We start from the raw sequence: 70126 nt of genomic DNA, 5'->3' as shown, positions 1-70126 counted from the left end.
GCGTAACCTATGATAACATTCCTGGATGACATCCTTGGAGTGGAACTCAAACCGCACGGCAATCGATCACTGTCAGCCAAGAGCTTCGCACTGCTTGGTCTTTTGGCAAGTTATGGTAGGTAACACTTGAATGCTCCGATGAATTGATCCAACAGCGTAGCACCGTCGCATTCTCGACAACTTCGCCGTGACATATCACGTACCATATCGCTTCAGATCATAAAGGCAAGGTCAGCACAAGGAAGTGCGCTTTCCAAACGACGTCGTGCCAAAGAAATGTTTACATGCTTTGTTTCCGGCTTAGCAATCACATAACTGTTTCCTAATGTATGATGCACAGAGAACGAAACCAAAGAAGCCAAGCGGCTCGTCTACCCAACGTTACCCCACACCCCTTCTCCACAAGCGGCGAAGCCAAGAGTCCATGCCACGCCAAAGACGTCGGTGTGCCCGTACGCAGGGTTTGCCGCGGATCTGACGAGCGGGCGGGGAAACTAAATAAAATGTTTTTTAGATTTTTTAGATTTTTGGATTTTTTAGATTTTTAGATATTTTAATTCGGTTGGGACATCAAATTAATTAGGGGTTTTCTAAAAAACTACAAACAGTTGGACCAAGATATTTCGCACACATATTCACTGTTCGCAAATGAACACACAGCTCGAGTATCGCTTAGTTCTGCGGCACTTCAAAATCGGCGTATCTGACCTTTAACATCAAATCGCAGCATGATAAGGCTTTACAATTCTCGTGTGCATGGGAGTTTTCAAAGGCTACAGTCAAATGAGCCTAAAGCGTCATTGATATTATGGTACGACGCTTCTCGTCTTATGGAGACGACAGTTGAGTCACGGTATCCTGCTCTACAATGTGGCCCATATACATAGAGCGATAGGCTATGGTACTCTACAGGTTCCGATGTGGGAGCTCGACCGGAGCCAGAGAAAGAGACAACCGGAACGGCCAGTGCGGCAGAAGAAGAGAAGTGTTTATTCGGAGCACGGGCACCAGAAGCGTGAGCGTGCTGTAGTCGTGCTGGAGTCATTGTCTCTTCGATCACTACACCTTTTTGTTGTTACAGAATTTTATTTAAAAACTACCAATGCAAAAGTGATGCATTTTCTGCGGGTGAGGTAAATGGCAGGCGAACATTCTCCCGAAGGAAGTATGTAACTACAAGATCACTAAGTACCTCTAGTTAATTAATTAGCTCTTTAGTTAGGGGATTTCGAGCAAAAGCGAGATAACAGAACGGGAGATATTCCTTGTTGAAAACCATTCCATGTTTAAAAAACTCTTAAACGCGCACGTGTTGAAATATCCATCCCTGAATTTCGTTATGCAAATGAGGCGAAACAAGAACTACGCACTTTTCGAGCGCAGCAAGAGCGACAGGCAATCCACGTGAGTGGGCCACGTGCTTTTGAGCAATGAAGATGATTAGTGTAGGAGCTAATCTGTTCGCCAGATAGACCGCTCTCCGACCCCGATAAGGCGAAGGTCGCTCCATTTCTGCGCTCGAAAACTGTGTAGTTCTTGTTTCGGCCCATTTGCATAGCGAAATTCAGCTATGGATGTTTCAACACACGTTTTTTGAACACGAGATGGCTTTCAACGAGGAATATCTCCCGTTCTCCTACATCACTTTTGCGCGAAATTCCCTAATTAAAGAACTAATCAGTGAATTTGAGGTAATTGGTGATCTTGTAGTTACATATTTTCTTCGAGAGAATGTTCGCCTGGCCATATAACTCCAGCAAAAACGGTATCCCTTTAGCTCTGCTAGTTTTTTAATAAAAATTCTGTAACGAATTAAAAAAGAACCCTCTATACCCAGTGAAGAACATTGAGAGATTTTGTGGAACAATTTGGTTGGCGTGCTTACTACAGGGATGTGACTACGACTTCCGATAGTGCGAGGCGATCGCATAAATTCGCATTTCGGAGTACCCAGTGGGCATGATCAACTACATATATCGGTTAAGCTTTCAACGTTAAAAGTATACAAATTGTTTTCTGCGACATTGTGGTTATGTTACTCCACACAACAATAAATATTAATAAAACAAAATATATATCTGGTTCCTAGGGATATTAAAGGGAATCCAGAAGACGAAGAAGATGATATCCTCAGAGAAAAAAAAAAGAGGAACGAGTTTGTAGAATCTTACTCGAAGTACTCGAAAGTTGCCATCGATTTCATTTGCTTTCAGAAAATGGCGCAACCAAGCAACCGTGACCGCACACTATCAAGTTTGGAAGAGGCTAAGATGATGAATTTCTCGTTCGAGGATACGGAGCTGAGTAGCAGTATGCAACCATTAACCATTGCCGATATGACAACCACGGGCCAGCAGGCGTCCGCAGGCAGGGCAGTATTCAATCTGACCTTACCCCGTACGCTGGCTCAAGATCGTCCGCTGTCAACTCTTCAGGGAACTCTTTCACTTGGAGGGCACGGAGTTCAACAGAACCGAGGTACCCGCAGACGCTTTGCTCTCCTAGCAGTAGTTATGGCTATAGGAACTGTGATTTTACTGGGTGTCGTGCTGCCTTCAGAGTGGTATCTGGGCAAATCGGAGGGTTCTGGAACGGAAGCCGAAAAATTGGTTCAATGGACTGACAATACAAACCACTACAGTCTCCCGAATACTATAAGTTTCACCAGTATTACAGATTACAATACTACGACAGACTTCAGCACAACGACAGATTTCAAGTCGACATATTTCAACCCAGCGAAAGACTTCCAAGCGACATACTTCAACCAGCGAAATATTTCGAAGCTACATACTTCCATGCGACGACGGACTTCGAAGCAACAACAGTTGTAACGTTGCAATGATGACGGCAAGTGCCTGATGCAAGAACATGCGATGTGTGACTCTCAACGTTTGATAAGTGTACCGCAATGAATTGTGTTGATTCGCTGGGTGAAACAACAGTCATTTTTCGAAACATAGTTTTGATTATCGACGACTTCATGTCAATCATGTCGTCTTGAGTGCACTGTCCTATTAATTTCAATACAGCAAAATAACAAAATGTTCGTTTTGTCATGCCCCGCAGTGCACTTCTCTCAAGTCCACAGAGAACCATCTCCTGGCCATTATTGGAGCCTACGAGGCTTCATTAGCGCGCTTAGCACTGCCATTTGTGAGACTGAATTCAAATCTAGACTCTTCCCGAAATCGTTCTAACGTGGCTTAACAGCTGCTTCTAAGATGCTGAGTGTTTTCGTGGCTCTGAGCGTAGACGTCTTGTATTCATGTCAGTTGCTGAAAATCACTCACATTTCCTCCTCATAGAAGGAGTCCTACTGGAGTGAATAGATACTTCTACTCATGAACATAGCAGAGGGCGATTGAATAAGGAAATAGTTCTTGTTTGTCATCTACAAGGTAGTTAGGCAGCTTTCTTTAAAGGGACTACCGGATCGGTCCCGGTGGATTCCGAAGCTATAGTGCCGTTTTACTTCGCGTTCATCACTGACCATAACGCCGAATTGGAGGCGTTGTTGTAAGACCAATAAGGGAGCGGCAGGAGGGACCTTGGTAGCCTTGGCAATCGCTGACCGATAGGCAGGTGAGCGGGAATACGAGGGGAGGGCGACTACTCGTGGATAGTCGGTGATTGCCATGCGGAATGTTGTTGCTTCTGGTTAGCGTCGGATGTATTCGAACAGTCAGAAGCGTAACACCGTGTCACCTCAAACACGTTTCATCGCCAGGGGAGGTACTCTACCCCATTGCTGGTGGTGATGTGGGGAATGAAATAATGGTCACCTCAGAACTCACACTGGTAAGGGAAAGTTGGTGAATTCACCAAGGACGTTTCTCTTATATATGTGTTCGAACATCCTGCGGTTACTGAAGTAGGAGCTGGAGCGAGCGAGCGTGTGGCGTGCAAGATTCAGGAGAATCAGTTTTTGTTGGGAACCTAATAAAGGCCGGTTGGTTGTTGGTTGGACTACCGCTGGACCCCTGGTCGCTTCAATAGGTGACGACGGATACGGTGTTATTACCACAATCGACAATGGCCACTGATGCCGCCGGGCATTCCACGTCGCAAGGAGTTCGAGCAACGGCACTGTACTAGGGACACATCAAGTCGTTCGATCCGAACACGCCCGACGCCTGGGACTGCTACTTGGAACGCATGCATCTCTACTTCGAAGCAAATGGAATCACGGAGGGAAGTCGTAGGAGGTCAATCTTTTTAGCCCTGTGTGGACCTGATACTTACGCTTTGGCTCGATCTCTGCCGCTGCCATGGAAATGGTCGCAATGCTCATACAGCGAGGTAGGCACAAGCCACTTACAGAACGTTTCGCCCGGCAACTCTCGGAGATTCTTCGACGATTTCATTTTCACAAGAGAAAGCTGCGCGATAACGAAATACATGGCCGAAATCCGAGGACTCAGTGAGTTCTGTAGTTTCACCGATTTGGATAATATGCTTCGAGATCGTCTGGTCTGCGGCATCAGGGATCAAGCGATCCAGAAACGTTTATTCGCGGATCTGCTTTGGAGTTAGCTCTGGCTGCAGAGGCGGCTAACAAGAACGTTTCCGAGATCAAGGAATCTACGAGAGACATCAACTACACTTCGAATCATCTGAAAAACTAAAGCAAGTAAGCAACAGAAGTCCAGATTGCAATTTACGAACAGGACAGGGCACACGTGCATTGGCTGTGGACATTGCCACGGAGGCCAGGGCTGTCGTTTCAAAGGCGCAACCTGCAACTTCTGCAAGAAGAATGGCCACTTGGAGCAAGTATGTTTCAAGAAACACAAAGCTGCTATGACAGCTTCACCATAAGGACCGGTGCATCATTTGCAGGACGAGATGCATGAGATGGACAGTATGTATCACTTAGATCCGCTACAGTCTACCAGAAATTGGGAACAGATTAAGGTGGACGTTGAGCTTCACGGGGCTTCAGTAACGATGGAGGGAGATTCGGGAGGTTGGCCTTCGATTCTCTCACGTACAGAAGACTATGGAGTCAACATCCTAAGCTGCAGCAATCATCAACGATTCTGCGGACGTGGGCTCATCAGCAGGTACCTATCTTGGGGTCACTCGACGTCGACGTGCAATTCAAGAACGTGAAGGCTCGACAGTCGATTCTAATAGCACTTGGTGGACCTTGTTTGCTGGGGCGTTCATGGTTCACGCATTTAGGCATTCAGGTCCAGGTAGCTCACGCCGTCATCGACAAGAGAGGGGAATGGTTGAGCAACCCAGTGTTTCGTAAAGGACAGGGGAAGCTTACAGGAACACCAGTTTCTGTTGACATCGAAAAGGAGGCAACGATAGTGTTCAAGAAATATCGTCCAATTCCGTTCGCAATGAGGGACAAAGTGGTCACTGCCATACAGAAGATGGTCTCTGAAGGAGTACTGGAGCCTATAGCATTTTCGAGGTGGACGACACGGATATTTCCCGTGCACAAGCGTGGCAGTACTTTGCGGATATGTGTAGACTGCAGGTGTATTGTGAACACCGTCAGTCAACCAAACAAGTACACGTTACGGACGGCGACGGAGATGTTTGCCATCTTGGCAAATGGCCCGGTTTTCGGCAAGCTCGACCTCCCACAGGTGTATTTGCAGATGCCAGTTGATGAAGAGTCGTCGAAGCTCTTGACGCTGAACACAGCGTCTTCCATGACACACATACCTTCCATGAACTGGTTCAACATCAGCGCCGCAGGGATACGTCCATGCACCGACAACGTGAAGGCCATTCACGACGCAGGAGAACCGAGGGACAAGAAAGAGCTTCAAGCTTTCCTTGGCCTAGTTAACTTTTACGAGCGTTTAAAGGCGAACAAAGCAACACTTCCGGAGTCCTTACACCAACTGCTGGACAAGAATGCCAACTAGAAGTGGACAAAGGCGCACGCAGCAAGTTTCGAAAAGATCAATAACGCTTTGAGTTCGGAACTTCTGCTCTGCCACTATGACTTAACGAAGGACTTAGTTCTTGTCTGTGACGCATCCCTGTACGATGTAGGCGCCATCGTATGACATGTCAACGACGCTAAATTGGAGATACCGGTCGCTTCCGCATCTGCGTGCGGTGTGCAAGATTGAGGATAATCACTTTTTGTTCAGAACCTGAGTAAGGTTGGTTGGTTGTTGGCTGGACTCCCACTGGACCACTGGTCACTTCAATTCACCTAGGCGTTGGTTTAGAGTCCGACGGAGCGGGGCGTAATGACGCGCAGTGCAGCGCCGCGCGTCGCGAGCTGGTGCCGGTAAGTGAATAGTTCGACAACACTCGCCGAAGCGCGGCGTGGCAGCAACGCACAACTACGTCAGCCGACGTCGAGGGACTAGAGCAATGCTCTACATCTGGCGGTGGCCAGTGAACTGTGCACGGCGTGGGCTCCTGTGGTCTCGCATTTCCCAACATGGCATCAGTAGGATATGGAGCTATCCAAACTCGAACATTGCCGCCAGGGGCGTCAGCGTCGCGAATTTTTGACGGGCGCAACAGCTGCGCGGTCTCTCCACTGTGTGGCGCGTGGGTACTCTACATGCAAGATGCAAAGAAGAGCCATATACAAAAAATGCAAGTGGAAATATGTTTATTAAAGCCAACAGCGCTGGGAATTGTGCCAACTGTAATGCCACTGAAGTGAAGGAGAAAACCTGAGCCGAAAAGCTTTCACGACCTGAAAAAGAAACAACACAAGACACATTTTCTAGAATGGAAAATATGTATTTATTATATATTTAATAATTCTTATACGGCTTCTATTAAGCATTCTTGAATTCCACCCATAAGGGTGTTGGGGTCTGAAGGAAACGTAAAATCATCATTCGTCACAATAGCTTACACTTGATAACTCAGTTTGCCCATAGCAATGACCTGAAAGGGGACCCGTTATTATATGAAACCACAATCTCATTCACTAATAAATAAAGTGCATTGCTCACGGATGGTCTAAAATAAGATAGTCTCAATTAATATCAACATCCAGACACATTACAATGATACAGACCGGAGACGGCACTGAACCATAATAATCTGAAAGATGGTCACAATTAATATCAACATCCACACACAATACAATAATATATACAGTGAGACGATGCTGAATCCCAATAATCTGAAAGATTTTCACACACACACAATACAATAATACATACACTGAGGCGCCGCAGGACTGCAATAACCTGAAAGAGATACTTGCAATTAAAAATATCGAACCCCATAACTTTACTGAGAATCTGGGGTTGGTGGGGGCACCTGTCAAATGTCTGAAAGAGATACCTGCAATTAATAATGACTAATCAAAAGCATACAATGGTATGTACTGGTATGTGTCGCTTCTTCTACACGCACCGCGTCGTCTGAAATGGAACTCATATATTAACCTCAAATCAATGAAATTTCGATAATACATACAGCTCGGTGGTGGCGACTCAGGGGCGGAAACATGAAATAAACTTTAAACACTTCACATTTGCATACGCTATATTTCCTTACCATCCTCGAAGTAAAATACCGGACTGGGGGTAAAAACTGACAGACAGCATTAATGAGAAAAAGGACTGCAATGAAAAGGAAAACCCCTGTCGTCGTCCGACATTTTTTAACTGATGCGGTAGGAACAAACTTTTTGTTTTTAAAGTGACACATCCCCGTTATCATAGTGCCTCCTCTACACTGCTTTCCCTTTATTAGCTATTGAACAAGGTCCGGTTCTTGGCCCGACAGCGGGGCACACCCGTTTTTGCAGCTACAGAAGATCTCTGCGTCGAAGACTGGCTGGCGCAAGTGGACCGCGTCGCCACGCATAACAACTGGGACGACAGCATGCGGTTGGGGAACATCGTTTTCTACCTAACATCTACCGCGCTGCAATGGTTCGAAAACAACGAATCGTCCCTTCCCACCTGGGACAGCTTGTCGCGAAACCTACCCCCCACTACGAAAGATCAACCATCTATTGTTGCGGCTCTGGAGTTCTCTGATATCGCACGTCAGCAACGCCAAGACAGTACACTTGCTGAAATCTTTCGTAAGCTAGTACCTGCCAACGCCGGGACGTGCCGTGAATCCAACCTCTTCGCAATTAAAGATGGCATTCTGTACCGCCAAAATTTCGAACCACAGGGCTCGCAATGGTTGCTAGTAGTACCCCGTTCACTCCAACGTGACGTCATCGCGGCCTGTCATGGCGATCCCACTGCCGGTCACCTTGGTATCTTCAAGACGTACAGCCGTATCCGCAATAGGTTCTTCTGGACAGGAATGTATCGCTCGGTATCGAACTACATGAAGTCCTGCGCCCCTTGTCAGCGAAGGAAGCCACCCACGATCTCTCCCGCTGGATATCTACATCCTGTAGCACCCGCTGATGCTCCGTTTCAGCGAATTGGAATAGACCTGCTCGGACCTTTTCCGCTATCGGCTGCTGGCAAAAAGTGGATAGTTGTGTCTGTTGACTACATGACACGGTATGCGGAAAGCAGAGCGACTCCTACCGGCACAGCTTCCCACGTGGCCTCCTTTCTCCTTGAACAAATTATTATCCGTCACGGTGCGCCACGGACGCTGGTCAGCGATCGCGGGACGTCTTTTCTCTCTGAGACTGTACGCAATGTCCTGGAACTCAGCTACACCATCCACCGCACCACCACGCACTACCATCCCCAAACTAATGGGCTTCCGGAGCGTCTCAACCGGATTATTGCCGAAATGATCTCGATGTATGTCACGGCGGATCATCGAAACTGGGACGCCGTCCTTCCCTATGTTACTTACGCATACAACACCGCTCGTCAAGCAACCACTAGCTTCTCCCCTTACTATTTGCTCTACGGCCGTGAGTCGTCATCTCTCTTGGACTGCCTCCTCCCACGCTGTGTCGATGACAACCCGCTTGACCCACTCTCAGCGACGGCTGTTTGCAATGCCGAAGACGCACGACAACTGGCGCGCTTACGGACGTTGGCCTCTCAGCAACAGCAGGCCATCCGTTACAACGCACTACGTCGTCCTGTGTCTTATGCTGCTGGCGACCTCGTGTGGCTCTGGACGCCCACTCGTCGTGTTGGACGCTCGGAGAAGCTCCTCCCAAGCTACACTGGCCCTCACCGAGTAGTCCGCCGCATTTCTGATGTTAATTATCAGATCGAGCCTTGTACCCCGCCGTCTACCCGACGGACTCCAGCTTTACAGACGGCTCACGTCATTCGCCTCAAGCCCTACACCGCCTGCCATGAGGACATGGCGGATGCCCCAGCGAAGGGGATATCGTGAGGAAGAAGATGGTTGGTTCAACCAGGCGCTGTAAGCGCGCGACATATTAAAACCCCTCTTTTGCCGTTTGCACCCAAGCTCACCGGCTGTACTCGTCCTTCTTCCACAACCTAACAATATGTTGAATGCGAACGTTAAAGGGACTCTGACCAGAAGTTCGACAAATCTTTCGTTTGCATCTATTACGAAGGTATTATTATGCCTCCAAGCCACACGCGAAATATTTTGGCTGTGCGCTGCGGCAAAGTTCGCCATACGGGGAGCTGAAAACCAGCTTCGGTTTTCCTCCTGAACTCGCTCAATCGGCGCCGAAATCTAGCCTCTTTGTAGTGGACATCCTCCAATTTCCGTGTGCGTGACGAAAGCACGAGGTCCATGTTTCATTGGGCGCCCGGACCGGAAGTTCTGTTGATAGTGAGTTTGTGAGAGCGGCGGCATCCGTCCGGAAAGCGATCTTCAACATGGACGTCGAAGCAAGAAATGCGGAGACTTCGAGCCCAGAACTTTTTTCTGACCTTTCTGCGATCGAGAAGGAAATTCTGCGTGCTGAACAGCTCGGTAGCCTGGCTTTCGAAACGTCGCCGATGCCGCGAATGCGAGACGAAGTTAGAGCTGTACGAACATCGGTCACAAATGAAGCAAAGGGCATCAGTCGCCTGTCTTCGACAGACAGGTAAGCGATCAGCTTTTTAACGCACACTGTTGTAAGCCAAAAGTTGTGTTCGACTGTAAACAGATGGCGCCCCGGGTCCACGCGGAGGCTGATAGCAGGAGCCGAGAATCAGAGAAAGAGCGAGGGGCGACGGTTGGAAAAGGGAGGGAGAGAGTGCTACGAGAAGAGGAACAAAGAGTGGACGCTGGAGATGGTGTGACTGAAACAAAGGAGCAGAACATTGCTGTGTGCAAGATGGACGTGAGTAACGTCGACTGTTACAACGGCGTGGTGTGTGGTTAAAAGTGTATCGGGTAGGTGCAGAAGAGAAAAGGACGAGGCCAGCAATAGCCTCAGACGTGTATCATCCACCTTACGGAATAAACGCCAGTTTTGTACGCTTACAACATGTCGCACGCCGACAGGATCGTCCCGAACGACGACGACGACGACGTCTATGGTACCGGTGGGTGCCCTGCTGGATCATATACCGAAGTTCAGTGGTTCCAATATGCTTCTGGAGGAATGGAAGGAGAGGCTGGAAGGGGCAGAAAGATTGTGCGACGTGGCTCCGCACCTGAAAGTGGAATTGGCCCTCAGCACATTGGAGGGTGAGGCAAGGAAGATGGTGATGCTACAGCCGGCTGTACAACGTCAGACCTTCGAAAAAGTACTAAAGCTGTTAGAAGACGTGTACGGGGACGTGTCGTCCGAGGCGGTTCTGAGGAAGAAATTTTTCACAAGATTCCAGAAGGAAGACGAGACTCTTTCCCAGTATGCGAGCGGCCTGCAGGAAGTCACTGCCGTTCTACAAAGGAAAGAAGGACAGGAAGGTACGTCGCCTTTGAACACGGAGACGGTCGTCCGGGACCAGTTCATTCTTGGTCTACGGAGTCAGCCGCTGAGGCGGACGCCCAGAGAGCGACTTATGCAGGACTCGCAGTTAACGTTGCATCAGACACTCAAGGAGGCCTTCATTCTCGAGAAGGAAGAGCAAGTCGAATCTTCGCCCATAGTCTTGCAGACTGAGGTCGCCTCAATTCGGGAAAACGGCATGGAAGCGAGAATGTCGGCACTTGAAGACATGGCCAGACAGCTAAAAGACGCACTGACCATGAGAGAAGAGGATTACTCGCTCCGGTCGCTGGCGCACGGTGGTGGGCGAGCCCGACGCTCCAGGGGAACGTACGGCAGAGGGGCACCAGATGTGGGAGCTCGACCGGAGCCAGAGAAAGAGACAACCGGAACGGCCAGTGCGGCAGCAGAAAAGAAGTGTTTATTCGGAGCACGGGCTCCAGAAGCGTGAGCGTGCTGTAGTCAGCACTTCATTGTCTCTTGGATCACTACAGACTCTCTGGTATCCTTGGGCCGGGCGGAGTACTTTTCCACGCTCGACTTAGCCAGTGGATACTGGCAGGTGCCGGTGGTAGAAAAGGACAGAGAGAAAACGGCTTTCGTCACCCCTATGGGGCTGTACGAGTTTCTGAGAACGCCGTTTGGTTTGAGCAATGCCCCGGCTACCTTTCAAAGACTCATGGAAATATGCCTAGGAGACTTGAACCACGAGTGCCTACTGATATACTTGGATGACATAATTATCTTCTCGGAGACCTTCTCTGAGCACCTGGAGCGGCTGGATCAGGTGCTGGGGCGACTGGAGCAACATGGACTGAAATTGAAGCCCCGCAAGTGTCATCTGCTCCGAAAGATTGATTGATTGATTGATTGATGTGTTTAATGGCACAAAGGCAACAAAGGCCATAGAGCGCCAAAACCATGGTGAGCGTGTCGGAGATGATTATGGGAAAGATGATGTGAGAGAGAGTGTGTGGTAGTTAAAATCTATCTACAGGTATGAGCGATGAGATTGACGAGGATAAGAGAGAGAAGAGGATGACGACAACAAGCAAGCTAGTGTGACAATGTGTGACAAAAGTGTGACAATGAGATATTTACATGAGTTCAGTGATATTGGATAAAAGCGGAGCAATGCTTATCATCTACATCTGACTAAGAAACCCACATGTGGTCAGAAATTTAATGACGTTATCAAACGGCACAAGAGGAGTGTCACCCAGTAGAGGGGCTGGGTGGAGTGGGACATGGTATCTGTAGAATGCGGTGAAATACTGTTGGCGTTGGTGTTCGAAGTGAGGGCAGGATGCCAGTACGTGCAAGACAGTCAAGCTGTCACCGCAGTGCGCACAAGCTGGCGGATCCTGACCTCTGAGTAGGTGGTGATGCGTAAGCCATGTGTGTCCAATCCTCAATCTCGCGTAAAGAACTTCGGATGATCTGTTGATGTGTTCAGTCCGATGCGGGGGGGAAACGTGTGGCTGTGTGAGGTGTAGCTTGTTATTTTCTTCCATGTCTCACTCCTGCTGCCACTGTGTGCAGACAGCTCTCTTTAACACTGGCAGGATGTCTTGGTAGGGTAGTCCTAGAGCTGACTCCTCTTGTGCCAACGCTCGCCGAGCCTCACGGTCGGCTCGTTCATTCCCCGGGATCCCAGTGTGGCTGGGGACCCAGCAGAGACAGATTGAAAAGCCTCGGGAACAAAGTTGGGTCGCAAGCGCTCGTACTCGCTTGACGAGGTGATTCTTGCTGTCATAGAATGAAAGCAGCGCACGCACAGAGCTTAGCGAATCGGAATAAAGAACATCGAATATCTCGGCCATGTGGTGTCTAGTGAGGGAATCTAGCCCATGAACACAAAGGTTCAGGCTGCGCAGCAGTGGCCTGTGCCCCGCCCACTTGGTGAACTCCGTGCCTTCCTCGGACTTGTCGGGTATTACAGGCAATTTATAAGAGGGTTTGCTGAAATCGCGGCGACCCTGTATGCCCTCCTGAATGGGGACCCTCCTGGAGAAACGAGGAAGCAACTGGCATTGTGGCCACCGGAGGCGGACCAGGCCTTCCAAGAGCTGAAGCGGCGACTGACCACTGCCCCTGTTTTGGCCTATGCTGACTTTACTAAGCCCTTTGTGCTGCAGACTGACGGAAGCTTAAAGGGACTAGGGGCCGTGCTCACCCAGATCCAGGACGGCCGAGAGCGCGTCATCGCTTATGCTAGCCGTAGCCTGAGAGAAAGTGAGAGAAATCCTGACAACTACAGCTCCTTCATGCTCGAACTGCTTGCAGTGGTCTGGGCGGTGACGGAAAACTTCGCGGACATCTTGACAGGCACGGAGTTCCTACTGATGACAGACAACAACCCGTTGGTTCACTTGGAAACTGCGAAGCTCGGAGCCTTGGAACAACGCTGGATGGCTCGTCTGGGTAAATTCAGTTTCAAAACGCAGTATCGGCCAGGGCGCAGCAATGGTAATGCAGATGCTCTCTCTCGCAACCCCAATGAAAGTCCCATGGGTCCCACAGACGACGAGCGTGAAGAAGACGAAACCACCAACTTCATGGAAGGAAAACACCAAGAACAGAGTGCTATAATGCAGGAAAGTGAAGACTGCTCGACAGTTGGTGCCGTTGAGGACTGGGTAAACCACCAAGAGCAGGACCTGGTCATTAGCAAAGTGACGGGATGGCTTCTCCGTGGTCACAGACCTAACCGCTCAGAGCGAGAGGCCTTGACGGCCAGCGGAAGAAAACTCTGGCAACAGAGAGACCGGCTGGGGAAATGGGGTGCTGTGTCGGAAGGTACAGCTCCCAACAGAACTCGGTGCTACATGGAAAGTGGTTGCACCCACCGCAGCGTTGCATGAACTCGTGGAATGGATGCACGAGAAGAAGGGACACTTTGGTCCTTCCAAGACGTTCTCCTGGCTGCAGCGGTTCTTTTACCACCCCAACCTTCGGAAAGTCACCCAGGATATCTGTGCCGGCTGTCGAAACTGTAACTTGGCTAGAGCTGAGGGGCAGCAAGCTCCAATTTGCTGTATCCAGACAAAGTACCCACTGCAGTTGGTGATGATGGACTACTTGACCGTTGAGGAATCCCCACGGGGATTCAAGTATCTGCTAGTTATCATCGACCACTTTACCAAGTTCTGCGTCGCAGTCCCGACACGCGATCAGACTGCGGAGTCCGCAGCACAGGCATTGTGGAAGCACTTCATTTTACCATATGGGTGTCCTGCACGGTTGCACTCGGATCAAGGTGCATGCTTCGAGGGCAAAGTGATAGAGGAGCTGTGCAGACTGTACGAGATCAAAAATACTCGGACGGCCTCCTACCATCCACATGGGAACGGTGTTACTTAAGAGTAATCAGACGTGGCCTATCGTCACCGTGGTTGCAGAACAACTGCACGTTTATTGTGTCATATACACGAGCGGGGTGCCCCGCCCCTCGTCCTCTTTCTTAACATCCTCCGCGGGCTGCCGGTCGCTCCACGTCCCCTTCTAGGCGGTGTAGCAACTGGACTGGACTGTGGAGGACAGTTCTGTTGGCGAGCGCGACCGCGCAGGCACGAACGACGCCGTCGCGCCCGGGAAAGGCTTGTGTGACGCGGCCGAGTTTCCACATCAGGGGGGGCCCTTTATCGTGAATGACCACCACATCACCGACTTGTAGCTGTGACTCTGGCTTATGCCGTGTCATGTGCGCCGATCTTAGCTGAAGGAGATACTCCTTTCGCCATCTACTCCAAAACTGCGAGCGGTGCCGCCTTTGGACCTTCAGATACTGCCGGAGGCCCTTGGCACTCGGTGGCGGGGTGACTTCGCCCGGCGTTGGGAGGAGCGTCAGGTGTTTTCCTACGAGGAAGTCCGCCGGTGTCAAAGGGTTCAGGTCTTCGGTCTCGGACGTGACGTAAGTGAGTGGCCGGCAGTTCACTATGCACTCAGCTTCGCAGAGGGCGGTGGTGAGTTCTTCGAAGGTAAGGCGCTGCCTTCCCAGACACCGTTTCAGGGCGTCCTTGACGGAGCGGACCATCCTTTCCCGCCACCCGCCCCACCAAGGTGCTCTCTCCACAATGAATTTCCACTGGATGCGGTAGGTAGCGGCGAAATTCAGTACATCTTCGCAGGAGAGCAGACGAGACACCTGATGAAAGGTGCGGGCATTGTCGGACATCATGAGGGATGGCACGCCGCGTCTGGAAGTGAAACGCCGGAAGGCACTGAGGAAGTGTTGCGTGGACATTCCGGTCGCTAACTCGAGGTGCACCGCACGTGTGACGCCGCAGGTGAAAAGGACTATGTACGCCTTTCGCTGCTTGCCGTCTTCGTGCACGTACAAAGGGCCCGCGAAGTCTACGCCCACCACATCAAATGGGCTCGTGGGAGTAACTCTTTCACGCGGGAGAGGAGCAACCGGTGCAGTCTGTGACGACAGCCGTCGACGCCTACACTGTAGGCACGTTTGGAGCACGCGGCGAACAGTCTGCCGGCCCTTGACAATCCAGTATTTCAGCCGCAGTTCGCAGAGGGTGTCTTGCACTCCGGTGTGGTGGAGACGCCGGTGGACGTCAAGGACAAGCAACTCTGTGAGACGGTGCTTGGCCGGGAGAAGTACGGGATGCCGGGTGCTGTCCTCTTCGTCGGCAAACTCCAATCTTCCTCCCACCCGAAGAAGCGAGTTTGCGTCCAAGTATGGGTTCAGAGTCAAAAGAGCAGACGAACGGGAGATGGGTCGCGCCGCCTGAAGGTCAACGACATCTGCGCCAAAGCATTCTAGTTGAGTGCGGCGGACCCATAGAAGCTCTGCCGAATGCAGTTCTTGTGCAGATATGGGCCCGGTTAGCCTTGATCCAGGTCTCCGCGAGTTGTTGACATATCTGAGCACGTATGCTGTCACTCTAAGCACGCGGCTGAGTAGACTGTAGTCCTCTAACCGGATGATGGGGTCTCCATGGTGGATCGCTATTGGACAGCACGTCTCTTCCGTCCGAGAGGATGATGGGGTGCGGTTCGATATTGGTTCGAGAGGCGGGTCGACACTACCAGACAACCATGGGGGTCCAACCCACCACAGCTCGCTGCTGACGAGCTCGTCCGCGGAGATTCCTCTCGTGAGCAGGTCGGCTGGGTTATTTTTCCCGTCACAATGACGCCAGTGACCAGGATCGGTGAGGTGCCGTATCTCCCGCACGCGGCCTTCTACAAACTGCGGGCACCGTGAAGTCGTGTTCTTGATCCACTGCAGCGCAATCTGAGAGTCCGTCCAGAAGGTTGCCTTCCATGCCACGTTGGGCCTGACGCCGCGGATGCGGTTGTAGAGACGAGCAGCGAGAAGGCAGCCGAGTAGCTCTAAGCGTGGTAGTGTTACCGGTTTCAGCGGCGCGATTCGACCCTTGGCGAGAAGCAGATTGCAGCTGATGCCTTTCGTGCCCCTGTCTACTCTCATGTAGATGGCCGCGCCGTAGGCTCGCGGGCTAGCGTCGGCAAAGATCTGGAGATCTTGGACGCTGCCGTTCGTACCGGCAGTGCATCTGGGCACGTTCAACAGCGAAAGAGTGGGCAGGCCGTTCACCCACTTGTTCCAAACTTGATGTGCTGTGTTAGTCATTGGTCGGTCCCAAGGCACGGCGTCCTTCCATATTGCTTGAAACAACAGTTTCGCGGTGACGGTGAACGGGGCTAGAAGCCCAAATGGATCGTACAATCTGGAAAGCGTCCTGAGCACCGTGCGTTTCGTGGGCTCGTTAAGCTTGGCGAACGCGTGAACCGCGGTGACTGGCGCCAAGAGTGCGTCCGCGTGACGATCCCATGGCACCCCCAGAACACGAAGCACGGTGTCCATGCAACCAACGTTGTCATATGCCGTTCCGTCCTCGAGGAACTTCCGCTGAAGCGTCATTGAGTTCGCCGCCCACTTCCGGATGTCCATTCCGGCCTCTTGCAAGATGGCCCTCGTTTCCGTGTATAAGGTCTCGGCCTCTTGCGTGTTGTCGCATCCAACCACCAGATCGTCTACGTAGAAGCTGGTACACAGACGAGCCGCCGTGAGTGGATAGCGAGTGCAGGCACGGAAATGGTGGTGTAACGTTGCTGCGAGTAGAAATGGACTGGATGAGGCTCCGAACGGCACTCTTGTCATCCTCCACTGCTTGACTGCTGGGTAAGGGTTGGATGCCGACGGCAACTCCTGGATCCACAGGAAACGTAGGGCGTCCCTGTCTTGCGGCCGGATGTGGATCTGCAGATACGCCTTGCGGATATCTGCGGTGAGGATGATGGGAGAGGACCGAAACGTGATGAGGAAACGCAGGAGGTCGCTGTTTAGGTTCGGACCCTTCGCCAAGACGTCGTTGAGTGAGGGTTGGCCGGGGACGTGAGACGACGCGTCAAGCACTATTCGGACTTTGGTAGTGACGGCTTCGTTGCGGATGACCGCATGATGAGGTAAGTAGTACAGATTGTTGGTCGGGTGTGGCTCAGTCACCGGTTCGGCGTGCCCTTCGGTAAAGTACTCGCGCATGGTGGACTCCTACTGCTCCAGAACTTCGGGCGCCGTGCTGAAACGTCGCAACTGGGCCTTCAATCTCTTCTCAGCGGTGGCAAAGTTGCTAGCCTCGAGCGGGAGACCGGGCTTTTTGATCATGAGAGGCACCTCATATCGGTCTGTTCGCCACTTGATATTGTCTTCAAATACTTGGAGATCTGCGGCTCCATCGGGAGTAGACAGCTCTGACTCCGTGATGCCCAAAGCCTCTAGTCGCCAGAGGTCAGCTGGCTCTGGTAGTCCCTCGTCGAGCGTGGAGCATAAGAGCGACGTTAGGGCATGGTGGTCCTGCGCCGAGCCGGGTGGAGCTACGCCTTGGACGACACATCCAAATACTGTCTCGATGGCCGTCATGTCATTGGGGAGGCGCTCTTATCTTCCCTGACACGAAACGCCAGTAGTGGTCCGCACCGACGAGGAGATCAACGTTTTGTGAGGCGCATGAAGTCGTCGCGGGACGGAGACCGCGGTGCTTTAGTACTTCTGTGATTCGGGCATCTACTGGAGGGCTGAGCGATCTACAGATGTGCGGGATGGCGAGGGCATCCACCTCCAATGACTGGCATAAACCAGCAACGCACAACGAGACCCTGTCGTACGTTCGGAATGTGGAGGCCTGCGTTGAGCCAAACGCAAAGATGGACAGGCCTTCCGAAGACTGAATGGGGCAGCGAAGCTGTCGGGCAAAGTCTTCGGTGACGAATGTCCTTTGGCTTCCGGTGTCGAGCAAGACTCTCACCTCTGCAGACCCACCGGGACCGGATATCGTCGCTGTGGCTGTTTGCAAGAACGTAATGGTTGAGGACGTTGAGGCTGCTGTGGCCTGGACTGCTGGCACCGACACTGGCGCGGCTGCTGCGCTCCGACCGTTCGCCTGAGGCTGTATATCACAGAGCACCGTCAGGTGTTTCCCCTGACATTTACCGCACTTCAGGCTTCCAGCCGAACGACAACGCCGGGCGATGTGATTGCGCCTCGCGCACCGGAAACAGCGATGCTCTGAAGCGAGGCGCCGGCGCTTCTCCTCCGGTGTGAGAGATGCTGAGCAAGCTGCAATGCGGTGATCAGCGGTCCGACAAAGGGCGCACGCTGGCGGTTCAGGAGCTTGCGACGACGGCTCTGCGGCGACGACGGTGGCGGGGGCAGAGCTCACTACGGTTGGGAGTGCAGCGGCCGATGGCAAGGGGCTTGGCACCTCATCATCCGCGTGGTCTTGATGGGAAGGCCGTGGTCGGTGAAGCGCAGCCTCCTCTCGCGCTTCGACGTGAACGCGCCATCCATGAAGCGCGCGCGTGAAGTCCATCAGCGCCTTAACCTCTGTTGCTGCTGATGGTGAGGCTGACGTCGCGTCCGTGGGCGGCGCCGTAGCGCTCGCGTCGGCAGATGCGACCAGTTCCTTTCTCCTTTGCCGAAACTGCACGAAGAGCTCTGGAGGCAGGCATCGAGATACGACCCTGTACAGCACCACTTCATAACTGGACAGCGGAATTTCCAGCGCTTCCAGAGCACGTGTGTGGCGGAAAACTTCGTCTAATAAGTGCCGGAGCTGTATCACATCGCTACTGTGGATCGCCCGAAGCGCAAGTAGCTTATCGATGTGATCCGCTGCCAGAAGATCTGTGCGACCGAAGCGTTGCTTTAGAGCTTCGACGGCCACGTTGTAGTTTGCACCGCTTAGGCTGATCCCGTCGATGCTACGCTTGGCGTCGTCGGTGACGTAGCATAGAAGATATTTAAACTTCTCCACCGCGGCCAATGAATGGTTGTCGTGGACGGTCGCCTGAAAGTGCTCCCAAAAGCGGGCCCAGTCCTGCAACTTGCCCCCGAACTTCGGTATTTGCAGCTTTGGCAACGATACAGCTCGGCTCGTTGGGCAGCTCCGCGTCGCGTCGCCCTGCGCGACCGTGGAGGCGCCCGGCGCTGGCACCGTTGCCGCTGACGTGGTTCGTAGCATTCGTTTCGCTCTTGTGATCGCGGCCTCCAACTGCTGCTCACAGTCGAGTATGCCCTGCACCTCGTCGTCGTACTTGTCATCCTCCGTGAGCGCCAAGATCTGGAGGTCCAAGTCGTGAAGCGCGGCCTTTAGTGCGACCAAGAAGTCGAGGTCCACTTCAATGCCCTCGGCTGTGACCTCTGCGCTAGGACAATCTCGCAGACGGTTGACGACGCGGGTCACTGCGCCTCTTGCGCCTGCTCTGCTGCGCCGGAGCCCATCCAAGTGGTCCACAGGCATTGTGGAATTCAATTCCGGATGACGAGAGGCGAAATCCCGGGCTGGCGTGCTGCCTCGTTGCCGAAGTGGAAGGTCCAGGCGTTGCGACGAGGGCAGTCGAAGGGGCCAATCTCCCGGGTTTCGGCACCAATGTTACTTAAGAGTAATCAGACGTGGCCTATCGTCACCGTGGTTGCAGAACAACTGCACGTTTATTGTGTCATATACACGAGCGGGGTGCCCCGCCCCTCGTCCTCTTTGTTAACAAACGGTGCCTGTGAACGAATGAACCGGACGGTGCTGCAGCTCCTACGGACGCTGGAAGAGTACAAAAGGGAGAATTGGCCTGAATACATCGCAGAGATGATGTGGGTGTACAACAACACCGTACACTCGACCACGGGCTACTCGCCTTTCCTGCTGATGTTTGGAAGAAATGGAAGGTGTCCTCTGAGCATGATGATGCCCGAGGTAAATGAGGGTGGGGGATGGACACCTAGGACTTGGATAGAAGGTCATCGGAAAAGAGTACAACAAGTCTATGACCCAGTAGCCCAAACATTGGGCTCCCGTGAGCTGACAGCTAATAAGCGGCTGAGAGAACTGCCTTTACATGTGGGAGATAGAGTGATTGTACGCAACCATGCTGGTCGCAGGGGTGGGAAGTTACAGTACACATGAGAGCCCGTTCCGTATGAGGTGGTGCGACAACCAAACCCCAGGGTGCCTGTCTTCGAGGTGCAGCGAGAGGGTGGACAAGGATCCATACGTAGAGTACACCGGAACATGTTGCGGCCCTGCACCTTTGTAACGAAGCTGCCACAAACGGAAGTCAGAGGCCTCCCTACACCCGAAGCAGCGAGTCCTGACGAAGGCTGGTGGGGAATTCTTCCTTCGGGGTCGGTTCCCCCGGTAACAAGAGAGATGCCGACCGTCTCGTCAGAGCAGGCCGCTCCTCCTGAACTTGGGCACGCTTCCCCCGTGAGACATTCACAACGGTCCAGTTTTGGGCAGACACCCAGGCGGTTTACAGACTACGTCCTGGATGTTCAGGTTGCCGGGACTGCAACTTTAAAACGTGGGGAGACAGATGTAAGCCAAAAGTTGTGTTCGACTGTAAACAGATGGCGCCCCGGGTCCACGCGGAGGCTGATAGGACGAGCCGAGAATCAGAGAAAGGGCGAGTGGCGACGGTTGGAAAAAGGAGGGAGAGAGTGCTACGAGAAGAGGAACAAAGAGTGGACGCTGGAGATGGGAGATGGTGTCAGAGGAGGCACAGTAAGCGGGTTTCGCCGCCGCGAAAATAGTGTCGCCGCTGGCATTTCCCGCCAAATTCCGGCTATTTACTTTCCATTGGCTCCGGTCCCCCAGGTGACCTTTCTCGATCATGATTGGCTGAGGCTCATTTAACCGGTGGATTCTCCCGCGTTCGTTTCTTCGAGGCGCCGACCCGTCTGACCGTTGTGTAGCTGGCGTCTACGTATGTGAGCAGACGGTGATTTCGTTTCGTGGATTTCAAAGATGTTCGAGCCATGGTCGAATGCCTGAATGAAAGGTAAGCAGACAAACGTATGATGCATGTCAGTGATCAGACGTTTAATACTGTCGCCTAACTGTGTGCATGGACGTACGCCTTGTCCCGTATTACATCGCTTTCTGCCGGTTATCAGTCATGATCTGGTAGATAATTATGCGTGGCGTTACTTGTTGCGTTTTGTTGCGCTATTTGAATGTGTCTGATGTTTAGTACACTGGTGTGCATGAAAAGGAAAACAGCGTGCATCGCGTACGCCGGGCTCCTCGAATTTTGTCATTAGGCGAGTAACGATAGCATGTCTTACATAGCGTATTCAGCGAATTAACGTTGCCTGTGCTGGGGTTTACCATATCATTAACAGGTTCCTTTTCTTTTTTTATTTCATTCAGACGCCGACAGCTGTTCGTTGCCTTGCGATCCGCGAGCATGTGGCCCCTGTCACCTGAAAATTCTACAGTTGTGCTGGGATGATGCGGATGGCTTCTGCGACTCATCACGTGCTATGTATGTGTGTAATAATATCTACTTTGTCCAAACCTAATAGGTTCCCTTAAGGATTGTATAATATGATAGTCCCGCTTACTGTTGCTCGGCACTATTTATTCTTTATTTATTCTGCAGTATTCTGTAATAATCGTGTAGATTTACTTGCATTGAAATGTTGCTTCTTGTTTATATGTTTACCGTGTCAATAAATTTGTACATGTGAATTCCTTCGTCTTCTGGATCTTCATTTTCTGCTTCTCGATAGTATTAGCAGATGGCCTGGCGAAGCGCCCGGAACAGGGGGGAGGGAGAGAGAATTCGAGTGAGAGGGTGTGGAGAGGGCACGCGGCGCACATGCGCAGTTCGATCAGCCAGCGCGCGCTTTTTGGCGCCGTTTTCCGGCTACTTTGTCGTGATTCGTTACGGATGATCACGTAGTCAAGGGGGGGGGGGGGGTTTCGTGGCGAAACTGTGGAAGCTACAGCTGCACTCCACTGATGGTGTGACTGAAACAAAGGAGCAGAACATTGCTGTGTGCAAGATGGACGTGAGTAACGTCGACTGTTACAACGGCGTGGTGTGTGGTTAAAAGTGTATCGGGTAGGTGCAGAAGAGAAAAGGACGAGGCCAGGAATAGCCTCAGACGTGTATCATCCACCTTACGGAATAAACGCCAGTTTTGTACGCTTACACTGTGATCGAACATGTAAACGTTCTGTGAAATTCCGTGTCCTGATATTTAATGCGCACTTGCTGTTTATGGTGCCGGTGCGGCTGGTGTGTCATAATGCCCAAGGAGATCGAATGCTTGTGCTGCAAGGAGCTCGAACACACTGCCAAATGACTGCAGTATGAGTGCATTACAACCCACGAAGATTTCCAACTTCTATGCTTCAATATGACTGTCCTGAAGGTGGCATATTTTGAACTCCGTGGGCAGCGCGAACCTATGAGCGACTATATTCACAAGCAAGTCACATGTGTCCTTGTCGAACGATGTTAAAATTTGGGCGCTCAAAACTGGTTTGGTCCTGCATTAAAGTCCTTAAAAACTCCAGTACAGGGCGCAGCACATAAAAAGACTATACAATACACAACTCTGAACTGGAAAAAAAGCAATATAGGCAATTTTGTAATTGTCAGTGTGCTGTGTCCTGAGTCACCTTATTATGTATTGCCCTGTGCATAGGGTTTTAGCGTAGGTTTTTAGTGATATTGAGTGTTTTTGATTGTCGGTTCAGTGAAAAATAAAACAATGTTGGTTTCTAAAAGAACACAGCATGTGTAGTAATATACAGGTTGTGGGCAGGTAAGCTGCAGTTGCTCTCAGGTACATGTGGAAATGATACTGCACGCACACACTGTACTGTAACCGGTTACCTATTTGCCTAAACTATATTTTATGTACATCTGTATAGACGATACAGATACTGTTATATAGTGACGACGACTAAGCTGCGGAACTGTTCACGCGCTGCGCGTCCTGTTGTGTTCTGATTCTTGCTGTAAGCTTCCGTTGGGAGCGGATAGTTTTCTTCGGGCTCTCTGGTTTGGGAATAAACCTTTGGATGGTTCGTCTGCTGGCTCACGATGTAACACTGGCGACGAGAAATCCAACCCACGGCAGGCTCCATTCTCCGCGATGTCTCTGCGGCTACACGAATTCAGCAGAGGTGCTGACTGGTCGTCATGGATCGAACGCCTGGCGTTCTACTTCGAAACCAATGAAATCACCCAACCCACGAAGAAACGGGCGTGGTAAGCGGACATACCAGATCATACGAGCCCTTGTCCACCCTCGACTTCCAGCCGAAGTGGATTATGCCGAACTTGTGCAAATTCTGAGTGGACACTTCGACCCTAAGCCTACGGAACTTCTGGGAAGCTGCAAGTTCCACAAACGGGATCAACTTCCCTCGGAATCTGTTTCACAGTACGTGACGGAGCTTCGAAGTATTGCGAAGGAATGCAACTTCGGAACACCAGCAGCGAGACCTTTGCAAACCACTGCAGAGTCAGGCGATGCAGTAGCCCGGCCGGCCGACCCTGTTCCAGCTTTGGACACGTCGCTACCGCTCAACCTAATGTTGAGGGACAGGCTGATCTGCGGAGTTCGAAACCCAGCGCTTCAACAGCGTCTACTCACAGAACGGAACATTACCTTCGAACGCGCTCTGGACCTAGCCTTGGTTGCGGAATCCGCTTTAATTCAGCAGGCCCACATCAAAGGAATGGAAGACTCCCAGCAAATCAATGCAATGGCCAAGAAGGTTCCCACTAAGAAGCGGAAGAAGGATCGGCAACGTTCTCATGCATGTTTTCGCTGCGAGGGACAGCATGATCCATCGGGTTGTCGATTCGGGGAAGCCGTTTGCCACTTCTGCAAAAAGAAAGGGCACATCGAAAAGGCCTGTACGTCCAAGAAGTCACAGATGAAGGCGGACAACAAATCAGTTGCAGCCAGAGCACGAAGACGTTACAGTACCGTCAGTCTACAATCTGCATAACGTACGCTCCGAAGTAGCTCCGAAGATAACCATGGCTTTGAGGCTCAATGACGGACCACACGTAATGGAGGTAGATTCAGGCGCCGCTTTTTCGATTATTGGCGACGACACATACAGGAACTTATGGCGTACTCGACGTCCAAAGCTTCAGCCAGAATCAAGAGCTTTGTCAACTTGGTCGGGCCAACCGTTGGCACTCCTTGGGAAGATCTCGGTTACCGTTCAGCTGGACGACAGCACGCATGTTCTACCCCTACGAGTAGTGCAGGGAGCTGGCTCATCTCTCTTAGGGCACGACTGGTTCCAGTGCCTCGGAATCTCCGTCAAGGTCAACCAGATGCGCATGGCTGAGACCGTCGATACTGTACTGGCACAGTATTGGAACGTCTTCGATCCGGCCTTTAACGGACACAGTGGCACTCCAGTGCACATCACCATGAAACAGGAGGCATCACCAAAGTTCTTGAAAGCTCGGTCTCTACCTTTCGCACTCCGGGACGCGGTATTTAAGGAACTCGAGAAGCTCCAAACACAAGGTATCTTGGAACCTGTGCAAGCTTCAAAATGGGCTACGCCAATTGTGGTCGTTCGGAAAAAGGATAATACCAACGATAGACCAGCTTCTGTCAACGTTACGAGGAGGAAGGTTTTTTTCAAGAGTGGACCTGACTCAAGCATATCAACAGCTTCGCGTAGACGAAGCCACGGCGGAAGCACTAACAATCACGACACTCAAGGGATTGCTCAAGGTGAAGCGTCTACCGTTCGAAGTTTCCGTCTCCCCGCTGGTTTTCCAGCAATTCATGGATCAACTGCTCATGGGGCTTGACGGCGTGGTCTCTATCTTGATGATATTTTGATTTCCGCCACAAAAATGGAACAACACGGCGGACGTCTCACAGCCGTACTACAGAGGCTCAGGGAAGCTGGGCTAAAAGCAAAACGGGGGAAATGCATCTTTGGCGTGCAAGAGCTTGAGTTTTTGGGACACATCGTCAACGCAGAAGGCGTTCGACCTTCTCACAGCAAAATACAGGCTATCGCTGATGCTCCACCACCCACAAACAAAGCGCAGCTGCAGTCCTTCCTGGGCATGCTGGTATTCTACTGTAAATTCATCAAAGACCGAGCTACGATTGCAGAGAGTCTGCATAGGCTTCTGGATGCGGAAGCCCCTTGGCGTTGGGAAGAAAAGCATCAGAGGGCATTCGACGAGCTGAAAGGTTGCTGTCCGCTCCGGTTCTCCAGCACTATGACGAGAAGAAACCCCTGTTCTTGTCCTGTGACGCCTCGCCGTACGGACTCGGCGCAGTCCTCACACAGCCTGACGATCAAGGGAACGAAGCTCCAATTGCATTCGCTTCGCGCGCACTGGGGAAAGCTGAGCGCAACTATGCACAGTTCGATAAAGATGGCTTAGCCATCGTGTTTGCAGTGACGCACTTCCACCAGTATATCGCAGGGAGAGAAGTAATCATCTACAGCGACCACACACCCCTACTGGGCATCATGGGCGCGGACCGCCCGATTCCTGCAGTTTTATCTCCACGTATGACAAGATGGTGCCTGTTGCTCGGGGCGTACAGCTATAAACTCCATTACAGGCCGGGAAAACGCCATCGAAACGCCGACGCTCTCAGCAGGATGCCTCTACCTGTAGAAGAGGATGAACCGGCGGGACCTGGAGATGTGCTCATGGTCGAGGCGGTTTCCATTCCCTCTCTCACGCCTTCGGCTATTGCGCAGTCAACTGCACAGGACACAACGCTCTCAAGAGTGTATCAAGGTGTACAGTCGGGTTACGTCTCAGATTGGACCGGGAAAGATTTCCTGCCCTTCAACGTAAGAAGGAACGAACTTTCTACTTACAAAGTTTGCCTACTTTGGGGTTCGCTTGTGGTTATTCCCCTAGCGCTACAGTCGCAAGCTCTCACCCTGATCCACGCTGGCCACAGAGCAATGACAGCCATGAAACACGCTGCACGAAGTTATTTCTGGTGGCCACAACTCGACACCGCCATCGAGAACGCCGTAAGCAGCTGCCACACGTGTCAGCGCTATGCCAAGTCTCTGCCCAGACAACCACCACCACCGTGGTCTCGTGCTCGCGTCGCATGGTCTGTCCTCCACATGGATATCGCTGGACCGACTCACGGCCAATCCTACCTTGTTGTAGTTGACGCCGTCACGAAGTGGCTCGAGGTGCGACCCGTGTCCACCGCAAAAAGCTCCGCCCTCATCGACGCTCTACGCGCCATCTTTGCCACTTTCGGATTTCCGCAACTCGTGGTCAGCGATAATGGTACCGCCTTCGTTTCCAGCGAGATCAAGTCGTTCTTCAGCCGCAATGGTATCGGCCACGTAACCAGCGCCCCATATCATCCCTCTACAAACGGCCAGGCGGAGAGGATGGTTCAGGAGTTAAAGCGGACGCTGAAGAAACACACCCAAGGAAGTATTCAGTGTCGTCTATCGAGATTCCTCCTGAGCCAGCACACCACAGCGCATGCGGTAACCAAGGAGACGCCAGCCAAACAAATGTTTGGAAGGAATTAAGGACTGCCCTGGACGCAATTCACCCGCATTACGAGGACTCACCCCCCGGCATCCAAGCCCAGCTTGACGACCCCTTCAAGGTCGCCCAGACCGCGTGGTTCAGGACTTTCAGCAATAATGGAAAGTGGTGCCAAGTGAAGGTCTGCAGGAAGGTCGTCAAACGTTCCTACGAGGGCCTCACACAGGATGGACGACTGCTTCGTCGGCATGTGAATCACATGCGCAGGTCCTCTTCGCCGGTTGACAGCACACCGCGTCTCACGTCAAGCTTCCGGTTCCCCACTGGTGACATAAATTCGCCACCTGCAAGGCTGCCGGTGCCGCCAAACGACTCGCCTTGCCCCACAGACGTGGTCCCCATCACTTCCAAAGCTCGGCGGAGCACCCGCCTCACGACGACGCTCCACTACCGGCAGCACCTAGGGACATCATATCGGGGCCTACGTCATCTCGTGGTAGACCACTCAAGAAACCTGTGCGTTTCGGACATTCAGTTTCAGACTAAGGGGGGGAAAGTGTTATATAGTGACTGCAACAAAGTTGCGGAACTGTTCACGCGCTGCGCGTCCTGTTGTGTTCTGATTCTTGCTGTAAGCTTCCGTTGGGAGCGGATGTTTTTTTCCGGCTCTCTGGTTTGGGAATAATAGAGTCACTAAATAAGCTACGCTTAGCGCAGCTTATATAGTGACTCTAGGGAACAAACCTTTGGATGGTTCATCTGCTGGCTCACGATGATGTAACAGATACACTGCGTATCGTCAGTTTGCAAGGTGAGTATGGCACAAGCATGATCATCCCTGCCTGTGCAGTGAAGAGGGTCTGGCAAGCCTTCCCCACAGAAACTGCCACAGGCTTCAAGTACCCAAGATCCTAACTGGAATTACCTCGTCGCACAGCTCGTCTATCGCATTTAAAATAATTCAGCGTCTGTATTTAGGATGATTTATAGTGTTGTGGAATATCCACTCCGAGAATAAAGGAACTGTACTTGCCACTTCAAATAAGTTCAATTTCAGCGACCAGCTTCAACCATGTCCGAGTACAGAGGTACAGCAAAACGTGTCGGCTCCTAACACGAGCACAAGGTGGAAGAAAAAAATATATAGAAAAAGCCCCCCAAAAGGATCACACACACGCGCTTCTTACACGCGCTCTCAGCTGCTTTGTAGTCTTCTTACGATGCACACAAAGAAAGCTGCAACATCCTCCCCGCGCAAAATAGTTAGTCAATGTCTAGTCATTTCTAACGGGTACAATACCTGCACAGGCCGTCGAGGTATAGTCCCATTGGGTAGCCTCACTGTACAAGAGCGTACATTGCCATCTCGACCGGGATGAACTTCGTTGACTCTAACCAGCTTCCAGATATGTCGAGGTGTCTTATGGTCGTGCAGAAGAACCACGTCCCCTTCCGAAAGTTTTGGGAAGTACTCCGTTGCGTTTGTTTGATGAGCTGACCTGAGCTCGAGGAGATACTCCGGCTTCCATCTTCTCAAAAACATGTCTGCAATCTTCTGTTTGTGTCGCCATCTTCGGATGCTTGACTGGGCTGTCGAGGATTGAACTTCATGCGAAGGTTTCTCGGGTAGTGCCGTTACGATCCTGCCTATTAGTAGATGAGCTGGAGTCAGCGCGGCAGGTTCGTCGGAAGTGGAATGAAGAAAGGTGAGATGGGGTCTGGAGTTAACAACTGCCTCCACTTCATGAAGAAAAGTTTCCATCTCTTCGAATGTGAGGCACTGTCTTCCCAGAATTCGCCGCAAGCAGCTCTTGACCGTCCGTATCAGCCGTTCCCACATTCCGCCCCACCATGCAGCCCGTTCGACAATGAACCACCAGTTAATACGTTTTGCAGACATAAAGTCTTGTGATTCGGTGCTACGCATTATCTTCCACAAGTCTTGAATATCCCTCGACGTAGTCTTGAAAGCAAGGGCATTGTCGCTGTATATGATAGAAGGAGTTCCCCTTCTTGATATAAATCGTCGGAACGCCATGACGAACGCTTTCGCCGTTGTATCGGTCACCAACTCGAGATGAATCGATCTCGTCGTGGCACATATGAAGAGGAGGATATATGACTTAGAGGAGGATTCGTAACCTTTACTAACTTTGATGTACAACGGTCCCGCAAAGTCGACACCTGTGGTCTCAAAGGGGTGAGTCGGGTTTGTCCGAACATCTGGCAAATCGAGTAGCACGAAACCTTACGCATACGGTGCAGTCGTGTATGATCGACTTCACAATCTGCCTGGCCTGGACTATCCACCACTTCTCTCGCAAGGTTGACAGTGTCAGTTGTACCCCCTCCATGTAGCGTTAGTTCATGTGCGTTCTGAACAATCAACTTGGATAGTGTGTGCTTCTTTGGTAGCAGAATGGGATGCATGATATCTTCGGGGTTGTCCGACCACTGTAGTCTGCCCGTAAGCCGCATCACTCCATTTTCATCGAGAAACGGATTCAGCCTCAGAAGCTTGGATGATTTGGCAATTTGCACGTTGCGACTGAGTGCGAACGTCTCTTCGGGGTAGACTTCACGTTGCACATGTCTCACCCATAACATCTCGGATTCCGCCACTTCAGATGCCGTAAGCGCCCCTTTGTTTTTTACATTAGTGCGGCAATTCCACACAAATCTTCTTATCCATGCGGTAACCCGCACAACGCGGTTGTAACTGCTGTACTTAGAAAGCTCGAATAGAGGAAAAGTCCCATTTAAATCACCTGCAATCACTAGTGCGGCTCTCAGCTTTTCTTCCTCGACGCTCCCTAAGTTCGCATCTCCTTCACCGCAACGCTTTGGCCAAACTGTGCGTGGCTGGGAAAGCCACCCTGGTCCTTCAAACCACTGTATGTCCTGACATAATGGCCTGACGGTGAGTCCCCTTGTCAAGGCGTCCGCTGGGTTATCGCAGCCAGGGCAATACCTCCACTGCTGCTGACGGCTATTCGCCTGGATCTCTGCCACTCTGTTCCCCACGAAGGGTTTCCACCTCGTTGAGTCACCTCGGATCCAGCTTAGCGTAATGGTGGAGTCGGTCCAGAATGTCGACTCAAGGTTCGACAAAGACAGCGCTTGACCCAGGAACTTGGCTATTTGCACTCCTATCAGGGCCCCCATTAGTTCCAGCCTGGGCAAAGTGATCTTCTTGAGTGGTGCTACTCCTGACTTTGCAAACAGCACGGATACCTTTGTTTCTCCAATCTCACTCGTGCTCCGTAGGAGGGCGCATGCTCCATATGCCTGCGGACTACAAAAGTGAAGATGTGCATTTCATAAGTGTACAAAGACCCTTCGATTGGAAGCACACATCTTTCCACTGAGATCATATGTAGATCGGGCAGCTCCTTAAGCCAGAGGTTCCATGTCTTCGATATCTCCTCTGGAAGTTTGGAGTCCCAATCTATCTTCGCCTTCCAGAGTTCTTGGAAGAGCATCTTGACTCGAATGGTATACGGTGACAGGAACCCCAGAGGATCGAACAGCCTGGCGGAAGCCTACAGTATGGACCCCTTGCTGTCTTTCACATCCAGCAGGTGCTGTGCTGAGAACCTCAGTCTGTCACTATATCGGTCCCACACCACCCGGAGTACCTTAGTATGGGCAGTGTCGACGGATGATTTTCCTTCGCTAGCTCCGCCGGTGTCGGACTGCAGGAACATAGTCTGTAGCACAGCAGAGTTGGACGCTCATTTGCTTAGTTTCATTCCTGCCCTCTGAAAGATGTCTTTCGCCTTTTGGACCAGATGTTTCCCTTCCAAAACGTTGACTACGCCCACAAGCAGATCGTCGACATATAAAGAATTTATTAGTGCCTGGGCCGGATCTTTGTTCGACCCCTCTACTGATCTCAGGTGATGCTGTAGAGTTGCAGTCAGCAGGAAAGGACTCGCCGATGTCCCGAAAGGCACCCTCGTCATTCTCCAACACTCCACTTCAGGCTTTGGATCGTCCCATGTTGGAGCATGGTTAAACCACAAGAAAGGGAGAGCATCTCTGTCTTTTTCTCGAATGCCGATTTGCAGAAATGCCTTTCGGATATCCGCTGTGATTGTTATTCTGTGTAGTCTGAAACGCAACAGGACAGGCACCAAATCTGCTCCCAACTTAGGCCCCTTCTCCAAGTGGTCATTCAGCGATGTAGCTCCTGATGCGTGTGATGAGGCGTCAAACACAACACGTATCTTCGTTGTCGTGGATTCGCTACGTACTACTGCCCTGTGAGGCATGTAGTAATGCAAACCAATCAGGGCTGCGTTTTCGTTGGCCTTCTCGGCGTGCCCATTTTCAAGGTAACTCCTTATAACCCCATACTTCGTCAAGCAGTCATTTTGGAGTAACCGTCTTGTAAGTCCTCGCAGTCGCCGGTTGGGTTCCTCGAAGTTGTCTTCCAATTCTTCTGTACGAGGTTTCCAGGGTAGGGCCACCTCGTACCGGCCGTCCACACAACGAATGCTTCTTTGAAATTCTTCAAGCACCGCTGTGTCATGCTCATTGTTGTTTGTCATTACGTCTGAGATTCCAATACTTTCTAACTTCCAGAACTTCTCTAGCACATCATCTGGATCCACACTAAAGCGCGACCCGCATACGACGTTTTCTCGACGGAAAAGCGTCGACGGCTCGACGGTTTTCCGCTGAACTCCACAAACAATAGGCGCAGGCCAGTTTCGCCGACGTCTGCGGTGTGCAGATCTCGACGGTTGACGGCGGAAGCAACGCGTCCTTCCTGACCAATTGGGTGTCTTGCCGGAAGTTGCCGCCTGAACAGCAAACTATCATGGTATGCGGCGTAGAGATGTGTGCACCGAGGGTTCCATTTACCATTTCGTGAGTGGAAAATGAAAGACACAAGGGAGATAGCGCATGAACTGAAACTGGGACGCAGGAACATTCCTCTCATGCAACGAACAAAGGCAAGTCGTCGCAGTTGCAAGTCAGATTGTTGCGATGGTTGTTTGCGAAGTAGACGAGGGAGTCACTCGAAGAATACGCATTTCCTTTTTTATTATTTATTCTGTCGCACTCAACAAGCAACTGAAGGCATCTTCCTGAAGCTTCCGATCCGTTCTTGGGCTCCCCGAGCACCTACACGAGGTTGACGGATGGGAAGTTTCGGGAAGATGGCTTCAGCTGCTTGTTGAGTGCGAATAAAATATTTAAAAAAGAAGAAAGAAAACGTGTTCTCCGAGTTACTCCCTCGTCTCCTTCGCAAACAACCATCGCAACGAACTGTCTTGCAACTGGGACGACTTGCCTTTGTTCGTTGCACAAGAGGAATGTTCCTGCGTCCTCAATTTCGGTTCATACGCTATCTCCCTTGTCTGTTCATATCACTGTTCTCGGATCGTTCTTGAGCTGTGACAAAAGTAAAAGCGTTTGTTGACAGCATCTGTATATTCTTTTTGCAATCTCCTCTCCTCAACCCGGCCTCCGGATGTCAAATAAAGTACTCATTGCTGGTTCTAGGTTTCTGTCGTCTGCTTCTTGTCGTGTTTCCTTCATCCTCGAGGAGTTGAGATGGTTTCACCGGGAACGTCAACAGCACTCTTAAATGAAAAGCTAGTCGCTGAAGTGCACATGCGAAGGCCGCTATGGGATATGAGAAGTCGTGAATACAAGGACCCGAAGAAAAAACACCTCTTGTGGATTCAAGTTGCCGAAACGCTCAACTGGAAAGGTAAATTCTAAGCTGCTTTCACTGTAAAACGCAATGATAAATGCGAATCTGAAAATTTAACGCGGTTCAATTAATCACATTGCTCCCCATACAGTCACTCAAGTTCAAAACAGATAGAAGAGCTTACGAGATGCATTCGCGAAACGACTCAAAGCAATATTGCAAAAGAAGAGGAGCGGCGAAGAAGTGGATGCAGACAGCGACGACTGGACACATTTTAAGCAGTTATTCTTCCTTTAAGACGTATACAACACGAGGAGGTAAGCAACTAGGGCACTGTGGTCAGAGCTTTTTTACACTCCCCTTCTTGTCTTTTTCTTTTTTTTCTCTCTTTTCTTTTTGTAGTTTTGAACAGGGATGAGCTAAAATAAATTTTGGTGGTTTTAAATACTTGTCATGCTTTGGAAGTGCATTTTAATGGAACATGTGAATACATTATTTAACTACCTTAAATGGTGGTGGTGGTGGAGTGGTGGAGAGCTCGCCATTGTTGGCCTCACAAAGGTGGGCAACATCATGACTAACGTTCTTAGGGAATGTGCATCGTGGGCAGACTTCTAAGGAAACTGTGCCGACATATGGTAAATACTTTCATAAATGCATCGAATGAGCAAAAGATCAATGTGGACTGAGTAACTGTTAGTATTGGTATTCAAGGACCGTTACAAAGAAACAGCATTCCTGCATCATGGTGATTTAAATGATTAAATGATTCTGTCATCCATGCAGCTCCTGTTTGATCAGACAGTGTTGGTTTGCGAAACCTATAACATCGATGCTATTCGACTGCTGACATCATGCTTTCTATCCAGGACATCTGGAAATTTACAGATGGGTCCCCTGCCTGCATCTAATAGCAGTGAGACAGCACAGTCATTACTTGAGAGTATGGTGACAGAATCGCACACAGGTTCTGTTTGCCTCTCGGGATTGACCCCCAGCTGCACATCACCACCTACAACATCCCTTTTGCTACCACATGCCCCACCTTCCCCAGTTGCTCAAGCTTCTCCTCATATACCATGTGAAGATGATGCGACACGAGACACAAGAGTCCCAGCCTGTCACTCGACTTCGCCAACCTCTATCCTCCCAACCAAGAAGAAAATGTACCAGGGACGACCACGAAAGGCTTGATGCTGAACTGCGTCTCATTGATCGGCAGCTGCAGCAAAGGCCCGACGAACATGACAGCCTTGGAAACATAATTGCAGAAGGTGCGCGACGCTGCCGACGCGAGTATTTGCATGGTTTGAGAATTGAATTGTTGGACGTTCTCCACAGGTATGAAGAAATGAGCAGGCAATAAATAGTAGTCTGTGCTGTGCAACCGCATGTTATTTCACAAGTAGACAAAAATGTACAACATGATACAGTATCAACAATATATACAGCATAGTGGGTGTATTCCAAATACACAGTCAATGATGCATCACAATAAGTGGAGAGTATTACCACTATGTGTTCAAAAAAAAGGTTGGAGCTGCTGGTCACCTATGCAACATATCTAGAGCACTGTGTATGTATATGGTATAGGAATATGTCCATATACACTGTAATATTCCTCCTGTACAGATAGAAAAAAGCTGTACGTGGCAGCACTGATGCTATTTTTGCAGGTGGAAATCCTGTGGGAAAGCACATTCAACTACTGGGTTCACCTAAAACTCTACTATGTTGTAATTCCCCAAACACATAAGCTAATTCATAAATTTTAGGTAATTAGTTGTCAAGTTATGCTTTCCAATAGGATGTCCATCAGATTTCTATGTGCTAGGGCACCGAAACGGAAACAAAGCAGGAAATCAGGTGCAAATGAAAGGATTGATTATGAGCTTAAAGTAGCACAGAAGTCATTTTTAACACCCAGTTTTCTTCCTATAAAACTGTTAAGTTTGCCAGTAAGTTGCACCATGCGAAGTAATTTACACCACAGAGTCATAATTATCGCAGAAATTGAATTTAAAATACGCCGCAAAAAGCGACCGTGCGCAACGGTGGTGAAGAGCAGTACCAGCCTGTGATCTGCCTGGAACCTCGCGCTGACGCTATAAGGAGAACGCTCGCTGATTGGCCTAGAGAAACGTTGTCTGCTACTCCGCTGTCGTCTGCTACTCGGCTGTTCGGGGTTCTGATAAAGCCTTTCTCCTTGCTCGGTAATGCTTCGGCCGCTCCTTCTATCCCCAATTCTCCGGGAGAACTGGCAAAACAGGTTTACGGCGGCAAAGGGACAAGGCGCTGACCCCCACTGACCGGCAAACCAGAACGAGTCTCCTTATGTCGTCATCGGTGAAGTGCCATCATACCTCCTCATCCTCGTTATAGCTGGAGTGGCGAGTTAAGGGTGAAGGCGCGGAGCTGCGTTTATGTGAGTTTTTTTCCGGGAAACAAATTGCACACATCAAAACCTTTCGCGCTACTCGGTATAATGACACACACACTTTCATCAGATGTCTTAATCTGAAATTTTTTTGGATGGCCCTCTGTACTCCTTTAAGATAATCGATGCACAGCTTCAAGACAAACCAGACTAACATGACAGCTTTTTTATCGCTTTTAGGATGTACCACCAAACAGCCCGGTTTTTGTCGCTTTGTAATAATGAATAACCATTCTAACATTAGTGATGAACTTCATATACAGGAGACTGGGTACTTTGAAAGATGCACTTGATGACACACGACAAAAAGGGAGATTAGCAACAGTTTAAACTAAGAGCTTTCTATGGAAAAGGATTTCAACAGCAGCGCCTATTCACGAATAATTCATCAGGCGACGTTTGTAGAACAACCCCCACAACACACAAAATTTATACAATAGTAATATACAAAACATATAGTACAACACAGACATATTCACAGCCTATAACCATTCACATTTGCTTTCATGTAACAAAAGGAGTCACTATTCATATGTACATTAGGGTTGCCACCTTCTCCATCAGCCAATGACATGGGGGGGGGGGGGCAAGGCAGTGTGCCTTGCATTTAAATTAATACGATGTATCAAAAGTTTTTTTAAGTAACCTAACGTTGCTTTAATTACCTCAGAATACAGAAAACCAGTAGAAGTTGATGACAGCCTGGTCACGCCGAAAGCCTAGATAAGCATTCAAGGTCTTGAGACTTCCATAGATGTTGTTCATTACATCGTGGACACATTGCACTGCAGCTAAATACAGAGGGGGAAAAGTTATTCTTCTATGTGTCGTACTTAGTGAGATACAAGACCTCAAGTACACTCCTGAGCAAAGCGCAGACGTCCCAGACCTCAGAGTTGCGTGGATTTTTATGGGCAGCTGTAAGCACATGACTTCTTGTGCGCTACCTCACTGGCGGCAGTGAGGTCTGTGATGACTGAGGCTCATGCATCTTGGTATCTGCGGTGCCTATTTTCGTTGCTTCTATTACCCTCCCGGCTGTGAAACTTTCAGAGCAGGTTCACATCAGCGCAAATACCATTTTTTTATGTTTATCTGGGATAACCTGGGATGACCTGTCGCAACCCCTTTTTGGCCAGCTGGAATGCATAACGTTGCATTTTTATTGGTGCTGGGTAGTTTCATTTTAAATCGAACAACGTGTGAAAGTCGTATTTTTTAATTCGCCCAGAAAAAATATATGTTAGAGAGCAGCTCAAACGACGCAAATCGCGCCACGTGCGACGCTCGTGCGTGTAGTAGTTTCCGCGTAGGAGAGGGGGAAAGTCTGATGCTGCTTGAGCACGCTTTCTTCTGGACCGACTTTGACGGGATCTAGCACCGCTAATTTTATGTCTAGGAACTGGAGTTTTTTTGTGATTATAGGCTACACCATAGACACTGTCGACAATTACCCACAGAACTCTTAGAGTCACAGATTTTCTGTTAAAAAATGCCAAACTTGGCGTAAACGTTCAAAAAGGCCAAACTTTGTTACCAATTTGCTTCATGACAGAACCTCTGAGAACATCGAGCTTAGTGCCATTCGATAGGACATTGAAAGAGCTTTCGTGCTGTTTAGAGCTCATTTTTCTCAGCCCAGTTGTTTTTGTGTTCTTAGCTTGAGAATCACACATGGTAGGCGAAAATTGCCAATGTTGCATCTCGGTTTTCTCAAAAATGCCATCTTCGATTTCCTTGATTATTTTTCAAAAGGTGGCGTCATGTCTCTACTTTAGACGCCCAGTGAGACAATCTTTTATTTTTGCCTGAGAGACGCGCAGCGATTTTTTTTGTCAGGCAAGGTGCACGAGGCTGAGGCCTTGCGCGCCCCACCCACGAGCACGCGACCTTCAACCTCTTCTTTGCTACAAGTGTCCCGCTGACGGAGAAATCAATGGCCACACTGCGTGAGTTTGTTGTAGTGTCTCTAGAGCATCACTTTACGTTTACCCAATGGCCTCCCAGTTCCGTCAGGCTCATTCAAACCGTGGGAGAGCACATGAGTTGCCTGTGCGCCCTTGACGAGAAGCCCCAGTTCGACGAACATACTGACAAAGCAGTGAGAAGAAAGGAAGCGCTTCGTAGAGATCTTTACTCACTGGTAACATCTTAGCTTTTGTTTCAGGTTGCCGCCAGTCCCTCAGGCAGTGTGAAAGGCACATCCTTTTCATTGGTAAAAGAACGAAAACCGAAAGTTTCGAAAAACGTAAAATGTGCCCAATGCGAGACCCCTGCAGGTGGTGGCTGCCACCATTGGATTAGCATCATCCGATAGCTTTAGACATGACCTTTCACATGATATAAAGTGACTGGGTTCAAGCGCATTCTTTGTCCGCCTAGTATCGCAAAACCACGAGTGGTACGCGAAAATTTTGCATGTTCTATCTTAATTATTTCTAAAAAGCCGGAATATTTTTCACGATTTATTCCACAGGGGTAGAATTATGCCGGTACTTTGCGAGGCTGGTAAAGTACCTTTTCTCTTTTTGATTGAGACGTAGGGCTACCTTTCCGCGGAGCGATTTTTCCACACAAAGGCGCTCTTCGTATGTTTACGAGCGCGTTTTGGTTCGTAGTCTTTGCTTTGTAATTTAATGCCAGGTGTTGCATTATGTACTTATTTTGCACTTATGGTACATATGTTTATTTTTTCGTTTGGAGACGTAGGGAAATACTTTCGTGGGCGACTTGAACTTGCTATTACACACTTTCATGGGAGTCGCACGCACGATGTGTGCGTATACGCACGTGCGCATATTCACTATTCTCCCGCACATGTGCTTGAGGCAATGCACATACGCGCATTATGAGGCTGTCGTGCGAGTTAATATTAAGAAGGCGGAACTACGGCCACAGGGGACACAAAGTTACAACACCTGAGAATACAAATTTGTGGTCGCGTGGTTGCAGTCGCCTCTTAACTTGGGCGCAATAAGTGATAGTTCCGAAGGTGTGCATGCTCTCTTTAATAAGTTTTATGCTCCGTAGAGTTATTTCGGAACCACGACGAGTGGTGCAAAACCCGAAAGACCGCTGTGACGACAGTTGCTGCTCTGAAGTATAACACGTTCGCCCTCACCGAGATGTGTCAGTGTCACCGTGGGAATCAAAATTTCCGACAGAACAACGCACAACTAAAATCCCTCGTTTCCGGTAGCCGTAGGTACCTTAAACCCTCGGTGTGGTCTTCAGTAGTCTTTCTGGCATCCATGCGCTTGAACCCATTCACTTTATATCATGTGAAAGGACATGTGTAAAGCTATCGGATGATGCTAATCCAATGGTGGCAGCCACCACCTTCAGGGATCTCGCAATGGGCACATTTTACGTTGTTCGAAACTTCCGTTCTTCGTTCTTTTACCAATGAAAAGCATGTGACTTTCACACTTCCTGGGGTACTGGTGGAAACCTGAAACAAAAGCTAAGATGTTACCAGTGGATAAAGATATCTACGAAGCCCTTCGTTTCTTCTCACTGCTTTGTCGGTATGTTCGTCGAACTGGGGCTTCTCGTCAAGGGCGCACAGGCAACTCGTGTATACTCTCCCACGGTTTGAATGAGCCTGACGGAACTGGGAGGCCATTGGGTAAACGTAAAGTGATGCTCTGGGGACACTACAACAAGCTCACGCAGTGTGGTCATTGATTTTTCCGTCAGCGGGACACCTGTAGCAAAGAAGAGGTTGAAAGTCGCGTGCTCGCGGGTGGGGCGCGCAAGGCCGCAGCCTCGTGCACCCTGCCTGACAAAAAAAAATCGCTGCGCGTCTCTCAGGCAAAAATAAAATATTGTGTCACTTGGCGTCTAAAGTTGAGACATGACGCCACCTTTTGAAAAATAATCAAGGAAATCGAAGATGGCATTTTTGAGAAAACTGAGATGCAACATTGGCAATTTTCGCCTTCTATGTGTGATTCTCAAGCTAATAACACAGAAATAACTGCGCTGAGGAAAATGAGCTCTATACAGCACGAAAGCTCTTTCAATGTCCTATCGAATGGCACTAAGCTCGATGTTCTCAGAAATTCCGTCATGAAGCAAATTGGTAACAAAATTTGGGCTTTTTGAACGTTTACGCAAAGTTTGGCATTTTTTAACAAAAAATTTGTGGCTCTTAGAGTTCTGTGGGTGACTGTCGACAGTGTCTATGGTGCAGCCTATAATCACAAAAAAACTCCAGTTCCTAGACATAAAATTAGCGGTGCTAGATCCCGTCAAAGTCGGTCCAGAAGAAAGCGTGCTCAAGCAGCCTCAGACTTTCCCCCTCTCCTACGCGGAAACTACTACACCCACGAGCGTCGCACGTGGCGCGATTTGCGTCGTTTGAGCTGTCCTCTAACATATATTTTTTCCGGGCGAATTAAAAAATACGACTTTCACACGTTGTTCGATTTAAAATGAAACTACCCTGCTGTCAATTTCATTTGCATTGTGCCCAGTTCTATGTGAGCTATCTCAAACTATGCGCTCCATGGGGAGCTGCACCTGTCCACTGTACGCATTTCACCTTCACCCAGACACCAAAAGCAAGACTTGAATTCCATAATTGTTCGGGTGAAATTTGGAGAGGTGACAACCCTAATGTACATCTTTCATGAAGAAACTGCCCTTCATTGTGGTTGTACCCTTGCCCACTGCCATGACAACTCCCCAGCTGCACTACAGAAGTATTTAGTAAATGCTTCCCTGCTTGCAGCGGCATCCCTGCTGACGTTTTTTGCATGGGTGCGATGCAGAGAAGGCAACATTGAACAACCCTCCAGCTCCTGATGCTATCTTTCTTCAGTAATGTTGCTGTAGACATCCTGATTGTCACCATAGCCCACAGTGTCATTGTTGTGAGTGCTCAGGAAATTGTCAAGCACAGAAGCTGCCCTTACAACACCACCTGCATTTTCTGGTGTTAAGTGGATGGTCCTCAACAGGATCCTCCACCGTGCACAGAGAATGCCGAATGCGTTTTCAACGCAGTTCCTACATGCGATGTAAATGGCATGTATAAGAATATTTAGCTCATACAAGTGTGTAGAAAGACAACTAGGAAAAAAAAAAGACACAACAGAAAACATAAACGTATGGAATGGAAACACAGTTATATCGTTAGGAGGTTCTGCACACACTTAAAACGAGACTTCTGTGGATGCAGCAACTCTTCAAGTTACAAAAATGACCATGTGGTTCTGTCTGCACGTTCTTATGCTATTTTTTGTTGCACGTATGCATGTTTTTATGCTGCATGTTCTTATGCTCAGTTCAACTTGAATGCCACAATTATATTACCCCACACGTGTCTGTCCTGGCATATTACATTTCCATAACATGCAGTTTCATGCATAAAACACTTCTTTTAAATTAATGAAGATGCCCTAACGTTTACCCACATTTTCGTGTCAGTACCAGTAACTGTGTGGCTTGCAAAATGCTACACAAATAATGCATAAGTATTCTACATGAAACAGTACAAAACCATACAACTGAGGTACTGCAACGCCGCCATAAAAGTGCTCACAAGCAACATGTAAAAGTAACTGTATATCTAGAACTTTGCAAAAATACATGCATTACCTGACACGGCTCAACCGTAAGTTGAAGACCCTCTTTTCTGTAGGCAGGCCGAGGCCTGAGTAGGGCCTCAGAAAATCGGGTCGTAGCTGGAATGCCTCATCCCCAATAAACACGTGGGGAGTCACCAGTTCGCTTCCAGGCAGTTTCTTCAATCCTGGTGTGTCCAAGGTGCCGCTTTCAAGGTGGTGGCCAATTGGTGATGTCTTGAACACTCCAGAATCACTTTGTCGTCCCTCGGCGCCAACATCAATCAGGACAAACCTGTAGCGACTGTCAACGACAGCCATCAGAACTATCGAAAATGTCTCCTAGAGGACAAGAATACCTTAATAAACATGCACACAACTAGCAACAGAGCTATGTGAGACAGCTCTCAGCGCTCAGAGAAAAAAAATTGGGTTACATGAACTGCCTCGCAAAGAGATATACCTGAACATCTGTTTTAATGTATATGTAAATGACTTCAACGGATAGGATGTACAAAGCACAATTTTCCAGTATGGGGATGACAAAGCTGTCGTTGTTGGCAGAAATAATTATCGAGATACTGCATTGCACATTCGACATAACAGGAGCCATGAAATGGTAGAATCATACAAAATATTTGTTAACTTTTTGATACAATGTTTTATATATGTTCTAGGAGTAAAAAAAAGAAAGAAAAAGGAAATATTGTTGAGAACCACTGGTCTACTCCATAATGCAAGTTACAAGTTTGTAACAATTATTGCCCCGATATCTCGTGGCTTAACTGGTATGGCCAACAAGACAATAGGCTAATGCTGCATATGCCGAATATTGTAACATTTAAGTATGAATAAAAAATGCTATGTTACTTTGTAGTTGTAGTACTGGGACCCAGTTTTTTTCGGTGCAACAATTCTGACGTGCTTGCCGTCAACTGCCCCTAGACAGTTTGGAAACTGCCACCGTTCATCAAAGCCTCTCGCAATGTCTGCCCATTCTGCAGGACCTGATGGCTGTTGAGCAAAATACACCAGCTATATTTGCGTTCTGTGTGCATGTGATTATGACTAGCTGCTAATCTATACCATCATGCACAGGTCCCTCAGTCTTTCCCAGAGAACACTGCAAGTTAAGTGAATAGCCTCCCGTGCAGTTTCAAGTCCCACCCTGAAGGCCATTGCTACATCCGTAAAATCTAAGCCGGATGACAAGTACCAGTGAAAGAGACAAAGAAGTCATGAGATGGCAGTTCACTAGGCTTTGTTTGCTCATTCGACCTAAAAGCTTGAGAGTATAGTGAACCACTGCTGAGCGAATTAGTAATAATAATAATAACGCTTTTTTATTGTGTACCCAAAAACAGCCTCAAGGGCTTTGGTGTTCGTGTACGCTCACAAAATTCTACATAATGCCTAAAGACGACACATGCCCAGGAAATGGAGAATACACACGCAGCTTACGTAGCACACACATAGTTCACAGAACATATATGCAATAATGTTGGTGGATAGATTGCTTACATCTAAAATTACAGGCATATCTTAAACAATACATTACACATTACAGATATGTGAATCTAGGAGTAAATTAATAAATTATAAGTAAATGATTGTAGAAATTATGTGCAACAAGAAAAACTGCAGGATGTCCGGGAGAAAAAAAAGTTGGATGCTTCCATAACGATATGCATGAAACGATATGCATGAAATAGCAAAATGCAGAGATCCTAGCAACTGTGGGGCAGTCAATTTGTGAATGAATGCACTTGTATAAGAAAGTGGCATCGGTAACGTCGCGCTGAGTTGAAAGGGGAATGAGGCCAATGTGGCGGAGCAGTTATTCATAATTATACGACTGGAGTCCCTGGGTGTGACGGAAATATAGATAGTGCAAAATATGTTCTTTTTGACAGCTTCGGTGAGAGTCCAAATTATAGCACAGGAGATTATGTTACTTTTACGACAGAAATACATAACCTTTGTTTTGGATGCGTTAATTACAAAGTTATTCGAGGGCACCAGTGGATGCAGTTATATACAAATGTTATGTGTGGAAGGGTACTATCACCCCTTCCTATTACCTTAGTGTAAATGCAAGTCGTTCAGCTGATGAAATCGGTTCCCTGCAGAGGTGGGCTTTTCGCAGATCATCTTCGACCAACCTGTGCAGCATGTCGAAAATTTCGGGACCCATGCGGAAGTACTTGTGGAAGTAGCTGCTGTCCCCGCTCTCTCTCAGTTTTCGCATGTGCAAAAGTAAAGCGCTTTATGTTGTGAACGTAACACGGTGTCACTGCACCTACAGTCACCATATACTACGCTTAGCGTAGCTTATATAGTGACTGCAACTGCACAGTGCAAGAACGCAAACGTACGCAAAGTGTACGCTCGCGTGAGCGCATACTGGCATCGAAGAATATCAAATAATACTCACTGCTGTGTGGAATTCACTTTCAGTCTTCCTATATTCCCAAACAGGTCGAACCCACCAGTTCTTCTTGCGCAAAAGCTCCTTCTTCTTAAGAACAAGTACTTTCTTTTTCAGAAGTAGCAACTTTCATTGTTTGTCCATCGCGGTGATAGCGGCAGTGAACAGAGAACGGAAGCGGAAATGCAAGCGAAACACGGGATCAAGTTTCGTGTTCATGGGCTTTTGTTGCCAAGTTATGTGTATGGAGTATTTTGTGCTACATTCTACACCTAAAACCTTAGTTCTCCGTCGCCTATGTTCTTCTTGTTAACTTTCATGACTGAAAACTCAGCAAGGGGTTCCAAAGGCCAAGCCGCCGAACATAGCCGACGCCGCCCGAGGAGCCGTCGTATGCGGGTGGACTCGGCGGTTGACCGTCGGGGTGACGTCACAACTGCGGAGTTGGGCGCTTTTCCGTCGAGAAAACCGTCGTATGCGGGTCCCGCTTAACTCCAGTTCTTAAGATGCATATCGTCGTGGCTGCTGAAGTTTCAGCATAGCCATGTGAGACCTGTGAAGGCCCTTGAAACGTCCACCCGAACACTGTTCCAATTGCTACCAACTTGTCATCGTCTGCATGCCTCTTCACTTCTCCTGTCAAGAGCTGCCACATTTCGTCACTGCCTATTAGCAGTCCAATGCCAGCTTCACACTGAACATTGGGGAACAAGGAGTCGTCGGCTATCTGGTGTCCTTGTCGACTAAGCCTTTCGACGAACTCCTGATTAGCTGGAATTTCCGCAAAATCCTTGCAAATGAACGGAATAGTGGTTGCGCGTATGACATAGTCCACAGGACGATACTGACTCCGCAGGTGAAGTTCAATCACCTTCCCTACGTGGGTCTTGTTAGCGGTAGACGCACTGGCACAAGTGTTCAACCGCAACTTGCTCTCACCTACAACTTTCAGTTTCAGCTTCTGCGCAATGTCGTCACGGATGAATGTCAGCTGACTACCTCCATCGATGATGCCACGAAGTTGGGTACACGCGGTGTCAGATGACGCCCATAGTCTGAAGGTCTGCAAAAGAACCTCTGCACGTCCCCGTTGGTCCCTGTGCTGGGTGGTAGTCATTAAGTTGGTCACGGTGTCGGTGCCACTTGTCGGAATTGGTCCCTTTGAGGGATCGCAGACAACGGAAGCCTGTCTGTTTCCACAATGTTTACAGACAACGTTAACACGACAGTCCTTGGACCGGTGACCTCTTTTCGTACACCGAAAGCAGCGCATATCCTTTGACATTTTTTTAAATATTTTCGGCAATCGACAGTCCTGCATTGCAGTCCAGTGTGCTGTGGCCAGTTGATGCACAGAACACGCACTTTGGAGTTCCTCTTTAGAGATAGAGAGCCTGTCCAGTTTGGTGAAGCATCAGCGAAGAACTGAGCTCATGATTTATTGCTCGAGCGGACAGCATCTTGTGTCCTCGTCTTCGCCACAGTAGCCCCCCCCCCCCAACGAAAGTGACTTCGTCACTCCAAGAGACTCTTTTGGGTGTCTTGCGGCGGATGCTGGAACGGCCGGCGGTGCTGGTGGTCGGGGACGCTGGGGTGTCATCGGCGTCGATGAAAGCCGGTTTCAGGCGGTCAATGGAGACCGTTTCGGGGCGGCCGTGGCAGTCTATGATGAAGTATTTCGGGTGCCGCTCCAGGACGTGAAAGGGGTCGGAATAGGGAGGTTGCAGCGATTTTCTGCATCGGTCAAGGATTCAAAGCATCGGTCGGAGGAAAACGTTAGTGGCGGAGGTGAATTGCGGAGAGACAAAAGGCTTGCCGGACTGGTGTGCTCGCGTAGGAGTGTGTGTGATGTGGGAGAAGTGCTCACGCAGGTCCTCTACGTAATCCCAGGGGTTAATGGCGGTTGAGGAAGTGGGCTCGAAGAACTAGGCCGGAAGGGTAAGGCTGGTGCCGTACACCAGGTCGGCAGCGGTGCAGCCTAAATCCTCTTTCCACGGGGCCCGAAGTCCCAGGAGGACAAATGGAAGACAGTCGTGCCATTTGGATGAATTGCCATAGGCCGCCTTCAGGTGACGGTGGAAGCGCTCGACTATACCGTTCGCACATGGGTGATATGCAGTCGTGCGACAACGGTTGGTGCCGAGGAGCTGCGTCAGTGATGTGAATAGTCGAGATTCGAATTACTTGCCTCTATCGGTGGTGATCTGAGAAGGGACACCGAACCTTGCGACCCAGGTGGAAACGAAAGTGCGGGCGACCGTGGCGGCGGTGGCTTTTGGCATGGGTACAGCCTCAGGCCATCTGGTGTACCGGTCGATGCAAGTTAGCAGATATCGGTGATTGTTTGAGGGCGGCAGGGGGCCGACAATGTCGATGTGAATCTGCGTGAACCGGGCGCTCGGCAATGGAAACTGGGAGAGCGGAGAAATGGTGTGCGGTGGACTTTTGCACGTTGACCGTGACGCCAGTAAGGTGGTCCACCAGCCTTTGCCCAGCGACATCAACCAAGATTTTGTTGCGCCCTAGGAAATCGCTGCCTATGATACAGTGCCGAGTGTCAGCAACGGGAAACACCCAGTGAAATGTCCTGCGTAATCCGAAGTCGAGAGACAATGAACGACGGTAGTAAACAGGAATTCTGGAGCCGTTTACTGCGGTGAAATACATTATGGGCGTTCTGCTTCTGTCGGATCGTGCGGCCGGAAAGACGCTGACCTCCGCTACGGTGTCGACAAGGAAATTGTGCTTGCCGCACCGATTCTTGATGAAGAAAAGGCAACCTTTCCGTATCTGGTGGGGGCTTCCGGTTGCCGCTAGTAACCCCCGGCGTAGTTTCCCTGCCATGCACACGGGCCCTAGTAGCACATATTGTTGTTTTAACGTTGCAGCAACGTTGCCAATGTTGCGGAATGTGGGCCAACGTTTTTCAACATTTAACAAGGTGGCTGCAATGTTGTCGAAAGTCGGTCAACGTTACCCAATGTTCAGCAATGTCGCTACAACGTAAGAGAGCGACGTTTTTGCAACGTTGCCCTGAAACGTTGCCTCAACATTGCTGAACCATGTTGGCGCGACATAGTATTTGAAAGTAAATATATGGAAGTGTTTCCATGAAAACTACATAACAATCGCTTTTTTTTCACAATGGTCTACGATTGTGTACTTCACTTTCATTTTTCTCAGGCACTTCATTTTTCTCCAGCGGTGACAACATTCACGCAATCACTCGCTCATACAACAGGGGGAAAAAGTCAGCGGTAACAAGGTGGAAGAACGAGTTACGCAAAGGTTAACCGAGCAGTTATGCCGTTAACAGCTGCATCTGCAGTTTTGCGTGGTTTACAAATGGGGCAGCGCAACCAAAACTCTGAACAGAGCACAGCGCACTCGTATCACGTGCTCCACGGCGTTCGTTTACTTCGTTTGGCGGTTGCAGATGCACATGTGCGAGGTACGAGGTGTGGGTAATTGCTGCTTCGTCTGAAGATGAATGACTTCGAGGATTTCGGCATCGAGCACGATAGCGGTGAGTACATTTTAGTTTTCAATCTTTCGTGTCTGGTCTGGATATGCCACTGACTAGAGTTGCGGAACGCGCAGTGAGAGTATGGACGGACAAGACGCTCGCATTGAAAATGGACGAGAGTTAGGAGCTCGCTGGCAGTTTTAACTTCGCGACAAAGACGAAGGCGGATATCGCAGCGTGTTTCTCGGAAGTTGCAGTGCGTCCTGAACGACGAAGCAGGAAGCAACAGCAGTAGCTCGACAGAAGTTACTTGTGAAAGTACTGTGGAAGCCGCCACGACAGTAGCAGTACCTTCTCAGAGATCCACAGTGCGCATTCAATTTGTTCTGAAGCGGAAGCAACAGACACGGAGCGAAGCAGTGAGCCAGGTTGGCATGTTGAAACAGGGTCGTCGAGCGTTGGTAACTTTCATGTCTTGCCGGAGAAGACTAACGAGAACAGCAGCCTTCGAACAAAGTTGCAGCAATGGGCCCTCGAGATGAAAATACCTTTCTCACACCTGAGCTCTCTTTTAAAGGTTTTGAAGCCTTACCACCCGTGTTTACCAGAAGATGCCAGGACACTTCTAAAAACCCCATGATCCACTGAAGTTACGCCAATGGGCAGTGTCAAATACTGCTACTTGGGATTGCGTAAAATGTTGGTGCACCATATTAGGACGGGCATATCTGATGACTGTTCCACTGTGTCATTCGCCGTCAACATAGATGGACTTCCAATTTCACGAAGTTCGAGAAGGTAGTTCTGGCCTATACTTGTAAAAGTGAAGGAAAGTTTGAACTCATCACCGTTCATAGCTTCGCTTTTTGAAGGTGACTGCAAGCCACAAGATTTGAACGCATTTCTGAAAGACTTCATTGAAGAAATGAGCCATCTTCTTGAGAATGGCATCATTGACAATGACCGCACATTCAAAGTTCTGCCGCATTCATTTATATGCGATGCACCAGCCAGGCCATTTATAAAGTGCATCAAGGGACACACTGCCTACTTTGGATGTGAAAAGTGCACCCAGAAAGGGATTTATTCTGTCAATGAGAACAAAATAATCTACCCTGAATGTGACAGTACACTACGAAGTGACGAGAGCTTCAGGCTACAACTGCAGCCATTTCATCATCATGCTGAATCACCGTTGCTACCATTAGGCATTGGACGTGTCAGCCAGTTTCCAGTGGATTATATGCACCTGGTATGCTTGGGTGTAATGAAGAAGCTGCTTATTCGGTACTGGGTGTCTGGTAGACCATGCTCCTCAAAGATGCGCCAGGTGTCAAAGGCTGGCCTTTCAGATCAACTTGTTGGTTTCAACATACATGTTCCCACCGACATGAAGCGAAGGCCGAGATCCATTGTTTTTCTAGAAGAGTGGAAGGCTGTTGAATTCAGAAACTTTTTGCTTTACTATGGGCCCGTTGCACTGAGGGACACCCTGGAACACACCTTCTTCATGCACTTTATGAAACTGAACGTTGCCATCACAATTTTAATCAGCCAGAGGTTTGTCAGAACTCATACTGATCTTGCTGAACGCCTCCTTCGTGAGTTTGTTGCTGGGGCAGGGAAGCTTTACGGAGAGGGAGTTTATGTCTACAACAAGCACTCCTTGCTGCATATTGCGGAAGATGCAAGAAGATTTGGTCCACTGGATGAGTTCTCTGCATTTTCGTTCGAGAACTACTTGTATGAAATTAAGACGTTACTAAAGTCGCATGCTCGAGCCATCCAGCAAGTTGTTCGGCGCCTGACTGAAAATCAGACAGGGAATACAATGAAAGAGGACTCGACACAACCTGCATATGAGCTCTCCGCGCAACATTTTAATGGGCCTGTTCCTCCCGGTTTTAATGGCTTGCAGTACCGCAGACTTCACTTGAAGGACACTACTTTTACTCTGAACGAACGCGACAACTGTGCCAAAATGAATGATGGTCATGTTGTGCGCATACTGAACATATTATGCACAACGAATGGTATTGCCATCTGCGCACGCTTTTTTGAAAATGTGAACAATTTGTACCGCCAGCCTGTGCCTTCATCAGAGTTAGGCGTTTTTGTAGCTAATGACCTCTCTTCGGATTATGCGGTGTGGAAGTTGGAGGATATTGAATACAAGTGTGTGTGCCTACCGAACGGGATAAATTCGTATGCTGTGTTTCCTCTCCTACACACCTACAAGAAAGGATCCACAGAGAAGTAGCTGCATTCCGAGTGTTGCTTTTGTACATATGATTACAAGGTAGAACTTCAAAAGAAGTCAAAGTATTTCATGTTTTGTAACCACTCACAGAAAAGAATGTACTCATCAGAAGTAGATTACTTTGTGACTTAGTCTGTTTACTTAGAATATTTATAAAAATAACACTGCATATTATGGGATAGCACAGTGCATGTGTGGCATAGAAAGAAATCTCGATGGCCCTAAGGTATATTGCGACAAATATGTCAATTATAGATATGTGTACATCTGATCTCTGAGGCTACCTATGTTTCAATGAGTATCAATGCGTTGCATAGTTCAATGACCCCAATTAATTGTTGGACTTTGTATTTACACTTTAGGAAGGAAGATGTTCAGCATTGTACATTTTGATGAGAGGGACGAAGTTTCTGTTGTTCCATCAACCTGGCTAATGGGAAGAAACAAAGTTTTATGGCCACCTTACAAGAACTGCAAGAAAGTAGCCGTCGCAATTAAAGCATGCGAAAATCCATCAAGCAATTGGTCACAGCACAACTGCCGGCTACTTTATGAATGTGGTAAGTTCTTCCAAATGACAGCTACATGTGAGTGCGAAGCTCATTATTATATTTTCATCAAAATCCTTTTCGTTGTATTACAGACACATATGAAACAGCAAGGCAGAAAGAGCAAAAAGCTGCCATGACATCAGGTTTGACAACTGATGATGACATGTGTGAACCAAAAAGGAAGCGGTGGCGCCCACAGCGATTTGAGTCCTATGATGAGGAGAGCGCATCAATCATGGGGGATTCTTCTTGTTTTGTAAACAAGCCAGAAGAGCCTGTTTCACGTTCGCAGGCAACACCACAGTGTATTCGTCGCCCAAGGCCTCTCTGCTTGTCCGCTTCCCGCGTGCAAGGAGCAGTTTCAACCTCAGAGCCATCGCCAAATTCTTCTACTGTGTCTGCTGAATCCCAGCAACAAGAAATACAGAAGTCACGAAAATTCAGTAGGTACTAGTAGGTAAACCCTCTAAAAGGTTCTCTCCTAGCAGTCACTGTTCCTAATCACAGTAACACGCAGGGTGGTTCACATGACTGGTTAAAAGTCATGATGAAAGTTTCACACATTAGGAAATAGTGAGAACAGTGGGGTTTTTCCCCAGCAAGCTTTCACCATCACCACTTTTGGTTACTTATAAATTATTTTTCCCAGTTCAAATTAAAAATTTGCCAAGTCAAAGAAACATTTTTATTTCGTATGAAGATTAACCAAAGCACTTGAGAGTGGTGACAAAGTACACTGGAGAAAGACGTTATTGGTCCCATAATTTTTGGTCCGCTAGTATTTTTATTATTTTAGGCACACACAAGCATGAGTGTTAACACAAAGCACCCTGTGCATTATGCTCAGCTTTCTGCTATTGTTGTCACTTCTCAGGGCCCCAAACTCCTATTCTGCCATAACATTCAACATGCACCTGGTGCATGCTGTGTTTGCCATTCGCACATTATAAAACTGCAGTCTGTGTTCATGGGATGTTCAGCACTACAAAAGCGATGGTGATATGCTGTAGAGTATGCACTGTGGAATAGGTGATATCAGCTAAGGAAGCTTATGATGAAACTTTTGTTTTGCAGCACCAGAGGAAAAAACGTTAAAAATGTTGAAGGGAATCAAAATGCAGCTCTCATCTCAAGCAGCGCTCCTGGAGAGACTCGAGAAGGCCATCCTAACGTCTACCCCAACTGGGGCACCAGACCCACCACAAAATGACACCTTAGAGCAGCTCCCCTTATCAGCTGTCGAGTGCCTAGAGAAGCTTGAAAGTGACCTGCACAACCCAAAGACCAGAACTGACCTTGTAAGAATTACACCTTTCTGTATCAGCTTAGCTCGACTACAGCAACTGAGAGCACACGCTGCTGAAGAAAACATTCTTAGAATGTTATGTAGCATGATTTCACATGGTTATGTTGTATTGCAAACGAAAATTGCACCATATTACGTGAGGTTAACTTCAGTTCATTTATTTTGTTTACCTCTTTTCCCACCGTTTATAATGTACCCTTGTGTATGACCTGTGGGTTGCTTTGTAGTGCTGCCAAATCGTTGAGATGATCACTTCACAGGTTTCTTCCCAGGGGTTATACCTTTCAAGAATTGGTGGATCGTCGCCCCAGGACTGCTTACGGCACATTATGCGTCGCTGCATGAATGACAGCTTCGCTCAAGGGTTCTGCCTCACCGGCAGAAAAGGAAAACGTCCATTTCTCGGACTGCAGCTGTTGGGAGTCATTTATGGTATGCAACGTTTTAGTCGCAGCTTTTTTTAGAAGCACTGTTGGGAAAAAGTTCCTTGTAAAAGTAACTAGGCTACAGTTATAGTTGCCACACGAATGATAACTTTAACTATTTAAGTTACCGTTTCAGTAACTCAGTTCCTTTGCAGTGACTTTCCAAATTGTCAAGTCAGTTTTAGCAAAATTTTTGTTACCATGCTTTTCTCTAAATCACCTATTTCAATGGTTCAAAGACTGATCGTGTACACAACCTCTCAATCAAATCACATGGAAACAGTGCATACCTCGTACAGCAGTCGAAGATAAAAGGGTTTAGCTATCCGATTTCCAGGGCATTACAGTTTCGTGCATTGTATAGAGCCCAGTGTATCAGGTCTGGTATACAGGAAATTTTTTAACACATGATGGAGCGCAGGGTCATCAATAATGGCACCGCACTGTACCATATGAGGCTCACATAATGCACGAAAATGCTACATTAGGAATGATAAGAGAAAATGAAAACTATCATATTCATTACAGGGGCAAAACATTTTAAACTATCTTCACAAGCATTGGCCGTGCATACCGCTTTCTGAATCTGTGCTATTCTGCCCTTGGGTTCGTAGTGTACTGTATAGTCAAAACAAGTGAAAGTGTGTCCTCACATCAGAGGTAGACAATCTTGCAAGCAGAGTAAGACATAGTACATTATACCCTCCAGCCCTTCCCCTATTTCTGCTAGAAATCTTACTCACTGTTATGGCCTCACTCACTGCATTGGCCATAGGAGCTTCTTCGTCTGTTTCCATTGAGTGTCTTGTTTATGCGTAACGACCATTGGTGCACCCTACACTAGCGCTCTGCATTGTCGCTTGCACTTGTTTGTTCTTTCTTTTCTTCGCTTTAGTTTTAAAAGGCGGCAGTTTGCAGTTAGTTTTAGTGTGGACTTACCGTCGATAACTTGCATTGGTAGGAACTGATACGTAGAGCCTGAAGTTATCGAGAGATAATTTTTGTGCAATTCGGGGGGGGGGGGGATCGGGGAAATCAACATGTGCTCTAAATTCATGCTAATTCGGTTGAAAAAAGTTCCAGTATGCTAAATTCGGGGGGAAATCGGTTACTCAAATGAACTGTATTGGTTTGGTGCAAATGGTGATGTAATTGCGTTTGTCGAGTTAGTGCGCATTCCTACAGACATTTTGCAGGTAAAAATCTGGTTTCATCGTGAAAAGGCAACCTTCAATTCGGGGTGCAAATTTGGGAAAGAAGCAGGTTAAACCCCAAAACTTCAGGCTCTACCGCTACGTTGTGATGTTCAGGCAATGCCCATGCAACATTTTATACCATTACATAGGGGCAGCACTTCCTTCATGTGCTGCATTACCTTTTTTTTTTCAACTTTGCGTTCCAGTTGAGTAAAATGCTTCCTCACATTGGACTTTCAATTTCCACAGATGCTGTGCGGAAAAGCTATCCAGAAGTGACTGATGCAACATTACAATCGTGCGTGGCAGACTGGCTCAGGTATGCCCCTTCAAGGGTTAAGAAGAGGTAAGACAACAGTTTTCAGGTAACTTTGATGATGATGATTAGGATTTTTCTGGCGCAGCGACTACAAAGGTCATAATGCGCCAAACATGATTATGAACACAGATGAATTAAGTTATAAGAATAAAGTGAATGAAATTCAACCTAAAAATATACTGATGTAATTAAAAGAAGTGTCTGTAAAGTTTTCTTGCAGAAAGTAACTAAAAAGTTATAGGCTCCCAAGCAGGCCTATATCCCTAAAAATGTTCTCAACATTATCAAACGAAATGACAGGATCATCACCCAACAAGAGTGCTGGGTGAAGAGGTGTAAAATGCTTGTAGCATTCAGTGAAGTAGCGCTGGCGATAAGGTTCGTGTTGTGGGCATGTGATGAGAATGTGAAGGATGGAGAGTTGCTCGTTACAATTGGTGCACCACGGTGGCTCCTCTCCTCGAAGTAGGTGGCCGTGCGATAAATATGTGTGCCCAATTCTGAGCATGTGTCTCAGCACCTCCTGGAGACGTTGTCGAATTGTATGTACTTTATGCCCTACGTGTGATTTTATGAGATGAAGCTTGTTCAGAGCTTGTTCATCCCAAAACTGCTGCCATTTTGCGTTAATGGCCTTCTTTAATGTACGTCTGAAGTCATGGAAAGGGATGTCGAATGGGCTAATTTCTGATGAAAGAGCTGTTGCTGCGGCTCGGTCTGCAAGTTCATTTCCTGGGATACCAACGTGACTGGGCACCCAGCAAAATGTTAAGTTATAACCTCTGTTTATTATCCTACTGGCCAAAGAACGTGCTCTATGGACTAAAAGGTTCTTAGCCCGCTGCAGACTACTCAGAGCATGCAGAGAGCTAAGAGAGTCTGTGTAAATTACTCCAGATTTAACATGCGTTTGCAATATGAAATTAAGCGCCAAGATGAGTGCATATACTTCAGCAGTAAAAATGGATAGTGCTGGATTTAAACGGTGTGACCGCGTCACCGCTGCAGATACCATGGCGCAGGAAACGCTGTCAGCAGTCCGTGACCCATCTGTGTATATTTCAGTGTGGTCACCAAAGGAATGTTTTACTTCGAAGAACTCTTGCTGAAGGGCTAGGGGCGACGTATCCTTTTTATTGTACTTAGTTAAGGAGTAGTTGAACAGTGGCTGTGATTGCCAAGGAGCACATTCGTCACCCTGTTCCAGAATCCAGGAGTCCTGATAGAAAAAGTTATAAAACTCTTGATACTGCAAGGCTCGCATGCTAAAAGGCCGTACCACTGATGGTCTGTTTACGAATAGTCGCTGAAGCCGTGTGCCTTGGACACAAAGCATGGCGGGATTCTGACAATGGCTTTTGACTTTAAGACTATAAAGAATAGTAAGGTAAGACCGTCGTCTGTCCAGAGACCACTCATTAGACTCGACGTACAAACTTTCCACTGGTGAGGTGCGGAAAGCTCCAAGTGCTAACCGGAGGCCCTGATGGTGTACTGGGTCAATTAACCTGAGGACTGACGTACGAGCAGAACCGTAAACAATACAACCATAGTCCATCTTCGACCGAATTACTGATGCATATATTTTGTGGAGGGTTGTTCTGTCTGCTCCCCAAGACTTGTGAGCGATAACTTTCATGAGACTTAAAGACTTTATGCATTTTGCTTTTAGTTGCTTGATGTGCGGCAAAAACGTAAGCTTTCTATCAAATACCACTCCCAGAAATTTGTGTTCTTCTCGGACAGCAATGTTCTCACCATTCATGCAAAGTGTAGGGTTCGGAAATAGTCCCTTTTTTCTCGTGAACAGAACACTGATAGTCTTTTCTGAGGAGAACTTGAATCCGTTCTGGTCTGCCCATTTAACCAGTCTGTTTATCGCTAGTTGTAGCTGCCTCTCTCAAGTTGCCAAATTTGCAGAGGAGTATGAAATTTGAATGTCATCAACGTACAACGAATACGATATAGACGGAGGAATTGCAGTGGCTATGGAGTTCATTTTCACAATGAATAATGTCACACTGAGCACGGAGCCCTGAGGAACTCCATTCTCCTGAAGAAATGGTTGTGATAGAGTGCTGCCCAGTTGGACCCTGAAAGTTCGATCTTGGAGAAAGTTAATGATACAGCGTAAAAGCCGGCCTCGTATCCCTAAAAGGTATAGATCCTGGATGATCCCATACCTCCAAGCGGTATCATATGCCTTTTCTAAATCGAAGAATACAGGGGCACAGTGACTCCGCCTGACAAACGCTTCTCGGATTGTGGTCTCCAAACGAACAAGATGGTCTGTCGTTGAACGTGCAGCTCGGAATCCACATTGGTACTTATCAAGACAGTTATTGCATTCAAGATAATACACTAGTCGGTTGTTCACCATTCTTTCGAATGTTTTTCCCAAACAGCTGGTGAGGGCAATGGGCCTGTAGCTGGTGGGATCTGACGCTTCTTTGCCAGGTTTGAGAAGTGGAATTACAGTTGCTACCTTCCATGCTGTTGGCATCTGCCCCTTATCCCAGACTTTGTTGAAGAAGTTTAGAAGACACCCTTTGGATTCCTCTGATAAGTGGGTGATCATGAAATAGGTGACCCTGTCTGGACCAGGAGCACTGACCTTCACTGAGGACATTGCTCGCTGGAGCTCTACCATAGTGAACGGCTGGTTGTATGGATATTTTTCACCACCCACAGTTGAAATGACTTGCTTTTCTGCACGGTTCTTTACAGACAGGAACGTTTTGCTGTAATGTGCAGAACTGGAAACATTTTGGAAATGTTCACCTAGGAGGTCCGCCTGTTCGTCTAAACTCTGACATGGAACACCATTGACTTGAAGGAGGGGAATGGAAAAACTCTGGTAGTCTCCTTTAATTTTCCGAAGCCTATCCCATACTTTCTTTGATGGGGTTCCATGTGTTAAAGAAGAAACAAAGTTGTGCCAAGAAGACCTTTTTGCTTGCTTTCGTGTCCACCTTGCTTTGGCACGTGCTTTTTTGAAGGCAAGAAGATTCTGTGATGTGGGGTATCTACGAAAGGTACCCCAGGCACGATTCTGTTCCTTTCTAGTCTTTGCGCAATCGTCAGTCCACCAAGGTTTCGGACGCTTGGGGAGCCGACCCAATGTCTGTGGAATAGATTGTTTGGCGGCATCTATGATTGTGCTTGTAACTAAAGTGTTTGCCTCTTCGACTGACATGTGTTGGAAAGAAGAGGACTGGAGTTTGACTTCCCTTTGGAATAAGCTCCAGTCAGCCTGAGCTAGTTTCCACCGGGGTGGTCGTGTTGTGAGTGTATTTGTAGCACCACACAATTTCACGATAACAGGAAAGTGGTCACTCCCTCGTGGATTTTGTTCAACTGCCCAGTCTAAACTGCTAAACAGAGAGGGACTGCACAGCGAGATATCTAGAGAAGAAAAGCTTTGTGTCGCTGCATTAACGTAAGTAGCTTGTCCCGTGTTGAGCAAGCAAATTGACCTTGACATCAAAACGCTTTCCAGCATTTTCCCTCTGACGTCTAACCTTCTGCTGCCCCACAGGGGGCTGTGAGCATTCAGGTCCCCAAGAATAAGGAAAGGTTGAGGCAGCTGGTCACAAAGATGCTCAAAGTCCCTTTGGTGGATTACTACTGAAGGGGGCAGGTACAATGAACACACTGTAATGACCCTGTCGAGGCATATTTGTGCAGCTACAGCCTCAAGGTCTGTAACAAGTGGAACAGAATTGGAAGGAATGGACTGCGGAGTAATCAGAGCCACACCCCCAGATGAACGTGAGGTGTCCGTACGATCCTTTCGAAAAACATTATATCTTCGAAATGGGTTTATACTTCGCTTGTTCAAGTATGTCTCTTGCAAACAGAAACAGACAGCTTTATACTTTTCAAGAAGGTCATGTATGTCATCTATGTTGGTAAAGAGGCCTCGACAGTTCCATTGCAGAAGGACCTGTCCCATGAAAAGGATTGTGGTTAAGAAAAACAAAGAGACTTTGACCATTATGTGCATTTAAGGAGGCAGCACCCTTGGTGGGGGCTGTTTTTGCTGGTCCGTGGGTCTGTTGCCTCTGCCTCTACCACTCGATCTCTCGCGTTTCTCTTTTGATTGTGAGAAAGTGCCTGGGAGACTCGAAGACGACTTTTGTGAAGCACGGTCTTCGTCGTCGAGCTCCATGTTAACAACAGGTACCTGGGATGGATCTTTGAGCAATCCATCCCAGACGGATGCAGTGCAAGCAACCTCAGCTGAGGCCGCTGCAGGCATAGAAGAAGTAATGAGACCAGAAGGAGAAGGAGACACTTCCGTATCTCCCTCCCTCTGAGGGGGAGTGTGGGGTGGAGGCCCAGCAGTTTGGGTCTCCACAGACCTCCTCTGTGGTGCCACTCCCCTGCGCACCACTTCGGAGAAAGTGCCCTTTTTCCTGAACTCTGCTTGCGCCTTTGCATCTTTGTAAGAGATATTTTGTTCTGCCTTGATTCTAAGGATTTCTTTTTCATCTTTCCATTGGGGGCATGACCTGGAGTAGACAGGATGGTCACCTTTACAATTTGCACATCGCGCTTCATTTCGGCAGGATTCTGCTGTGTGGTCTCTACCAGAGCATTTGGGACATGTTTCCTGTCCACGGCAGACCTGAGACCCATGCCCGAAGCGCTGACATTTGAAACAACGCCGCGGATTAGGGACATAGGGTCGCACGTGACAGTTGAGGTAACCAGCCTTGATGGTTGCAGGAAGCTTGTGTAGTTGAAAGGATAGAACAATGTGCTTCGTTGCAATTTCTTTACCGTCCCGACGCATCACTATTCGCTTTGCTGCCACGACACCCTCTTCCAGCAGGCCTTCCTCAATCTCGGAATCGGTGCACTCGAGAAGCTCACTTTCGGAGATCACGCCTCTAACAATATTGAGGTTTCTGTGTTTTGCGATAGACACCGATATGTCCCCAATTTTCTTGACCGCTTGGAGGGCCGAGCTTTGCTCCCTGGTTTGAACCTCGACTTGAAGGTCCCCAGATGACAGTTTCTTTGCATTGTAGGTCCTTCCGATTAATTTCTCTATTTCTCTGGCAATGACAAAAGGTGATATGAGTGGCTTTGTCTCATCTTCAGCATGGAGTACCAGAAATTTTGGAAACCATGGTTCTGGAGACAGGCTGAATGAGCTTACTGGTGCTTCGGTGCAGCGCCGCTTATGGCGCTGATCATGTTTTTTTGAACGTGAAGTATCCATACAAAAGAAGATGTGGTTCGGTGCAGCAGGTGTGTCGCCCACCATCGAGCCCAACCAGGGAACGTGTCCCACACTCTAACACTTGCCTCTGCACTATACCCTAGTGCAGCTTCTGGAGAGTGAAAGACTGCCCAAGGTTGACCCTTGCCGCCAAAGAAGGTGAAAAGAGGAAAAGGAGATAAAGAAGGAGACCAAGGAAGAGAAAGTAATGAAAAGGGGGATGGCGACTAGCTGAATAATCCTGGCCGGGTCTTCCAGGACCATCCGACTATGGGAAGCAGGGGCCTAAGCGGTGTGTTGCTTTCCCGGAGGGGCCCCGAAGGGTCCTAAACAACTTCCGGGTCCACTCAACCGCCAGGATCCCCCTTTCCCCAGACACGGGAAAGCCACGCACAGCTATACGGCGGCTACCCAACCGTGAGTGCAGGAGGGGGCTACTGCGGCTGCTGCCGGGCGATGGGGGCGCCAAGTTCCCGACGCCGGTAGTTTTCAGGTAACATGACACGCAGTATATTAACGATGAAAGATGGAAGTCACTGGATGGAAGTTCTTAGGCAATTTGAGGCTTTGTATGTATTTGTCCTTTCTATGTTGTTCCAGCCTCAGAACATCAGTTCTCTCATGCAGTATATTATTAAAGGGTCTATGAAACGATTTTTTTCTTCGTTTCGTTCGAAAGAGGACATTTTTCTGAGTCTAGAACCGAAATTTTATCTTCGTCGCGCGAGCGGATTTCTCGGGAGCAAATTTAAACGGAGCGGCGAAGGGAGGACAGCTGTCGCCGCGCCGTGGCGAGCTGCCGAGCGGAGACACAGCGGGCAACTTGACGCGACCACGGCCGGCTCAGCAACACGTCATCGTGACGTGTTGCCGAGGCGAGGAATCTCGCCAGGAGCTTGCGTCGTACGATCCTGCGTATGCGTTCATCGGGAGTGGAAATCTCCACGACGGCAGCTTTCGCGCGATCGTCGCATCCTGTGGTTTTCGTCGACATGCCGAGACGATGTTGGATAGTTGGTTGCCCCAATTTACGTCAATATTCGCCTGGTATCCAATGTTTCATGCTTATCAGTGACGAGACGGACAGCTTTTGACGCCACAAAGCAATTGGACCGCCGGAATGGAAAGACGATGCGGTGCCATCGACTAGCTGCTCGTGTTTGTAGCGGACATTTGCATGATCGAATTTACGAAGCGTACGCTGAACCTCTTCAACGTACTGGATAACGAGCTTAGTGTCGTCTGAATCAAGGTGTAGCACCATCACAATACCTGTCCACACCTGGGAAAGAACATCCACCTAAACGGCGCAAAGGTGTGAGTATTTTTCGTTATTGGAGCTGACAAAGGTCTCTCAGTCCGTGTGGTTCAAATACTGTCATAGATTTCAGGATTGTGTGAATGGGTTAATTCTCATCTGCGTGACTCTGAACCTTGCCGCCGCTTACGGCATAGAGAGAGTAAAAAAAAAGAAAGTAGAAGTTACGGTATCTAGTCCCTAAACTCAGGTGGTGCACTGTTGATAAAAGTACACTTCGTTTAGCATGATCTTAGAAACCATATTTCAACAGAATATTTATGTGATATGTTGAACATACGTATCCGTTCTTTTCTCTTCACTGACCTGTTTTCATGTTCACAGGTGACTTCCTCAGCGGAGCCTGAAACCACGTAGATGAGACAGCATGATCATTGTAACCCACTATTCAGAGCAGACAAATGCTGTGCACCCTCTTTCCAGATTCCTCTTTAATGCAGTGTCTTGTCTACCATTCGGGCTCTGTATATTGTTCACAAGTTTTCTTTTAACATTTTTTGTTATTTGATCTACAGTTTGCTTTATCATATGCACATATGTGATATTGAGGGGGACATCTTCTTGTTTACACTTCTTATCTTATAATCATTGCTCAGTTAGATTACATCATTTGCATTCACCGGAACTGCAGTTGTGTACTGTGTTATTTTCTTTTCTCAAATCAGGGCGGCCCATGTGCATGGCAGCTGAAGTCTTTCACCAGGGTAACATGCCAGGACAACTCCAGCAAGTGCTCTGCAGGTCACCTCTAAATAAAAGGAACCTACCTTTGATACACTATGTCCTCATGAGATTTTGTTCCTGCTACACCTCTCCGCGCTTTGTTTCACATTACCAAAAAAATAACCCTACCAACCATTATCATACCAGTGGTGTACTGCTGTATTCAACGAGCTCAACTTGCTCTGGGCATCCTGCAAGGCCGTACAGCTACTTCAGCCCTTATTTGCTGGTTACACTGGTGCCAATACAGATGTTAAATGAGCTGTGTGACAGTGTAAAATAGAACATATCCTGTGTTCTATTAAAAATAAAAATTATGCATGTATAGCATATAATGTGTATGTGTAGATGTTAGGTCTTAGTTATTGTACTATTTAAGCTAAATGTCGACATTTCAGGTGTTTGCCCGTGATGTCCTCGTCCTTGACGCACATACAAGTGCGCCCACACCTTCGGAAGAGCCTGCATAGCGAGGACTCTGTCCCGGTGGCAAATGGAACAGTTTTTTCACAAAGAAAGCAGATTTCCGCCAGAAGACCAACAAGCAGTTAACTTGAAATAATACCAATTACTTGTCGTTTTTCTAATTGCAAAATACTGGGCACGCTACGTCAGTACTGGGTTTTTTTGCTTTTTTTCAGTTACACAACTGGTGACTTCAAGCTTACGTAACACAGTAATAAAAGAGAGCAACAAAGCAGGCGAACTGGTGTCGTGAGATTGTGTCCCCGAGTCTTAGGGTTATGGATGTATTGCACAGTATTGGAAACCTGGTTCAACTATAAATTTGTTAAACGACAAACACTTATCAGAAGTCAATACGATGTCGGAATACTCTTACAGAATACGCTACAGCTGAGTTTTTGTAGGCATGGTGGTTGGCAACGCTAAATGTTCAGATTTACGACGTGTTCAACATTGAATACAGAATACGTGACGTGCTCATAAATAAATTATTGCATGAAACATAATCTGCCACCTGTAGAACAATAAATGCGGAGTAAATCAAAATCGCCTAAAGGCGCGAAGCTCCTTTGAATAATAACAGTAATGATGTAAATGTAATGAGTTGAAACAAAGTAAAACAAAACATTAGACCATTAGGTCACGCAGTCTTTTACGATGATTCGTGCAAACAAATCGAGCAACAAAGGGGGCATCTTCCAAATATCACAGTCTCACTTCACAACGCACTTCCTTTGTTGTCAGATTGCTAGCATGTAAACATAACTGCAACTGACGTAAATATAAATGCAACGCCAAGCAACCACCAGACACTTTCCATTGGTGACGGCGGTACAACCAATACATGTTGCGGTGAATCGCTAGAGGCCCACGTAACTGGTCAGCAAAACTCTCAAAGCCACGGAGGTGCGTGAGTTCCTTGAACGGCCGCATATCAGACGACGAATACATTCGATGAACAAAGTACAGCTCACATGTCATACTTGCCAGTTCAACTGTAGCAAACGATTCACATGCAAAAAGCTGTTAATTATAGCGTGTTATTCGAACGCCTCCAACCAAGAAAACGTAATGCTTCAACTTCAACCCTCAGACGCGACCAGAGACCTTGTGACCTTGTATGTGCGATTGGACGGCGGCAGTGGCGGCAGCCACAGCGCGAGCTCGCGGCATTACTTGCCATTGTGCAACACCGGTGACGTAACGGGGAACCGAAGTGTGGTCCGTACAGTTACACCATCGACAGGGAAATATGCGCGGGAGAGGAGGAACGCGGAAGAGACATTTCCAGCGCGCGGTCCTCGCAGAGTGGAGCGATTTCGTCCGGAAAAATTTGTGGCATATTAGTTTCTCTGCGGGAAGAATAGTTTCCAGCGAAAAAAAGTATGGGGGTTCGGGAAATTTCATAGTCCCTTTAAGGACTATAAGAATATGCAGCACCAATCTTCAGCACAGCATAGTCATGATTTTATACGGTGTGGTTAATGTCACTGCTTACAGGCATTCCCAATCCAATCTACATATCACAGCACCACCAAAGCTACGATGTGAAGAAGCGAAAGTGCTTGACAAAATAACCTGTTTGTTACCCCAACCGTTCATGGTGTAGCAAAGTACACAGCACCGCACTTCCAAACATACCCAGGTTTATTCTTCCCAACAACACCTCTTCGTTCTTAAGAGACTAAGCCACAAAGTCTGGTGTCATATCCTACTATGCACCCTCTGCATTCATTCCCTTAATGCTCATGTTACTAGACATTCATACCACATTCTACACCAGTAGGGACTCTCAAGGAGGATGGCGGGCCATGATATCTAGCCTTCATAATGCACTTTCACGTTCTTTTACAGCTGATTGTCTCGTAAGATACTGCCTCTCACATATAATTCTTCTATGAGGCCATATACTTTCACAAAAGAGATGTCCGTTTCTCTTGCAGGAACTTCAAGAAGTACAAAGCGTATAAAGTTACTGTGAAGCATATAAAATTTTTATATTACAAATAAAGTATTGAACACCACACTGGTTTTTGGATTGTTTTGCATGGTGCTGTTAACACTGATATATATGATCTTTTCACACATGATTGTGATGAGTAGAAGTAGCCGCAGGTGTAAGTGCACCCATTCTGCACGCTGGGAAATGTTGACTAAGTGTTTTCTCAACAGTGCATTTACGTGGAGGAAATGTGGCTGGTAATGTTGCAGCAATGTTGTCTCAACATTGCATTTGTGTGGAAGAAAATGCGGCTGGTAATGTTGTCTCAACGTCGCATTTACGTTAAGGAAATGTGGCTGGTAATATTGCAGCAACATTGTCCCAACATTGCATTTGCGTTGAGGAACGTTTCAGCAATGTTGTCACAATGTTTTTGAGCAACGTTGCCTGAACGTGGTTTCGAGAGGACATTAGCCACGTTCTAGTCACGTTTCCAGGAAACGTTGTGACAACGTTTCAGCAACATAGTGTGCTACTAGGGGGGATTCGCATCGCCGAGCTCTGCGACCGAAACGGCTGTGCAACAAACAAAGGTGGCGTCGGCGCGTTGGCGGCGAAGTGGGAGGAGTCGGGGAACGTGCGGCACGGCGACGTTGAGTAGAACGGTCCGGGCCTGAGGAAGTGCGGTCGCGTGCGGAAGTGCGGAAGGTAGGTTGATCCCCGCTTGGACTTGTTGGTTGATCTGTGGCATACGAGGCGACACTGGCTCCGACTCAGGAGAAGCCATGTGCCGTTTCAAAAGCTGAAAATCAGCCAGCCGTGTCCGTAGTTCCGCAGTCGCATTAGCAGTTTGCTCTTCATATCAGAATGCTGCTTCGTACTCCGCGGGTAAATCCTCGTCCTTTATGAAGGGCTCGGTTTCTGCGTTCACCGCTTGTAGTTCCTTGTAACTTTCTTCTATGCGAGCTAGAACTCCATTCAAAGTGGTCTTACTGACACCGACGTCCTGCCGAAGCTCCGTGACCTCATTCACGAGTCGAGTAATTTGTGCACACGTTGCTGCTCTTTTAGGCATAAGCCGGTCCATGATCAGTCTTCGAAACGTTGGATATCTTGTACAGCCAGGCCAGTTCCAGGGCTTCGGCACCAGAATTGTGTTGTTGAATATCCACTCCGAGAATACAGGAACTGTACTTGCCACTTCAAATATGTTTAATTTCAGCGACCAGCTTCAACCATGTCCGAGTACAGAGGTACAGCAAAACGTGTCACTCCTAACACAAGCACAATGTCGAAGAAAAAATATGTAGAAAAAGTTCCCCAACAGGATCACACACACGCGCTTCTTACAAGCGCTCTCAGTTGCTTCGTAGTCGTCTTACGATGCACACAATGAAAGCTGCAACATATAGCTCTCAGGATGATGCATGGTTCATGAGTTCAATATGTTGTCTTGAAACACAACACTAGTCCTTTTTTACGAGTCTTGCGCAACGATAGATGAGCACTCCCTTCGTGACATTGTGTACCGTTGCTACAGTAAAGAATTTCTTGAGCAAGACTGATGAACAAACGAAAAACAGAGTCTGTGTTCCAAATATGTATGTTCCTTGTAACTTCCGTATTTGTTAAGTGACCCATGTTAATGTCCCCCCTCATGTAATGCTTGCAAGGGCCTTTGAGGTATATTCATAAATAAATAAATATCAAAACCAGAAAAAGATGTAACATCTATTGCAACACCTATCCTTTCTTTGTGTGAATGATACATAAATATTCTCAGAAGATATGTAGTCGCACTTTGCCTCATTGTGCCTAAAGCCTACTTCCACCTCTTACATCACCTCCACATCTTCAATCTCCAAAGCAGTACAACGCTAAAGTAATCAGCTACTATATAAAAAAAGGAGGGGGAGGAAAATAAAAGCTAGCACATCTGAAATTCGAAGAAACCCTGGTGCTTTCACCGGGCTACTCACGGCTCAGTCCTGGATCAGATACAAATGGAAAACATCTTTTCTGGGCCTCAGTGATAAGTTTCCTTTGGCTTGGTGAGAAGTGGGCTTGCGTCTGATAGCGCGGTTTGGAATAAAGGGAGCAAGGAACATCTCTCTACGGTCTTAAGAAGGATATCAACATTACCTGTCGAGGCACAGCATTTCATATCGCTTTCAGTAAGTATACAACACTCCTCATAGCAGTTACCATTCGTGTTGGGAAAGCATGCTGAAGTTAGCTCAGGCAGTGCCTCCAGAACTGTGAGTCAGGTTCATATAGAGCACCTGGTGAGAGGGGCAGCAACACTGTCCAGTGAAGACTCTCCAGGAATTTTGCGCAGGTTTGAGGGTCACACCTTTTAATAGTTTTGATGGAAAGCAGGGCGTGTGAAACACTGACCTCTGGTGGATGTATTCTTGTTATTTATAACCAGGTACCCATGTTCTAGTAATCTAGAAAAGCCTTAGCTCTCTTGCAGGAAATTGCTAATGAATCGGAGTGTCTTTCGTGGAAACAGGTTGTAACTGCCTTTCTATCCACCCTTCTTAGATGCCCTAGCAAAAGCAAATATTTAAATGCTGTACACCATATCTAATGCTAGCACACTAATTGCTTTGAGTGTTATCAGGCTTCTGAAATGGAGCTACCTCGTGCATACGCTGTGCCATGTCGGCAAGAATATAAATCAGTTTGCCTTTATTTTTGAAATTGGCCCTTCAGTGCTTCAAGTGACTTCAAGAACCCCTAGAACTAGAACCCCTAGAACTGTGATCCCATAAACAATAGGCAATAAGAATGATTTCTGCAATGTATTGAGCTTTGTAAAACAACAACTTTATTTGAGAACATATTCCAAAATTCGGGTGACGATCTCATAATCTAACGTCCTTTACTGCAAACATCGCTCAACACAACGATTAAAAACAAAGCGCAAACGTTTTGCCGCCTATCCGGGTGGCATCATCAGTACAACAGAGGCCAAAGACGAGCCCGTCAGCCTATCTAAGAGGGCATCATACCCATCCGATAGGGAGCCACGGTTTGTATTACACGCTGAAAAAGCAGAACTTTCTAGGGCTCCATCGCTAGTCATGTGCAAAGGTTACTGCACCATCAAAATTAAAGATATGTCTCTTAGGCGAGCAATGGTAGACTAATTCTGTCCTGGTTAGTTAAGCTAAGCATTAGTAGCCCTGGCAATGCCCCTTGTGTGCTCTTTTAGACTTGTCCCACTTCTTTTGTATATCTCGCCAATGTAGGTTGCATCACATTCTATGCACTCAACTTGATATGCAGAGTCTAAATGCCTGATGGGCACAGTGCCCTCCAAATAGCGTATGAAACACGTTGGATGAAAGGAATGCGCACCACAGATTTGACTCCTTTGGTGTTGTTTTTGATTGTTCTCTGTTGTAGGGATGATGCCACCTGGATAGGCAACGAAACGTTTACTCTCTTTGTTCTTAATTGTTGTGTTAAGCCGGTGTTCTCAGTAAAGGATTTTACATTATGAACTTTGTTTGAATGATGATTAGTGGCGAGCTTCATACCCTGGGCCACTACTTTAACAACTGTAGCGTGGCGAAATGGAATAACGAACCTTATAAACAATTTACTTGGCAATATATTTATTTATTTCTCATAGGTTGAAACACCCAGTGTGGGTGTTACATAACGGAGGGGCATGTAATCATACAAGACCGATCACCAAAAGGCCTTGCTTTTGACTAGATTAAAATGTGAAGCGATTGCAACATAACAAATGCTGCATGGTGGCAATATGATAGGTTTTCCTCACGAGCTATTGCCACGGTTGCGGTTAGTTGAGAAACTGCATATCCAGTTAATGGCAGCAGGATCAAATTTTAACTAGGCTTGTTTGGCCAACACACGAGCATAAAGCACAGTGTCAAAAGCCCTTACAAAATAAAAAAAAAAACACTGCACCTACGTAAACCCAGAAAGCAAGACAGTTTAAAATGCTGTGAACGAATTCCACTACGTTAGTTTTGCCTGAATACCCTTTTCTAAAACCATGCTAGAATTAAAAAAAAGTAATTGATAGACTCAGCATGGTTGACAACATGCTAGTATATGATGTGTTCCATTAGTTTACAGGAAACCCTAAAATGTGGAGCTGGTTAGTAGATAGAAGGAGCATAGTTGTCACCTTTTCTGAAGACAGGAATTAGCTGGAGACCTATGTCCTCGACTCAGACACATACAAAGCACCTTTCACACAGATTAACGCATCTTCGTTCCTGCTCTTTCACCTTCAAATGTTCATCGCTGTTGAGTGGTCTGTCAATCTTGTAATGCAGATTGGAATTGAAATGCAGGTATGTATAAGGGGATGCTCTAAAGGAAAAGTGTTTGGTTTTGTCGTCTTAATGTTTCTGAAAACGAAAACAAAATTCACAGTGACTATTCTTCTGAAATGCGCAATTCCAGAATGAAAGCAAAAAATATATCTCGCCATATCATTGTATCCAACTGAGACCTGGCACTTGAACTAAATAATGACAGTTGAAGATGATGATGATGATGATTCAATTTAATGGCGCATAAGCAACTCGGGCTATAGTGCGCCAAAACCATGGTAAAACTGACTAGTTAAAAATCAGACTATTATACTAAAATATTATACTTGGTTGGTTGGTAAATTGAGATATAGACAAAAACATGATATGATAAAAATAAGCAGTTGAAGAAAAGGCAGAAACAATTGTTGGCATTGTGTGACTGATGTCGAGTTTGCCACACTAGGTGTTGCATAATAACGTACGCTAATATGCTCCGGAAAGGTTTATTGGCGCTAGCCAACGCTTGCTCCCTTCGAGATTTATTGGGCCGAGAAACGCGGTTCTCCTGAAACCAGCCTGACTGCTCCAGCACTTAAAGGAGTACAGAGGGCCGTCCAAAAATTTTTCAGGTTAAGACGTCTGATGAAAGTGTGTGTGTCATTTTACCGAAGCAGTCAGTAGTCAGAGTCTGTACGTCACTACATGTTTATTGTAGGATGACACAATGGCTACCCGAACTGGACGAGCGAGATATTACACTTGTCACGACGGAGCTTCCTTGTCGTTATAGCACATCTTCGACGATGAGAAGCTTGTGCGTGTGGTAAGGCATGAGTACTGCTTACGACACAGTTGTCTGAAATTAGCACCCCATGATTCATCCCATCTCAATCCTCGAGGTATCGCAAGATCATTTATTTCGAGTAAGAAACAGGTGCAGAATTTGATCTAGCTTTAAATACAATATTCGAACAACATTTTCCAGGACACTCAGGCGACAGGCGATTTCAGAGAACCGTGTCGCGAGCAGTACATACACGATAAAGTCGCGGATGTGTTTTGGCGCGGCATGAGGCGAGGCGAGGCGTGACTGCTGCCGTGGAAGGTGTTTGCGCTCCCTATCTCTCTCTTGGCACTTGGCCTGCACAGCAGCCACTTGTTCGGTTGTTTTCACGGTCTTGGCCGAACCCATACTAGTGGTGGCTAGAGCCCTGCACGCAGGGTTTTAAAGAGTGTGAATGGGCTCGCATTTTGGGGCTCTTATCAAGTACGCTGTCGGCTATATACTAAAAATCCAGTGATACTACTGATAGCAGTTGAAAACCGGTGTGGTTTATCTTCCATTACATTGCTTCGTACCTTCTTCCAAGACACGCTTCAAAAATTGTATAGATAACTCGCGTGTCTTGCCCCACTGTCTTCATTGTTTTTGTTCACACCACTCCTGTGATTGTATCTTTGCCTTGTTGTCGTTTTTGTGCGAACATGCCAAATCCTACGCCGCCAGCATGATCTCGTGAAAGCCTTCACTATACAGCTGACGCTGTAAAAGGAGCAATCGTTCATAACAACAAGGCCAGTCACGGCTCTAGTATAATAGACTTGGTCTTGTACCTGTCCGGTCATAAACGAGGGAGGCCCGCTTGGTTTCTAACGGTGTCAAAACTTCTACCATCACACAAAATCAAACAGAAAAGAAAATAGAAGAAAAAATATTGTGGGACACATATAAATCAGCTCAAAGAACAAAGCTGCTGTCATCTTCGGATGTGGAACATTTGACCGAAGAATGAGCTACAGAGACCCTGATGACAGACTTGGTGGGGTTGCTCGTTATCGCAGGGCTCAGAAAATCTTGACGAAAGAAGCACTACAAGAATTACAACGTGATGACGTCCATACACTCCACAAAGTTGGAACGTAATGATTTAAGAGAAGGAAAGTCATTTCACGCCATCTGCCCTAGTAGCACACATTGTTGCCGTGACGTTGAAGCAACATTGCAAATGTTGTCCAATGTGGAGCAACGTTTTGCAACATTCGTTAACATTATTATAATATTACCAAAAGTGGACCAACGTTACTGTCCATTTTACGATGTTCCTGCAACGTGGCAGTGCAATGTTTCTCCAATATAGCTACGGAACAGTGTCTGAACGTTCCTCAGCCACCTTCGAAGACATTACTCATCCAAGCACCTGACCGTACCCTACACTCTTAAATTTAAAACACCCTTTAGGGTGTAATCCCGGTGTAACTGGGGTGGAAACTAATTTTTACTCCCCAATTACACCAGCTCGAAGAAACATCCTGGGATGAGGGGTGTTAAATGGGTGTAATAATAACGTAACACCTTCTTTACAACGTCCACTGAGCTCGGGTGTAAAAGAGGCGTAAAATGGGTGGAGCGGGCATAGAGCTTTTACATGAACTGTATTTCTTTTGAAAGCACAATGATATGCTTCATGTTACCTACAGATGCATACAATAGGGCACCTCAGTAGAAATTTTGAGTCTACACTCTAAATCCTGTGCCGAACATGTGCCGGTTAAAAAAGTTCCATCAGAAAGTACAGCCGGTACACAGCCGTAACCGTCTGGAAGCAGCCGTAACAGCTATCAAATAGCAAGCTCAACGATCCCTATCGCCAAATATGTGTGCCCCGCTGAATAATATGTGTGCCTCCTGAGCCGGATACTCGTGTGCTTGTCGAATAATCCGTGTGCCGGCTGAATATGTGTGCCTTCGATGGAGCGTACTACTTTGTTCTGCGCTCCGCCCGTGAGGAGTGACGTGGCACCGGGTATTCTACCGCAGTGCATTCGTCGCTGCGTTCGTGCCTGTTATGTGCGCTGCAACCTCGCCTTTGAAAGGACGACAACCTTGCTTTTTAATTACAAGTTTAATGTTTGCTTAAGGTAAGTCAACCTGGCTGTGATGCAACGTACGACGCCTGAGTTTTACTTGTGTTTAACAATCGTTCTGGTGCAGACGATGGACACATTGCAAATGGCGGCAGGAGTGGATCGGCTACATCGGTGAAGCGACGATTTATATTACAAGCGAGGCTAATAGTATTCTTTCGTTATAGGTGAACGTGGGACTGTATCGACTGCAAGGACGTGAGTTACAAAAAAGCTGTAATATTCTAGCATTAACGTTTCAACAATACCAGCGTGATGTTCACTTCGGTTTCTTTACAGATAGTGTCCTGTCTCAACGGTCACGCATATGCGTGCAGAACTGCAACTGCTTCTCACATCAAAGAGGGGTCTGGTGCCACATGCTCGGACAATTATTCGTCGGCCATTTCGTTTGAGGAACTGTCGTGTTCGTCACTAAGGATGATCTTGGTTGAGCTTTGCAGTGCCAGCCTGGTGCATCGGAGGGGTTGTGTCCATGCAGCGTGTGCTCCATATCTGTGTGTTGGGATTAGTGAACCGTGTATGCTTTCCATTCGGCCAACGATGATGTACTGGATGAAATTTAAAGGTATGTGCACTCCAATAAAATTTGGTGTTTCAAGTTCAATGTTCTTGGTGCGTTTTTTCCCCATTTTCTTCTTCTTCTTTTTTTTTGTTTTTTTTTGCGAAGCCTGGAGATTATTTTCTGTTAGAGAACTCGAGAGGCATAATGTATCTCGCGTATTAGTTGGTACAAGTATTCATTCATTACGTCCGGAACACTGTGGCTCCTGGCGTCAGCAGCGATATCGTACCAGTTGTTTCAGGGGGCACAGGGCACCTACGGCTTTCGCAGGCTTCCTCTTGAAGTCATCTCGTGCAGAAATGTGCCAGTTGATCAGGCTGCACCTATCTGTCAATGGGTTTAGAGTGTACATTAGTAGTAAAAGAATAATACAACTTAGCGAGCAACTTGACACCTTCCTCCTCTCACCCCCCCGTTACCCCCAATTTTGCAATTTCC

General features: G+C 47.9%; 7 protein-coding genes and 1 long non-coding RNA gene across 8 annotated transcripts; 3 read left to right on the top strand and 5 right to left on the bottom strand.

The window, feature by feature from the left end:
* Window positions 1-9: 9 nt before the first annotated feature.
* Window positions 10-5891, top strand: LOC135389684 (uncharacterized protein K02A2.6-like). The gene is made up of 3 exons (XM_064619717.1): window positions 10-115; window positions 341-461; window positions 4997-5891. Exons 1-3 carry the CDS (start codon window positions 10-12, stop codon window positions 5889-5891), a joined length of 1122 nt encoding a protein of 373 aa, XP_064475787.1.
* Window positions 5892-14252: 8361 nt separating this feature from the next.
* Window positions 14253-17312, bottom strand: LOC135389683 (uncharacterized). The gene has a single exon (XM_064619716.1). The coding sequence runs from the start codon at window positions 17310-17312 to the stop codon at window positions 14253-14255; it is 3060 nt and encodes a 1019-aa protein (XP_064475786.1).
* Window positions 17313-17691: 379 nt separating this feature from the next.
* LOC135389682 (uncharacterized) lies at window positions 17692-19569 on the bottom strand. Its single transcript, XM_064619715.1, has one exon. It carries the CDS (start codon window positions 19567-19569, stop codon window positions 17692-17694), a length of 1878 nt encoding a protein of 625 aa, XP_064475785.1.
* Window positions 19570-25722: 6153 nt separating this feature from the next.
* Window positions 25723-26634, top strand: LOC135389681 (uncharacterized protein K02A2.6-like). The gene has a single exon (XM_064619714.1). It carries the CDS (start codon window positions 25723-25725, stop codon window positions 26632-26634), a length of 912 nt encoding a protein of 303 aa, XP_064475784.1.
* A 38-nt stretch (window positions 26635-26672) lies between these two features.
* Window positions 26673-30300, bottom strand: LOC135389680 (uncharacterized). Its single transcript, XM_064619713.1, has 5 exons — window positions 30140-30300; window positions 28879-29888; window positions 27951-28816; window positions 26971-27053; window positions 26673-26865 (listed from the first exon to the last, which is right to left on the bottom strand). The coding sequence occupies exons 1-5, from the start codon at window positions 30298-30300 to the stop codon at window positions 26673-26675; spliced, it is 2313 nt and encodes a 770-aa protein (XP_064475783.1).
* Window positions 30301-30327: 27 nt separating this feature from the next.
* On the bottom strand, window positions 30328-31146 carry LOC135389679 (uncharacterized). The gene has a single exon (XM_064619712.1). The coding sequence runs from the start codon at window positions 31144-31146 to the stop codon at window positions 30328-30330; it is 819 nt and encodes a 272-aa protein (XP_064475782.1).
* An 8363-nt stretch (window positions 31147-39509) lies between these two features.
* On the bottom strand, window positions 39510-41447 carry LOC135389678 (uncharacterized). Its single transcript, XM_064619711.1, has 4 exons — window positions 41355-41447; window positions 41139-41282; window positions 40303-40610; window positions 39510-39711 (listed from the first exon to the last, which is right to left on the bottom strand). Exons 1-4 carry the CDS (start codon window positions 41445-41447, stop codon window positions 39510-39512), a joined length of 747 nt encoding a protein of 248 aa, XP_064475781.1.
* Window positions 41448-46119: 4672 nt separating this feature from the next.
* Window positions 46120-49410, top strand: LOC135387345 (uncharacterized). Its single transcript, XR_010421061.1, has 3 exons — window positions 46120-46222; window positions 48785-48982; window positions 49066-49410. It is a non-coding gene; the product is annotated as an uncharacterized LOC135387345 (long non-coding RNA).
* The last annotated feature ends 20716 nt before the right edge of the window (window positions 49411-70126 follow it).

Source organism: Ornithodoros turicata, chromosome 3 (assembly GCF_037126465.1).
Source record: "Ornithodoros turicata isolate Travis chromosome 3, ASM3712646v1, whole genome shotgun sequence".
Lineage (NCBI taxonomy): Eukaryota > Metazoa > Arthropoda > Arachnida > Ixodida > Argasidae > Ornithodoros > Ornithodoros turicata.
Note: the sequence above shows the minus strand (reverse complement) of the source record. Positions and strands in the feature narration are given on the sequence as shown.

What these genes read in the sequence shown, in the direction of transcription:
- LOC135389684 (XM_064619717.1), top strand. Translation starts at nt 10, where the DNA reads ATGATAACATTCCTGGATGACATCCTTGGAGTGGAACTCAAACCGCAC. An exon ending in TGGTCTTTTGGCAAGTTATG is followed by an intron (nt 116 to 340) that starts GTAGGTAACACT and finishes TATGATGCACAG; the next exon opens with AGAACGAAACCAAAGAAGCC. An exon ending in TCGGTGTGCCCGTACGCAGG is followed by an intron (nt 462 to 4,996) that starts GTTTGCCGCGGA and finishes TCTCACGTACAG; the next exon opens with AAGACTATGGAGTCAACATC.
- LOC135389683 (XM_064619716.1), bottom strand. Translation starts at nt 17,312, where the DNA reads ATGCGCGAGTACTTTACCGAAGGGCACGCCGAACCGGTGACTGAGCCA.
- LOC135389682 (XM_064619715.1), bottom strand. Translation starts at nt 19,569, where the DNA reads ATGCCTGTGGACCACTTGGATGGGCTCCGGCGCAGCAGAGCAGGCGCA.
- LOC135389681 (XM_064619714.1), top strand. Translation starts at nt 25,723, where the DNA reads ATGCCTCTACCTGTAGAAGAGGATGAACCGGCGGGACCTGGAGATGTG.
- LOC135389680 (XM_064619713.1), bottom strand. Translation starts at nt 30,300, where the DNA reads ATGTTCCTGCAGTCCGACACCGGCGGAGCTAGCGAAGGAAAATCATCC. An exon ending in TAGTCCAGGCCAGGCAGATT is followed by an intron (nt 28,817 to 28,878) that starts GTGAAGTCGATC and finishes TCGATTTGCCAG; the next exon opens with ATGTTCGGACAAACCCGACT. An exon ending in GACCACGTCTGTGGGGCAAG is followed by an intron (nt 26,866 to 26,970) that starts GCGAGTCGTTTG and finishes CAACCGGCGAAG; the next exon opens with AGGACCTGCGCATGTGATTC.
- LOC135389679 (XM_064619712.1), bottom strand. Translation starts at nt 31,146, where the DNA reads ATGACAAACAACAATGAGCATGACACAGCGGTGCTTGAAGAATTTCAA.
- LOC135389678 (XM_064619711.1), bottom strand. Translation starts at nt 41,447, where the DNA reads ATGGCCTTCAGGGTGGGACTTGAAACTGCACGGGAGGCTATTCACTTA. An exon ending in CCCAGTACTACAACTACAAA is followed by an intron (nt 40,611 to 41,138) that starts GTAACATAGCAT and finishes CTTGTCCTCTAG; the next exon opens with GAGACATTTTCGATAGTTCT. An exon ending in TTACGGTTGAGCCGTGTCAG is followed by an intron (nt 39,712 to 40,302) that starts GTAATGCATGTA and finishes CATCGCATGTAG; the next exon opens with GAACTGCGTTGAAAACGCAT.